Raw genomic sequence first — 72,089 nt, forward strand, 5'->3', positions numbered from 1 at the left:
AGTAAATTATGTCAGCCTTTAACTCATAACCAGGCTTCCCTGGTGGTTCAGTCAGTAAAGAATCTGTCTGCAGAGCGGGAGACGCAGGTTCAATCCCTGGGTTGAGAAGATCCCCTGGAGAAGGAAATGTCAAATCACTCCAGTATTTATGCCTGGAAAATCCCATTGACAGAGGAGCCTGGCGGGCTACAGTCCATGGGGTTGCAACAGTTTGACATGACTTAGCGACTAAGCCACCATTTAACTCATAAAATGGCAAAAGAGCCCCAAACATCTGGAACGTGACTCTTCCCTCTTCTCTTCTCTTGTCTTTTATGTTATTAGCAGCATTATGCTGGAGATGGTGGATTTCAGCAGTGGGTTTATGCTCTGTGAGTTGGAGACATAGATATTCCTGTAGGTCATTGGAGACTGTCACAATCTTCTATGAAGTGAAGTCCTGTGCTCTCCATCACAGCAGTACTGGTTTTATGTATAAGTTCCCTACATACAAACGAGCAAGTTTGTAAGTTCAGTTCATTCATAAGTCCAACAAATTTAGCCTAGGTATCCAACAAATTTAGCCTAGGTACCCAACCAACACAACCAGCTATGTAATACTGTACTATAAAAGATCTGTGATACTTTTCACACAAATAATACATAAAATAAAACAAACACAAAAAATAAAGGAAACATTTTAACCTTACAATAAAGCATCTTGTGTAGTACAGTAGTATATGGCGACAGCTGGGATACAGGGGCTGGCAAGAAGAACAAGTAAGAAGAGTTACTGACTGGAGGAGAGAGAGGAGGGGGGAGATGGTAGGGTGGAAGGATCCTCAGCAATAGCAGACAGAAGGGAAACTGAAATTTCATTCAGGCCTGACGTTGATGGCGCAGGTTCTGATTCCTTGCTGGATTCAATTCTACCTACCATCTTGAAAAATGATCCAATGATGTGTAGCTAGTACTGTGCCAGCCACATCACCACTTCTATTACACTTGCTTCTGGACATCCTGGAATCGAAATTAGGATACTGTAATGCGGTACTCTATACACAGTACTGTACAGTAAAGAACATGACCACTTGTAGAGGAGGCACCCACATGACAACATACCTCAGACATGGGAACTAACTTATGTAATTGGACATGCAAACGCACATTTGCATCTTTGAAAGTTTGAAACGTCAAGGTTCATATATAGGGGACTTACTGTATTGTATGTAGTGTACTCTATTAAGATTTCCTTGAGAAAAATAAGTACCCATTGCTTGAAAATAAAGATTTCCATAGTCCAAAATACTGCTTTGTTCATTTTGCTATGCTCAGCCCAAACCCAATGCTGAACATTTATTGAGCACACATGTAGAAGACACTCCACCAGCCTGCTTAGGAATATAGGTTATCTCCAAAGTCACTCAGTGAAGCAAATACGGGTTCAGTTTCTCTGTCATGTTCATGGTCCTGAAGGTTCTTGTCTGGTTATGTCGATGCACGGGATAATCAACAGGACTTGTAACAGATGCTTTCAGGTGTGTGTTGGAAGGGTTATCAGATTTAGCAAATATTTGGCATGTAGTTATGCTTAAAAGATATTTGGGATCGGGTGGAGAGGGAGGTGGGAGGAGGGACCGGGATGGGGAATACATATAAATCCATGGCTAATTCATTTCAATGTATGACAAAAACCACTGCAATGATGTAAAGTAATTAGCCTCCAACTAATAAAAATAAATGGAAAAAAAAAGAAAAAAAAAAGATATTTGTCATTTATCTGAAATTCATATTCAACTGGATGGCCTATATTTTATCTGGCAATCTTATATGGTGGGAATGTTGTAAAAGATGAAATTTGCTTTAAAATAGTGAATTTGCTTGAATATTTGGTGAAGAAATGGGATTGCTATTTAAATATAGACTACATTTCTAGAATGTGCAAGGTAAAGATGACTAAAATTGTAGTTGGAAGGCATACTAAATTGTCAGGAAAAGTTGTTTCAGGTTTTGCTTATGAAGAATGGAAACAAACACATATTTGTAGGCAAACTTGGCCAAAGGGTATGCTTAGCCAGCACTAGCAAAAAAAGAAGAGAATAAGTAAGGTCAGCCTTCCAAAACTTATCAAGAATTTTGTGATCAAAGAAGCTATCAAAGTAGAAGCATTTTGAAGTTTAGGACATTGTATGAATTATAATGCACATATAATTTATTTATTCAATATACCTGACCTGCCTCTTGAGAAACCTATATGCAGGTCAGGAAGCAACAGTTAGAACTGGACATGAAATAACAGACTGGTTCCAAATAGGAAAAGGAGTACATCAAGGCTGTATATTGTCGCCCTGCTTATTTAACTTATATGCAGAGTACATCATGAGAAATGCTGGGCTGGAAGAAGCACAAGCTGGAATCAAGTTTGCCGGGAGAAATATCAATAACCTCAGATAAGCAGATGACACCACCCTATGGCAGAAAGTGAGGAGGAACTAAAAAGCCTCTTGATGAAAGTGAAAGTGGAGAGTGAAAAAGTTGGCTTAAAGCTCAACATTCAGAAAACTAAGATCATGGCATCTGGCCCCATCACCTCATGGGAAATAGATGGGGAAACAGTGGAAACAGTGTCAGACTTTATTTTTTTGGGCTCCAAAATCACTGCAGATGGTGATGGCATCCATGAAATTAAAAGATGCTTACTCCTTGGAAGGAAAGTTATGACCAACCTGGATAGCATATTAAAGAGCAGAGACATTACTTTGCCAACAAAGGTCTGTCTGGTCATGGCTATGGTTTTTCCAGTGGTCATGTATTGATGTGAGAGTTGGACTATAAAGAAAGCTAAGCACCAAAGAATTGATGCTTTTGAACTGTGGTGTTGGAGAAGACTCTTGAGTGTCCCTTGGACTGAAGGAGATCCAGCCAGTCCATCCTAAAGGAGATCAGTCCTGGGTGTTCTTTGGAAGGACTGATGCTGAGGCTGAAACTCCAACACTTTGGCCACCCCATGTGAAGAGTTGACTTGTTGGAAAAGACCCTGATTCTGGGAGGGATTAGGGGCAGGAGGAGAAGGGGACGACAGAGGATGAGATGGATGGATGGCATCACCAACTTGATGGACATGAGTTTGAGTAAACTCCGGGAGTTGGTGATGGACAGGGTGGCCTGGTGTGCTGCGATTCCTGGGGTTGCAAAGAGTCAGACATGACTGAGTGACTGAATTGAACTGACTGATACTATATATAATCTCCTAAATCTAAGTAATATAATTAAATTAATTACTATAATAAAGGCAAAAAGATGTAACCCTGAAAGATGAACTATCCAGGTCAGTAGCTGTCCAATATGCTACTAGAGAAGAGTGGACATATAGCTCCAGAAGGAATGAAGAGGTTGAGCCAAAGTGGAAACAACATCCAGTTGTGGTTGTGTCTGGTGGTGGAAGTAAACTCTGATGCTGCAAAGAACAATATTGTATAGGAACCTGTATTGTTAGGTCCATGAATCAAGGCAAATTGGACATGGTCAAACAGGAGATGGTAAGAGTGAATGTTGACATTTTAGGAATCAGTGAACTAAGATGTACTGGAATGGGTGAATTTAATGCAGATGACTATTATATCTATTACTCTGGGCAAGAATCCCTTAGGAGAAATGGAATAGCCATCATAGTCAACAAAAGAGTCCAAAATGCAGTACTTGGGTGCAATCTCAAAAATGACAGAATGATCTCTGTTCATTTCCAAGACAAACCATTCCATATCACAGTAATCCAAGTCTATTCCCTGGCCAGTAATGCTGAAGGAGCCGAAGTTGAATGGTTCCATGAAGACCTACAAGACCTCCTAGAATTAACATCCCCAAAAAATGTCCTTTTCATCATAGGGAACTGGAATGCAAAGTAGGGAATCAAGAAACACCTGGAGTAATAAGCAAGTTTGACCTTGGAGTACAAAATGAAGCAGGGTATAGGCTAACAGAGTATTGCCAAGAGAATGCACTGTTCATAGCAAACACCTTCTTTCACCAACATAAGAGATGATTGTACACATGGACAACACCAGATGGTCAATACTGAAATCAGATTGATTATATTCTTTGCAGCTGAAAATGGAGAAGCTCTATACAGTCAGCAAAAGCAAGACCGGGAGCTGACTATGGCTCAGATCATGAACTCCTCATGGCCAAATTCAGACTTAAATTGAAGAAAGTGGGGAAAACAGGTAGGCAATTCAGGTATGATCTAAATCAAATCCCTTACAATTATACAGTAGGAGTGACAAATAGATTTAAGGGACTAGATCTGATAGACAGAGTGCCTGAAGAACTATGAATGGAGGTTCGTAACATTGTACAGGAGGCAGTAATCAAACCATCACCAAGAAAAAGAAATGCAAAATGGTTGTCTGAGGAGGCCTTACAAATATCTAAGAAAAAAAGAGAAGCTAAAGGCAAAGGAGAAAAGGAAAGATATACCCATCTGAATACAGAATTCCAAAGAATAGCAAGGAGAGATAAGAAAGCGTTCCTCTGTCCTCAATGTAAAGAAATAGAGGAAAAAAACAAAGACTAGACATCACTTCAAGAAAATTAGAGATAGCTAGGAAACTTTTCGTGCAAAGATGAGCACAGTAAAGGACAGCCATGGTATGGACCAAGCAGAAGATATTAAGAAGAGATAGCAAGAATACACAGAAGAGCTATACAAAAAAGATCTCCACAACTCAGACAATCACAATGGTGTGATCACTCACCTAGAGCCAGATATCCTGGAATGTGAAGTCAAATGGGCCTTAGGAAGTATCACTACAAACAAAGCTGGTGGAGGTGATGGAATTCCAGTTGAACTATTTCAAATCAAGAAAGATGATGCTGTGAAAGTGCTGCACTCAATATGCCAGCAAATTTGGAAAACTCGGCAGTGGCCACAGAACTGGAAAAGGTCAGTTTTCATTCCATTCCCAAAGAAAGGCAATCGTAAAGAATGTTCAGACTATCACACTATTGCATTCATTTCACATCCTAGCAAAATAATGGTCAAAATTCTCCAAGCCAGGCTTCTAACAGTATGTGGACCAAGAACTTCCAGATGTTTAAGCTGGATTTAGAAAAGGCAAAGGAATCAGAGAACAAATTGCCAACCTCTGTCAGATCATCGAAAAAGCAAGAGATTTCCAGAAAAACATCTACTTCTGCTTCATTGACTAAGCTAAAGGCTTTGACTGTGTGGATCACAGCAAAATGTGGAAAATTTTTTAAAAAGGTTGGAATACCAGACCACCTTACCTGCTTCCTGAGAAACCTGTATGCAGATCTAGAAGCAACAGTTAGAACTGGGCATGGAACAATGGACTGGCTCCATATTGGGAAAGGAGTACGTCAAGGCTGTATATGGTAACCCTGCTTATTTAACTTATGGGCAGAGTACATCATGTGAAATGTCGGGCTGGATGATGCACAAGCTGGGAACAATATTGTCAGGAGAAATATCAATAACCTCAGATATATGGATGACCCCACCATAATGGCAGAAAGCAAAGAAGAAATAAAGAGCCTCTTGATGAAGGAGTAAGAAGAAAGTGAAAAAGCTGGCTTAAAACCCAATATCCAAAAGCTGAATTCATGGCATCCAGTCCCATCCCTTCATGGCAAATAGATGGGGAAACAATGGAAACAGGGACAGAGTTTATTTTCTTGGGCTACAAAATCCCTGCAGATGGTGACTGAAGCCATGAAATTAAAAGACACTTGCTCCTTGGAAGAAAAGCTACGGCAAAGCTAGACTGCATATTAAGAAGCAGAGATAGTACTTTGCCGAGAATGGTCCATCTAGTCAAAGCTATGGTTTTTCCAGTATTCATTTACGGATGTGAGAGTTGTACCATAATGAAGGCTGAGCACAGAAGAATTAGTGCCTTTGAACTGTGGAGTTGGAGAAGACTCTTGAGAGTCCCTTGAGCTGCAAGAAGATCCAACCAGTCCATCCTAAAGGAAGTCAGTCCTGAGTATTCTTTGTAAGGACTGATACTGAAGCTGAAACTTCAATACTTTGGCCACCTGATGTGAAGAACTGACTCATTGGAATAAACCCTGATGCTGAGAAAGACTGAAGGCAGGAGGAGAAGGGGATGACAAAGGGTGAGGTGGTTAGATGTCATCACCGACTCGATGGACATGAGTTTGAGCAAGCTCCAGGAGTTGGTGATGGACAGGGAGAACTGTTGTGCTATAGTCCACGGGCTAGCAAAGAGTCAGACACGACTGAGTGACTGAACTGAATGGATATCATAAGCAAATATATAATTTCCAAAATAGATAACTATTATGATTATGCTAATTATAATAATATATAAATAATAGTACATTTATACAGATATAGTCATAATATTTTACTTTGAATTTTATTGGAAAATACAGGGAAGTTTAACTTGGACACACAACACCACCATCATCATTACCACCATCACCACCATGTTTTTTGTTTCTTTTCCCAGGAAGGCTCCAATTGCAGATTCCAAAGTGTAAACATATGCACCAGTGAGTCCATTTTCAGCTCTTTATTATTTTTGCGGTTTAAAATGGTCCCAAGCTACTCACTGCTTTGCCCATTTTGTGGGACTCCTTACTTCTAAAGTATCATCATGGCCTTTTGATCCCACTCTATGCAAAATTTCATTCTTCCCAGACCTTCTTATCTCATCTAAACTGTGCAGAGATGCATCTTAGATTAAGCACATCCACTTTAAAGCATGAATGTATAACACAGAACTCTCTTCTGGGTACATTTACATTTTTAAATTGGAGCTTGACCTAATCAGATCAAGAACTCTAGATCTAGTCATTTAAGTGTTTAAGGGTTGAAGATCTTCTTTCCTCACCTTAAATAGGAAAAGAACTTTACACACCAAAGGCTATAAAAAAATAGTTTGAAAGTATGTATTTGCAACAGAATCAAACTTATTGGTTAAGACTGACCATTTCACTATCATTTGCTTGGGTCAATAATTGAAATATGGGTAATTTTGACGGAATTCCACTATTAAACTTGTAATTGGCCATTTTCCTGGCTTTCTCTCTTATTTATAAAGCAAAAATAATCCTGAAACTACCCCCAAGCTTCAATTTAATTTTTTTTGGTTTTCATTCTAATGAAATGTCTTTTCATTCTAATGAGAAAAAAATGAAGTGAGATCAATTTGAATATTTCACCTTCAATATTTCAGTGATCAAACCACTGATCATATAGTGCTTTTCACACAGATATTATATATAATGAGTGTGTATTATACACACACACACACACACACACACACACACACACACCATTTAATCCATTTGTTGTGTTTTAAAATTGCATCTTTTGTGTGAGCCTCCAGGTAGAAGCATAATTAAATCATTGTTCATGAGGATATATTCTTAAACTATAACAGCAGCAATATTAACAAATAAAAGCAAGTCACTAACCCAGTGTATTTTATATTACTCCTTTTTCTGGCAGGCTCTACCTTCACAAATTCTTTACAACCTTAATTTTTTTTTAAGGAATATTCTTTCTCTCTCTCTTTCTTTTTTTCTTTTTTATTTGGCTGCACTAGGTCTTGGTTGTGGAGTGCAGGCTCTTCACAGAAGCTCTTTAGTTGCAGCTCACAGGCTTCATTGCTCCACAGCATGTGACATCTTAGTTCCCTGACCAGGGATCAGACTCAATCCCCTGCATTGGAAGGTGGATTGTTAATTACCGGAGCACCGGGGAAGTCCCACTCATAGCTTAACTTTTGCTTCATGATCTATGATATAATATTGGGGCTCTATTTTAGAGGAGTGAGAAGTAAGGCAGTGTGGGAGGAGTCATTTTCAAGACAACACAACTGGTCTGTTTAAATACAAACTGGGAGAATATGTGACTTCGATTCAAAAGGAAATATAGGTAGATTAAAAAAGAAAAAAAAAACTTACCAAAACTGCTTGGCTTGTTTTTAAGCTGATTTAAGGAATACAAACAAACAAACACATAGGCATTTTACCTTTCAGTGATTTTCTTACTAATATTTGACATATTTTCTGAACTTTAACACAGCTTTATCTTTCTTGTTTAGCACTACTAGTATTTATTTACTAATTCTGTTTTTTTTTAAATCTGAACTGTGTCCATTTCTCCGTGTTACCATAAACTTATATTTCTCAGCATCTGTGGTGACTCATATTGGCTCAAGTTTCTTAATGACTGCTTTTTCTTATAATCTGTAAATCTCTATTTCTCTTTGGATGAATTCTAAAACTGTTGCATTCAAACTGTTGAATATGTATATATATATACACACGTATATATATATATATATATATATATACACATATAAGCCATCAGCCATTTATGTATATTTAATGGTATGACAAATTATCACAAAGTTCTTGGTAGTCGTTTGGCTTCTGGTCTTGAGGAAGAGGGATAAATCAAAGATGACCTTGTGGTTTTTTATTTTTATGGTTAGAAAGACAGTGAAAATTAATCAAGGTGGAAAAACAGAGCTTAAATTTTCATTTACTGAAAGTAAAAGATTTATTGAGCACTAATACAAAATACTAATACATAATACTAGTACATTAATACACTGAGTGTAATACTAATACACTAATATATTGAAATAATAATACTAATACATTAATAATATTGAGCACTATTATAAACAGGAGATGGCAAGAGTGAATGTCGACATTTCAGAAATCAGCCAACTAAAATGGACTGAAATAGGTGAATTTAACTCAGATGATCATTATATCTATTACTGTGGGCAAGAATCCCTTAGAAGAAATGGAGTAGCCATCATAGTCAACAAAAGAGTCCAAAATGCAGTACTTGGATGCAATCTTAAAAATGACAGGATGGTCTCTGTTCGTTTCCAAGGCAAACCATTCCATATCACAGTAAACCAAGTCTATGCCCTGACCATTAACACTGAAGAAGGTGAAGTTGAATGCTTCCATGAAGACCTACAAGACCTTTTAGAACTAACACCCAAAAAAGATGTCCTTTTCAATATAGGGGACTGGAAAGCAAAAGTAGGAAGTCAAGAAACATCTGGAGTAACAGGGAAATTAGGCCTTGGAGTACAAAATGAAGCAGGGCAAAGGCTAACAGAGTTCTGCCAAGAGAACACACTGGTCATAACAAATACCCTCTTCCAACGACAAGAGAGAAGACTCTACACATGGACATCACCAAACGGCCAACACTGAAATCAGATTCATTATAGTCTTTGCAGCCAAAGATGGAGAAGCTCTATACGGTCAGCAAAAACAAGACTGGGAGCTGACTGTGGCTCAGATCATGAACTCCTTATTACCAAACTCAGACTTAAATTGAAGAAAGTAGGGAAAACCATTAGATCATTCAGGTATGACCTAAATCATACCTTTAGGACAATACAGTGGAAGTGAGAAATAGATTTAAGGGACTAGATATGATAGACAGAGTGCCTAATGAACTATGGAAGGAGGTTCATGACATTGTACAGGAGACAGGGATCAAGACCATCCCTAAGAAAAAGAAATGCAAAAAAGCAAAATAGCTGTCTGAGGAGGCCTTACAAATAGCTGTGAATAGAAGAGAAGTGAAAGGCAAAGGAGAAAATGATTGATATACCCATTTGAATACAGAGTTCCAAAGAATAGCCAGGAGAGATAAAAAAGCCTTCCTCAGTGATTAGTGAAAAGAAATAGAGGAAAACAATAGAATGGGAAAGACTAGAGATCTCTTCAAGAAAATTAGAGATACCAAAGGAACATTTCATGCAAAGATGGGCTCAAGGACAGAAATGGTATAGAACTAACAGAAGCAGAAGATAAGAAGCAGCAGCAAGAATACACAGAAGAACTGTACACAAAAGATCTTTATGACCCAGATAATCTTGATGGTGTGATCACTCTCCTAGAGCCAGACATCCTGGAATGTGAAGTCAAGTGGGCCTTAGGAAGCATCACTATGAACAAAGCTAGTGGAGGTGAAGGAATTCCAGTTGAGCTATTTCAAATCCTAAAAGATGATGCTGTGAAAGTGCTGCACTCAATATGCCAGCAAATTTGGAAAACTCAGCAGTGGCCACAAGAATAGAAAAGGTGTTTTCATTCCAATCCCAAAGAAAGGCAATGCCAAAGAATGCTCAAACTACCACACAATTGCACTCATCTCACATGTTAGTAAAGTAATGCTCAAAATTCTCCAAGCCAGGCTTCAGCAATACATGAACCGATAACCTCCAGATGCTCAAGCTCAATTTAGAAAAGGCAGAGGAACCAGAGATCAAATTGCCAACATCTGCTGGATCATCGAAAAAGCAAGAGAGTTCCAGAAAAGCATCTATTTCTTCTTTATTGACTATGCAAAGCATTTGACTGTGTGGATCACAATAAACTATGGAAAATTCTGAAAGATAGAAATACCAGACCACCTGACCTGTCTCTTGAGAAACCTGTATGCAGGTCAGGAAGCAACAGTTAGAACCAGACATGGAAAAACAGGTTCCAAATAGGAAAAGGAGTATGTCATGGCTGTATATTGTCACCCTGCTTATTTAACTTCTATGCAGAGTACATCATGAGAAACGCTGGGCTGGAGGAAGCACAAGCTGGAATCAAGATTGCCAGGAGAAATATCAATAACCTCAGATATGCAGATGACACCACCCTTACAGCAGAAAGTGAAGAACTAAAGAGCCTCTTGATGAAAGTGAAAGAGGAGAGTGAAAAGTTGGCTTAAAGCTCAACATTCAGAAAACTAAGATCATGACATCCGGCCCCATCACTTCATGGCAAATAGTGGAAACAGTGACTGACTTTATTTTTGGGGGCTCCAAAATCACTGCAGATGGTGACTGCAGCCAAGAAATTAAAAGACACTTACTCCTTGGAAGGAAAGTTATGACCAACCTAGACAGCATATTAAAAAACAGAGGCATTACTTTGCCAACAAAGGTCTGTCTAGTCAAGGCTATGGTTTTTTCACTGGTCATGTATGGATGTGAGAGTTGGACTACAAAGAAAGCTAGGCACCAAAGAGTTGATGCTTTTGAACTGTGGTGTTGGAGAAGCCTCTTGAGAGTCCCTTGGACTGCAAGGGGATCCAACCAGTCCATCCTAAAGGAGATCCAACCAGTCCATCCTAAAGGAGATCAGTCCTGGGTGTTCATTGGAAGGACTGATGCTGAAGCTGAAACTGCAATACTTTGGCCACCTAATGTGAAGAACTGACTCATTGGAAGAGACCCTGATGCTGGGAAAGATTGAAGGCAGGAGCAGAAGGGGATAACAGAGGATGAGATGGTTGATGGCATCACCAACTCGATGGACATTGGTTTGGGTAAACTCTGGGAGTTGGTGATGGACATCGAGGCCTGGTGTGCTGAGGTCCATGGGGTCACAGAGAGTCAGACATGACCAAGCAACTGAACTGAACTCAGTACAGAAAAATGTACTTGTCACTGTGGCTGGTATGATGAGGATTAAGGCATGGCCCCTAAAAATAGGGAGTTATGTTGTGATTTAATTTTTGAATTTAAAGGGAAGAGATACTAATTTTGTTGCCGTGTACATTGAAGTGCAGAGTAAAGTAGTAGAAAGAAAATATTTCCAAGGACTGGAATACCACCTACTACTACTTCCTCTTAAAATACAGATTATCAGCTATATACAGAGCTTTGGCCTAGGAAATGAATATCTGAATTATTATTATTTTTTAATTCTCTGTCCCTAAAAAGTTTTTGTGACCTTGAAAAATTTGATTAGCATCTATAAAAAGGTGATAAACCCTGATCATAGTAACCCATCCATCCAGATACTAATCTATGCATTTAAAACATGTCCTTCCGAGTGACTATGATAGAAGAAGAGGAAGCCGGCAGTTCAAGCAGCATTAATTAAATGCTGTAGTTTGCAAATGGCACCCATTTCTACTCACATTTCATTGGATTGAACTAACCACATGACCACCACACTTCAAGGGGGCTGGGAAACATTTGTTCTCATGTCTCTGGCCTTACGGGAATTGAATGCTTGTAAACATAAATAGCACAGGATGCCAAACTTACTCAAAAGAGTTTTAACATAGTGTAAATCTGCCTCCCTCATTTGAAAGTCTTTTCAATTCTACATGAAGTTTTATTGATATCTATGAAACAATTCACTTCCCTCTCCTTAAAATCTCACTCTTTCCCCATCCAATCCATTAGAACATATCTTGGAAAGCAAAGCCTCCATCAGAATATGGTATTACATGACATTGTAACCTTCTTCCCCTCCAGAAAACCACTCTTTATGAATAAAACATGGGTGACCTTTAAAAACTTAGCAGTTGTACTAGGTGATTGCATATTAACAAGCTTTTTGGAGAAATAGGACAGGCACTATATGTTTCAGTTAAGAATAGATAATAGAACTATTCAAATAATGTATTACGTTATTCAATACAAGGAAAGGCAACAACTGCTTTACAAAGTCTGCTTATATTCCCCTGAATGGAATTATATATGACTTCCCACTTATCTTAATTGTACTTTTACCCCAAAGACTCCCATGGAAGAAGCAATTCTTCCTATCTACTTGATATTTTTTCAATTTTTGGTTAAGTATCTCCAAAAATGTAGAGGTCTGTTGAGTAGTGAATAAAGAAAGGCAGAATTCCTTAGAATAGAATTGGATCTTTTGACTTCCAAATACAAATCCTCAGAGATTTCTCAGTACCTGGCTGGCATATAAAGGTTACTCAATACACAATTATTATTTTTAATGATATTGCTATTTTAAAAATTTTTTTAAATATTTTTATTTATTTGGCTACACCAGGTCTTAACTGTGGCAGGTGGGATCTTTAGTTGCGGCAAGTAGGATCTATTTCCCCAATCAGAGACTGAACCTGCATTGGAAGCATGGCGTCTTAACCACTGGACCATGAGGGAAATCTCTCAATACATAATTACTGAATAGGAAGGGTGTTCTTAGAGGATAAACTAGATGACAGTAAAAAGAGATAGCTAGAGAATCTTATTAATGTTATGAGGAAACACTTAATCAAATCATAAAAGAAAATTTTTGGTTGAACTCATGGGGAGAAATATCTGGAAGGAAGTGAATGAAATAAGGACAATTCAGTCAACTCACAGAATCAAATGGGAAGAGGCCTCTGCTTAAGGATGTGTGTTTCTAATTCAGTCACTTAGGAGAATTATATTCAAACTAGATTCTCTAGGGTTCTAGGGTTCTTAGGGGATAACTCAAGAGGCACTAAAGCAAGAAGGAGTCTTCATTTAGGGAAGCTCGGCATTTGTTAATAAAAGAGGTGCTTAATGTAAGATCTCTCTATGAAAAGGTTCCATTTCTAGGAAAAATAATCTGACAATCATCCTTCAGAATATGATGATTCTTTCAAGCAAAACTGTGTGCCCTGGCCTCAATCAACAGAATGAGATAGAGATTCAAAGATATGTGCTGTTTTTCCCATATCAGTCTTCTTCTCACTTTCATTCAAAAGTCTCCTTAGGTGGGTTAGATAATAGCAGTGACATCCAGGGAGCTGGAGGCATAATACCTTATCCTGGCACTAGGATGTACACCAAAGAGCTTGGAGGGTCCCACTTCCTGTAGGGAGCAAAACATGGAGCTTGAGGAATGTCCTGACATTGATGGAATCACTTGAAAACAGCTCTACGTAAGTAACAGCTCTGTATTACATAGGTCACAGTTTTATTTGTTCTGCTACAACGGAGAATAGGTCAGGTTGTAGAGCCTACTTGAAGACACAGGCTACACCACAGCAAAACTCCCCACCCCTCTGTCCCTCACATTTTAGTCTAGGTGCATTTGGCCACACTCAGTAATCAGTTACTTTGGGCAAGTAGTTTGAGCTCTTGGGATTTCAGTGTCTTCATATAGGGGATGCACTAGTCTGTTTACCTTGAGAAGGGCAACTGAGACCTTAAATGAAGAACTGTTTTGAAAAGCAAACTATATAGAACTAGCTATGTTCCTGTTGCTTTTTTTAAGTTAATCAAATATCTTTGGTGTATGTCCATGTGTATGTTAAGTTACTTCAGTCGTGTCCAACTCTTTGCGACCTTATGGACTATAGTCTGCCAGGCTCCTCTGTCCATGGGATTCTCCAGGAAAAAATACCGGAGTGGGTTGCCATGCTCTCCTCCATGGGATCTTCTTGACCCAGAGATCAAACCTTTGTCTCTTACATCTACCTGCATTGGCAGGCAGGTTCTTTACCACTAATGCCACCTGGGAAGCCCATCTTTTGTATATAATTGTAGGTAAAATCAATCCTATTATATCTGGGGAAACTTTTGCTTAAGCAGAGCTTTAAAACATGTAGGTCTTCTGTATGAGAGGCATTAACAGTGTAGCTTTAAAAAGTTACAAACTCAAGCAGTAACTTCTTTAAATGGTGAGGAATAAGGCTGGGAAAATCTTTAAACCACTTTACTTAATAAGAGACTACTTCTACTTTGCAAGCAGCTAGTGTTTTTGTCAACATACACTAGAAGATATTCTTTGGAAAAATATATATATATATACATATTTCTGGATCACTTGCTTATGCAGATGTCAAAGGGTAAATATTTCACAGTGTTTGCTGGAGGAATAAGGGATACTTCTGGTTCAGCTGGGCTAGAAGACGATGTCATCAGGACACCGATCTTCGTTTCACCTAGTCTCACACTCAAGAACATTCTGAGGATGGTTTCTTGCAGCAGGTGAGCAGGACTAAGGCTCAGAAAACCTGGGGCAAAAGCCAAGAGAGGAAAGGTCCTTTCTGAGAATACGAGCGTTGAAAGCCTCCAGGAGAAACACAGGTTCCTACTGGAGCGAGTGTTCTCTAAACAGCAGAGCATTCTTGATGGGGGCTGGAGGGTAAGCTATGTGCTCTATCTGTATAAAAATGAACATGTACCGTTGCCTGAGTCTGTTGGTCATTATAGTGTCCTTTATCGACTACAGTCCTTCAAATCACCATTGCTTTTGTGGCAACTGCTCAATGTTTATGAAACACCAAGTGAAAATGAGCTTTAGATTCCATAGAACCCTAAAAAATAGTGAATACAGATTCAGAATTATTAAACATGGAATTGTTCAACACAGATTATTAATGAAAATGAAAGTATGAATAACTCATAGAATATTTGAAGAACTTTTGTAGTGCTCCATAATCCAATCACATACATCAAAGTCTGAGTGGGCTTTCAGAGCTGTAAGATCCTCAAGTGGTAAAACATTATTATTATTTATTATATTAATATTTTATCTTGTACTTATAGCAATTTTTATAGTAACTGATAATTAATATTTATTGAAATATCTGAAATACTTATGTATCTATATTTCTGAATACTTTTTGACATTTCTTAGATCATCAGCTATTCTCAAAACTGCAATGGAGTGAAACTGATTACATTTCAGCAGTTATCAATACATTCCACCAGGAATCTTACCATAGGAGATGTCTTAAATTATTTAAAACTGGAGCCTTGACTGAAATGATTCCAACTTGTGGAGTACTCCTTTCATTCAAACATATTGGTAACTTGTTCTTTTTAATCTCTGAGAATAAACTAGGCAGTTTCATTTAATCTACAATTATGGCAATAAGCCTCATAAGTTTGCTTTGCTTTGCTGGGCAGGCTGGGATAAGATTGCCTCTAGGTGGCTCGGTGCTGTTTCATCTTTTTACTATATTCGCAGCCTCTCCAGAGAGTTAGGGATAGATATATCCAAGCACTGAACAGACAAAATCACTTACATTTGTCATTTTAGCATTTAGGCTCCTAGGATTGTCAAAAGGATTCCTGATATATAAAATAAAGACGTCTCCGGGCAGGAGGGAGTCCAGGGATGTTTGCATGGCAGTTCCCCTAATATATGCAGCGTACACAGCCCTTCACTCCCGGAGCCAATGTGGGGAGGAAGGGAAGGAGCGCGGCATGGAGCCTGCTTGAGAAGTTTCCTCCAATGTGTCGTTAAGGTGTTTCAGAGCATCTGTGTGGCTGCCACATGAACTGGATGGGAACACAAAGTAATCAATTTCAGTTGAGAGCACTAATTTATCACCTTGCCATCTTTTATTGCAAGGTGGAGAATCTCAATCCCTTTTTCTCTCACTTTTTCTCTTTCACACACACACACACACACACACACACACACACACATCTATCTCCCATTCATACCCACAAACTCTTACACTCAACCAAACCTTTTTTTAAAAAATTTCATATCAAACTCCCAAATCAGAAATTTTTATCCTTTTCGTCTTTAGTTAGCATGGATTTAGACTTGTGAAGATAGCTGCTTCACTGACATTTTTTCATTTATTTGGAGGCTTTTTACATTTTCCTCTTTTGACTCCTAAAATAAGTTTGAGTATGACTACAGCATTAAGGTAAGTCTGCCTCCTAAATTCGTTCTATGTCAGTTAGTAAAGAAAGTATTGATATTTTGCTTTTTAGAGCTAAAATCCCAATCTGAAGGAACAATTTAATACAGTGGTTCAAATCTTAATTTCTGGGGTCAGGCTGGCTACAAAGTCAAATTATCAAAGTGGAAACTTAGACCCTTGAAGCACTTAGGAGGAAGCACAGCTTGAAAGGTGGCATAACCATCAACTTCTGCTGTCACTAGCCCAGCCTGAGGGTCCCAATGTGACTTCTATTTGCAAGTCCTGTGGGGTATTTGACATGACAAGTCCAAAGCAGGATCCCTTCCTGGACATGGGACAGAATAGTCCAGGGAAGAGCACTGGGAAATGGCAATCATCTTCCAAAAATAGATTTTGCAGATCTTAAAAGTCCTTAAAGTAAATTTTGCATTATTTTTCTCAGCATTGAAAGTTCAGATTTCTAAGGAGACTTGAAAAGCACCTGAGACATTTTTGGAATCCTTACTTTTAATCTTTTTTAGCTGAATCTAGATTCAACTTTGCTATCCCGGCCACTTCATTTTTATTTCAGTAAACCATAATGTAGGAGCTCTCATTATGTAAAATGATTATCTCTGGAGTGTATTTTTTCTGGAGGTCTAGCATTTGTGTACGTTATTTATATCATAATATACAGCACTCCACCCACACCAAAAAATAAATCTTGTTTGGCCACTGAGGCCAAAGTTCATTTGTCCACCCCAGATGTGTTTTCCTTCAGAAACCCTACAAGTTCTCAGTGTTTATTTCATAAACTCTAAAATCCCACCACAAACATTTTTTCCCTTTTAACTCCTAATATATTTTTTTTTCTCTGCAAGCCCTGATGTTCTCTCTGTTACTCCCAAAATTTCTCCCTAGACCCCAATTTCCTAACCAAAGCACATTACTGATCTGATGCTTTCAACAGCCTGGTAGCACATCAATAAACTAAAGATTATTGTGCTTTGTCAGGTTTTATTTTGTAACATTATGGGAAATTCTCCGCTGTCTTGGATGAGTGCGTAAACTCTGATTGCTTGACAATTAACAGAGCTAGTAATAGAAAAGGCAATGCAATTTACCTTCGTACAAGGGATCTCAGTTAACAAAAATTAAACTATTGAACTCTCCTCTCCAAGGAAAGGGATGTCGCCTCATTATATTAGAAAGAAAAACAGATTCCAGTGGCAAGTGGGCCCTCAGTCTGGCTGGAGGAATTTATTGCTCAGATTATGTGCTTTTCTGACATGCATACAAAATTATGGCTTTTAAACTGGACCAAACTCTCTCTTCATTAAATGAGTATTTCCCCCCTTTGGTACTATAATTCAAAGAGAGCCTTCTAGATAAATAACGTCGAGGGGGAGTATCTAAGTGTGCTGTGTGGTTTGGATGTTGAGAATGTGTCCCTTATCTACAGGCATGGAGTACAGTTCTTCTCTCTCTATCTCCTCCACTCTCTGCATCTCTGTCTGTCGGTATCACAGCACTAAAGAAGAAAATATACAGTGTAATTAAATACAGAACCATCTCGCTAAAAGGGAGGAACTCCCACAGAGAAGAGCGCTGGGTTTTACAGACTCCCACGGAGACCATATGAAGCTTGCATTCAAAATGGCATCTGCAGCTTTGAGCCTGCCTTCTGCCCTTTCTGAGATTCTGCTTAGTTCAAAGAAATACTGTGTTTGAACACAGACATCCCGATAACTCCGTAAAGTTACAAGGGAAGTTAAGTCTTTGCTTCCCTCTTCCTTGGGAATTTCAACCTCTAAAACCTCTATCTCTCTTTTTAAATAAGTTCTTATATATCCTCCTAATGTTCTCAAATTGGTTGTCTAAAATCCTGAGTGAATGGTGAACAACTTCAGCTTTAAGCTGTATGAAAGATAAGCAACTGTTAGGCTCTAGAAGAGGCTGTTACAGTTCTAGTTGCCATGGAAGACACACAAAATCACAAGACCTGTTTCTATCTCTAAGAAGTCTATGGTCCTGGGATCAGCCAACGATAGCCTGTGGGCCAGATTTAGCCTGTCATCTGTTTCTGTGTGGTCTGCAAGGAAGAATGGTTTTTATATTTTCACGTGGTAGAAAAAGAATTCAAAACAAGGAGACTTTCCCAGCAAGAATACTGGAGTGAGTTTGCCATTTCCTTCTCCAGGGAATCTTCCATACCCAGAGATCAAACCGGTGTCTGTTACATCTCCTCTATTGGCAGGTGGGTTCTTTACCATCAGCGCCACCTGGGAAGACCAGGTCAAAGTAAGAAAGGCTCAGGAATGAAGGATTGCTACTCAGTGCCATTGAAACAATTAATTCTGCTTCAAAAAATGGGAAATAACTGACAGAGAAGTATTATGAACAATAAGAATATTATTTATTGACAACATAAGGCAAAGACCATACATACATATCCACCGTGTTTCATATTTCATGAGTCATTTTTGGGTAACTTTAATAAATTGAGGTTCCTGCTGTAACTTTAATTACATGATTAATTCCAAATGATTATCTGCTAAAATCAGTGTGTGAGAAAGTTCAATGTATGGTTTTACATATGGTCATGTCAACCTTAAAACATAGACTGCAAGGGGTTAAAAATATTATGAGCTGTTTGTGGTGCAGGCTTCCATACTATGCAACACTGGTAGAAAATTATTTAAAATGTGATAGGCTTTGGGATTTAATTAGAAAGTAATGTAAAAGAAAATCCTTCATTATGAAATTATAATACAGTTGTGTTTAATTTTTCTTATCATGTAATTCAAACATATTTGTCTCATTTTCTTTCTGTATTCAGGCTTGGACAGCTTCAGTGGCGACCCTGATTTTTACTTAGCATCCATTTTGTCCACAGAATGCTGCTTGACCTTATTGATGACATCATTGCATTATTTTTAAATAGTTTCCTTTTGTTCTTTATGGCTCTGTTATAAAGAATGCAAAAAGAATAGAAAAGATTTTATTGCCATGTGTTTAAAATGGCTTGCATCTGAAAGAAGTAACAGAAATTATGAAAGCAGGATCAGGCGGTATTCAACCATGACCCAGTTGAGGGACAGGAGAGCTGTGTCTAAAAGACAACACAGCTAGTTAAATATGTGAAATTCAGTTGTATGGACACAATGCTATGCATTTTAAGTGTGTGTAGCATGGCGGTTCATCTTTCTATATCAAGTGGCTGTGACTTCAGGTCTCAATTACTTGTTAAATATTTATTGAGCACATACTCTGTGTTCTAGCTTTAAGGATATGGGACTAAAGCTTTAGGGACATAGGACCGTCAGGCTGTAGGGACACAGAGGCAAATGAGACAGACACTGACTGGAGTCTAGAAAGGAAGACAGGTGAAGGAGATGATTAAATACAGAGTGATCAGTTCAGTCGCTCAGTTGTGTACGACTCTTTGTGACCCCATGGACCACGCACGCCAGGCCTCCCTGTCCATCACCAACTCCCAGAGTTTACTTAAACTCATGTCCATTGAGTCGGTGATGCCATCCAGCCATCTCATCCTCTGTCATCCCCTTCTCCTTCTGCCCAGTGCACTGTTAAAAAACATGCAGTGGACGTGGAGAAGTCTCTTAACCAAGACTGGTAGACAGGGATAGAGGTCAATGCAAAGCTTTGCGGCTGAGGACAAGGTGGCATCCCCCGCCCCCCCGCCCCTTTCTTATCATCCAGCCTCTTTGGTGTGGCTGCTGTTCACCCTGTGAACGTTGTCAGTGTGAGGCAGAGCTCAGCCATCCTCCATCCTCACAGCTTGTCTCTCTTTTCTTCTTTCTCTCTCTCTCTGCTAAAATACAGTTTTGGAAACAGTGACATCATTAAGGTAGGTAGAACTTTTAGTACCATTCTTGGAGATTTGTAAAAGTACTTGAAACAGGGATCTACTCCCATAAACAAATAGTAATGTTTAAACAATTAACAGTCATCTATGAAAACAATATGTAAAATCATTGCAGAATTTTTTTCTTAAGTGCAGAGAGTAATAACAGATTTTAAATATCTAGAAATACCACTTTGTTTCACTTTCATAAATATTGTGCTGTAATAATTTCTCTTAAAAAAGTCTTCCTCTGGTTTCTAATCTACTAATACAATCCAATGTGACCTCTTCAATTTCAATGCAATGGCCATATTTGAACAGTGATCTTTAAGGCCATATAATAGTTCCCAAAGATAGGTAATGATGAGTGTTATGGATTTGTGCTTTGGGGTTTAAAATTTCCCTGTGCTGCCCTTAGCCTTCTTACACATACGAACAGTACAAAGAGTTTAAGATAGGGGGTGTTGGGCTGGACTGGAGAAAGGCTTTTCTCTTCTCATGAAGAACAAACCTCTATCAGATGTGTTGAAATCTCCTACTTGACCCCTGTCTAACCTTCAACCCAAAATGCACAAAGTAAGATAGAGCTAATTCCAGAAAACTGGTTTAAACAAACAAGCCAACATTTGACTGTGTCTTTGAGAAGCTGATTTTCTTACTTTCCTCACACACACAAGCTGTTTAGGAAAACAAGAAGCCTATGACTCTAAGGTAAGTCACAAAACTCTTGTTGGGAGGTTGTAAGACTCACAGCAACTATTTGAACACTGGTGTCCAAAATATCTGGTTTTCTGCTGCCTAACTTTTCCAGCGTGAGACTGCTTGCTTCTGTAGACTTCATGGGTTTTCAAAATATGTAAGAGTTCTAAATTTCTTGCAACAACTTAGTTAATTAAAACTTGAAGTATCTTCATTTATTTAGTGGGATTTTTTAAAATAGTTTTATTTAAAAAAAATAGCAATGGCTCTTTTTCTATGAAGCTAGCCAACAGCTCCTCTAAGTTTAAGCTCCCTTTTTGCTAAAGCTGGAGATTTCTAGTTTACATAAAGAAAGAAAAAATGTGAATTATTTTATGCTCAGAATGATCTTTTCATTGATACTAAAATTTAGGTGATATTTATGCCATAAAAAACATGTAGGAAGTGATATTCTGATTACATTTGGGAGATAGTAAATAAAAATTGCAAAAATTATTTGCAAAATTATTCATTGGTTGTACATATAGAGATAATTTGGATATTGTATATATGTGCATGCAACCAATATATTGCCTTGACTGACTGATAAAATTTATAGGTGCTTTCACCAGAAAAAAATAAATCTATAAGTTAACAATGTATTTGCATACATTTGCTTATTCCTTGGAAGGAAAGTTATGACCAACTTAGATAGCATATTAAAAAGCAGAGACATTACTTTGCCAACAAAGGTCCGTCTGGTCAAGGCTATGGTTTTTCCAGGGGTCATGTATGGATGAGAGTTGGACTGTGAAGAAAGCTGAGTGCTGAAAAATTGATGCTTTTGAACTGTGGTGTTGGAGAAGACTCCTGAGAGTCTCTTGGATTGCAAGGAAATCAAACCAGTCAATCCTCAAGGAAATCAGTCCTGAATATTCATTGGAAGGACTGATGCTGATGCTGAAACTCCAATACTCTGGCCACCTCATGAGAAGAGTTGACTCATTGGAAAAGACCCTGATGCTGGGGGAGATAGGAGGCAGGAGGAGAAGGGGACAACAGAGAATGAGATGGCTGGATGGCATCACCGACTCGATGGACATGAGTTTGAGTAAACTCCGGAAGTTGGTGATGGACAGGGAGGCCTGGCGTGCTGCCATTCATGGGGTCGCAAAGAGTCAGACATGACTGAGTGACTGAACTGAACTGAACTGAACAGAGACCAAGTTTTGAAGACACCAAATCCTTTTGACTTTAGAATTTTTATCTGTATGTGTTTATCTATGTGTGTATGTGAGAGAGAGAGAGAGAGACAGAGTGTGTGTGTGTGTGTGTGTGTGTGTGTGTGTGACTCATTTATCTCCCTCATGGCCCAGGCATGGAAAAGATGCAGCAAATAGCCTGGAGCTCTTGAGAATGTGATTGAAAATGTGAGAGCATCAAGATACTGTTGAGGAGTATCAGGAAGGCTGAGGGTGTGAACTGAGAAAGATACACACCAGTGTTAAGAGTTCAGAAAACCACCAAACTGCAGGATTCATGACTCCTAACATCTCACTCATATTCTTTAGGAAACAAACACAGAACTGAGAGTGCTCATTTCAATTAGGGGCTGAACTGAAACTAGGCCACAGAGGTCTCTGACTCCTAATATCATCCTTCTACTGCACGAAGAAGCTATACTCTTATTTTTAAAAAATGTAATCCTTAGTGACTCTGACCCATCATAAAAATCTAAGGACTTACTTGAAGTCTGCTGTTGATCTGATTGTCTTGCCTTTGTAAGTGATCTTCTTCTTCATCCTTGAGATTTTGCAAAGTTGATATAAAGTGCATGGATTGTGGACTAATTAAATTGATCCTAATTAGTAGTTAGAAGGACTTTGAAATATCTGACTTGTTTCTCTTTTCTGGAAATCTCTCATCTTTTATCTCTTTGAGTATTGACTTTCCACTCTTCTCTGTAGTTTCTAGGGCTGATCCTCCTTTCAAATGTACATTAGACTTTCTGTTTCTATCCTCAAACACTCTTAGCCCCTCAACAATTTCTATAACTTTATTCTCTGTGCTTTTCTTTCTCAACTTCCAATATTAAAAATTTATTTTCTACAGTGTCTAATATCCTGTTCCAACCGCCTTTTGAGGTTTTTCCTCATACAAGGACTTGATAGGAACATCAGTCTTATGAGAATGCATCTGTATGGCTGTGTGTGTATTGTGTGTATATTTGACTGTCTGCTAAGCATTTGAAAGGATATTGTGGTATGCTAGACTTTTTTGGCTTGCATTCTCTTAACTTTTGTCCTTTGATTTTGACAGTTTCCCTTCTGTGCTTATTTGCATAATCCATAAAAATTATTTTTGCTTATATAAATTGACTCTCTCCAACTAAGGTACAGGCATATCTTATTTTATTGAACTTTGCTTTATTATGCTTATAAATTTGTTTTTACAAATTGAAGATTTATGATGACTTTGCATTTATCAGCACCATTTTTCTGATAGTATTTGCACAATTTTTGCCTCTGTGTCATGTTTTGAGAATTCTTATAATAGTCCAAACTTTATTTTTATATTTGCTATGGTGATCTGTAATCAATGATCTTTGATATTACTATTATAATATTATTGGGACATCATGAACTGCATCCATGTAAGATTGCAGGCTTAATTGATAAATGTGTGTGATCTGACCGCTCCACCAACTCGATTCTTTCATATCTTCCTATACCTTGAGACACAATAATATTAAAATTAGGCCAATTAATAACCCTACAGTGGCCTCTGAGTGTTCAAGTGAAAAGAAAATTTGTATGTCTTTTACTGTAAATCAAAAGTTAGAAATTACTAAGTTCAGTGAGGAAGGCATTTTGAAAGCTGGGATATACCAAGAGCAAGGCTTCTTACACCAAACTGTTAGCCAAGCTGTGAATGCAAAGGGAAAGTTCTTGAAGAAAATTAAGAATGCTACTACAGTGGGCACACTACTGATAGAAAGCAAAACAGCCTTATAGCTGATATAGAGACAGTTTGAGTGGTCTGGATAAAACAACAAACTGGCCAAAACATCCCCCTAAGCCAAAGCCTAATCCAGAGCAAGGCCCTTTTTCTCTTCAAGTCTTTGAAGACTGAGACAGTAAGGAAGCTACAGAACAAAAGGGTGAAGATCACAGAGGTTCTTTCATAAGGTGTCAGTAGAGACACCGTCTCTAAAACAGTAAGTGCAAGGTGAAGAAACAAGTACTGATATAGAAGCTGCAACTTATTTACAAGTTCTAGCTAAGGAAATTAATGAAGGTAGCTTCTCTAAACAATAGGTTTTCAATCTAGAAGAAACAGCCTTACATTGAAGGAAGATGCCATTTAGGTCTTTCATAGCTAGAGAGGAGATTCTATGCCTGGCTTTAAAGCCTCAAAGGACAAGCAGTCTCTTGGCAGTCACTCAAGTGAACTTTAAATTGAAGCCAAATCTCATTTGTGGGCTCAGTCGCTCAGTCACGGCTGACTCATTGTGACCCCTTAGACTGTAGCCCACTAGGCTCTTCTGTCCATGGCATTTCCCAGGCAAGAATACTGGAGTGCATCGCCATTTCTTATTTACTATTCTGAAAATCCCATGACTCTTACTTATTTTGTTAAATCTACTTCTTTATAGATGGACTATAAAGAAAACTGAGGGTCAAAGAATTGATGCTTTTGAACTATGGTGTTGGAGAAGACTCCTGAGAGTCCCTTGGATTGCAAGGAGATCAAACCAGTCAATCCTCAAGGAAATCAGTCCTGAATATTCATTGGAAGGACTGATGCTGACGCTGAAACTCCAATACTTTGGCCACCTGATGCAAAAAACAGATTCATTTGAAAAGACCCTGATGCTGGGAAAGATTGAAGGCAGGAGGAGAAAGGGACAACAGAGGATGAGATGGTTGGATGGCATCACTGACTGGATGGACATGAATTTGAGTAGGCTCTGAGAGTTGATGATGGAGAGGAAAGCCTGGCATGCTGCAGTCCCTGGGGTCACAAAGAGTTGAACACAACTGAATGACTGAACTGAACTTACTGAAATCTACTCTGCTTGTGCTCTATAAATGGAAAGCCTAGACACCAGCACATCTATTTACAACATGGTGTAATGAATATTTTAAGCCCACTATTGAGACCTACTGCTCAGAAAAGAAGATTCCTTTCAAAATATTACTGCTCACTGACAATGCACTTAGTCACCCAGGAGCTCTGATGGAGATGTACAATGAGATTAATGCTGTTGCTTCATGTGTTTCAAGCCTGTTAACACAAGATGCATTTGTAACTCATGGATCAAGGAAGCATTTTGACCCTCAAGTTTTATTATTTAAGAAATACAGTTTGTAAGGCTGTCACAGCCATGGCGATTCCACTGATGAATCTGGGCAAAATAAATCAAAAACTTTCTGAGAAAAATTCGTCATTCTAGGTATCACTGAGAACATTCATGATTCATGGGAAGAGGTCAAAATATCAACATTCACAGGGATTTGGGAGAAGTTGATTTGAACCCTCATAGATAATGTTGAAGGGTTCCAGACATCAGTGGAGGAAATATCTGCAGATGTGGTGGAAATTGCAAGAGAACTAGAATTAGAAGATGTGACTGAATTGCTGAAATCTTATGATAAAATTTTAACAGATGAGTGGATAAATAAAGAAAGTAGTTTCTTGAGCAGAAGCTACTCCTTGTGAATATGCTGTGAAGATTGTCAAAGCGACAAAACAGATCTAAAATAGTATATATTATATATAATAATAATATATATATTATTATGGTTAACAGGGTTGATTCTAATTTTGAAAAAAGTTATACATATAACATTAATATATTATTAATATATAATGTATTATTATATATGAATAATTATTAATTATATATATATTATATATTATATAATTAATATAATATATAATATATATAATATAATATAGTTATATGTTATAGTATAATATACTCTATAATAAGTATGTATAATTATATATAATACATTATAATATGTTATATATATAATATGATACTATATATAATATAATAATATATATTATACATAATACAATATAATTAATTATGTATATAATTATAATTAATATATAATATAATATTATATTTAATAGTAATATATATATTCTTATGGTTGACAGGGTTGACTACAATTTTGAAAAAAATGTTATACTGTGGGGGAAATATTATTAAACAGCATTGCGTGAGGTAGAGAAATAATTCATGAAAAGAAGAGTCAATTGTTGGGCAGACTTCATTGTCCTCTTATTTTAAGGACTTGTTCACAGCCAACTCAACCTTTAGCAACTAGCACCCTTATCAGTCAGACATCACCAACATTGAGGCAAGACTCTACACTAGCAAAAAGATTATGACTCAGGCTCAGGATGATGAGTATAAAATAAAAAAAATATTTTTATCAATAAAATATTTTAAGTAAGGTATGTACATTTTTAGGTATGCTAATATTGCATACTTAGTAGACCATAAGTATAGTGTAAATATAACTTTCATATGCACTGGAAAACCAAAAAAATATCTGTTACTCATTTTGCTGTGGTAGCCTGAACCTACAAAATCTCTGAAGTGTCTCTAAACTGTACATTTTTTGAAGTATTCCAATGAATGGTGAAATGTTGAATATGAAAGGAACCAGTGTCATCTTGTCTGGTATCTCCAGGTAAACATCTCCAGATTGGGGTGACCAATTTTTACCACTCTGTAACCATTCATTCATCTGAAAACTCCTCTTGGAAATTTACATTTCAGTCATTCTCATTCTGTTTCTCCCCTTCTCAAGCAAGATTTGAAATTTTGGTTGTGCATTTAGTTAAGAAGTACACAATGAAATCGACTTTCTCAATTTATTGATAAAGACACCACATTCAAACTATTCTGTTGACTAAGTTCATGCTGGTATAATAGCAGGTTGACACGTGACTGAAACTTGGTCATTTGTCTTCCAGCCCTTCTAAAAACCAAATAAATACTGGTCTTTATTTATAGAAACCAATAAGCTGTTTTCTATCATATGTGTGATATTCAAGTGTTATGCTAAATAGCCCTTCAAGACTTTTGGGAAAATACCAGAGGAAGTTCTGAGTTAACTGTCTCTCCTGTGTAGTTATATGGTACTCTCATTTTTTTTTTAAATTGAGGTATAGTTATTTTACACTGTATTAATTTCTGCTGTGCAGTGAAGTGAATCAGCTATTCAGTCAGTTCAGTCTGTCGCCCAGTCGTGTCCGACTCTTTGCGGCCCCAAGGACTGCAGCAAGCCAGGCCTCCATGTCCATTGCCAACTCCTGGAGTATACTCAAACTCATGTCCATTGAGTCAGTGATGCCATCCAGCCATCTCATCCTCTGTCATCCCCTTCTCCTCCTGCTATCAATCTTTCCCAGCATCAAAATCTTTTCCAATGAGTCAGTTCCTCACATCAGGTGGCCAAAGTACTGCAGTTTCAGCTTTAGCATCAGTCCTTCTGATGAATATTCAGGACTCATTTCCCTTTGGGTTGACTGGTTTGATCCCCTGGCAGTCCAAAGGACTCTCAAGAGTCTTCTCCAACACCATAGTTCAAAGCATCAATTCTTTGGTGCTCAGCTTTCTTTATAGTCCAACTCTCACATCCATGCATCACTACTGGAAAAACCTTACATCACTACTGGGAAAAACTTAGGCTTGACTAGACAGACCTTCGTTGGCAAAGTAATGTCTCTGCTTTTTAATATGCTATCTAGGTTGGTCATACTTTTTTTCTAAGGAGCAAGCATCTTTTAATTTCATGGCTGCAGTCACCATCCACAGTGATTTTGGAGCTCCTCAAAATAAAGTCTGTCACTGTTTCCCCATCTATTTGCCATGAAGTGATGGGACTGGATGCCATGTTCTTAGTTTTCTGAATGTTGAGTTTTAAGCCAACTTTTTTCACTCTCCTCTTTCACTTTCATTAAGAGGCTCTTTAGAAAAAAAAGAGGCTCTTTAGTTCTTCTTCACTTTTTGTCATAAAGATGGTGTCATCTGTTTATCTGAGGTTATTGATATTTCTCCTGGTAATCTTGATTCCAGCTTGTGCTTCATCCAGTCGGCATTTCTCATGATGTACTCCGCATATAAGTTAAATAAGCAGGATGACAATATACAACCTTGACATATTCCTTTCCTGATTTGGAAACAGTCTGTTGTTTCATGTTCAGTTCTAACTGTTGCTTCCTAACCTACATACAGGTCTCAAGAGGCATGTAAGGTGGTCTGCTATTCCCATCTCTTTAAGGAATTTTCCACAGTTTATTGTGATCCACACAGTCAAAGGCTTTGGAAGAGTCAGTAAAGCAGAAATAGATGTTTTTCTGGAATTCTCTTGCTTTTTCGATGATCCAGCGGATGTTGGCAATTTGATCTCTGGTTCCTCTGCCTTTTCTAAAGCTAGCTTGAACATCTGGAATTTCATGGTTCTCATACTGTTGAAGCCTGGGTTGGAGAACTTTAAGCATTACTTTATTAGCGTGTGAGATGAGTGCTTTTGTGTGGTAGTTTAAGCATTCTTTGTCATTGCCTTTCATTGGAATTGGAATGAAAACTGACCTTTTCCAGTCCTGTGACCACTGCTAAGTTTTCCAAATTTGCTGGCATGTTGAATCAGCTATTATGTGTACATATGTCCGATACCTCTCAGAACTCCCTCCCTGATTCCATCCATCTAAATCATAGCAAGACACCTAGCTGAGTTCCCTGTGCAACACAGTAGTTTCCCACTAGCTACCTATATTACACATCGCAGTGCATATACCTCAGTCCCAATCTCCCAGTTCATCACATCCCCCACCTGGAATACAGTGGAATGTTCAGTTCAGTTCAGTTCAGTCAGACATGTCCGACTCTTTGTGAGCCCATGAATCACAGCACGCCAGGTCTCCCTGTCCATCACCAACTGCCGGAGTATACCCAAACCCATGTCCATTGAGTCGGTGATGCCATCCAGCCATCTCATCCTCTGTCGTCCCCTTCTCCTCCTGCCCCCAACCCCTCCCAGCATCAGGGTCTTTTCAAATGAGTCAACTCTTCGCATAAGGTGGCCAAAGTATTGGAGTTTCAGCTTCAGCATCAATCCTTCCAATGAACATCCAGGACTGATCTCCTTTAGCATGGACTGGTTGGATCTTCTTGCAGTCCAAGGGACTCTCAAGAGTCTTCTCCAACACCACAGATCAAAAGTGTCAATTTTTCGGCACTCAGCTTTCTTCACCATTCAACTCTCACATCCATACATGACCACTGGAAAAACCATAGCCTTGACCAGACAGACCTTTGTTGGCAAAGTAATGACTCTGCTTTTTAATATCTGTCTAGGTTGGTCATAACTTTCTTTCCAAGGAGTAAGCATCTTTTAATTTCATGGTTGCAATCACCATCTGCAGTGATTTTGGAGCCCAAAATAATGAAGTCAGCCACTGTTTCCTCATCTATTTGCCATGAAGTGATGGGACCAAATGCCATGACCTTAGTTTTCTGAATGTTGAGCTTTAAGCCAACTTTTTCACTCTCCTCTTTCACTTTCATCAAGAAGCTTTTTAGTTCCTCTTCACTTTCTGCCATAGAGTGGTGTCATCTGCACATCTGAGGTTATTGATATTTCTCCCAGCAATCTTGATTCCAGCTTGTGCTTCTTCCAGCCCAGCATTTCTCATGATATACTCTGTATATAAGTTAAATAAGCAGGGTGACAATATACCGCCTTGATGTACTCCTTTTCCTATTTGAAACCAGTCTGTTGTTCCATGTCCAGTTCTAACTGTTGCTTCCTTCACTGCATATAGTGGAATGTTGCTCAGTCGTAAAAAGGAATGAAATTTGATCTCTTAAAAGATTCACTTCTAACAGTTACAGATTTGATGTTAGCTAACTCTAAGTACTGGTCATAGCAAACACCCTCTTCCAACAACACAAGAGAAGACTCTACACATGGACATCACCAGAAGGCCAACAACAAAATCAGATTGATATATTCTTTGCAGCCATAGAAGGAGACGCTCTATATAGTCAACAAAAACAAGAAAGTGAGCTGACTGTGGCTCAGATCATGAACTCCTTATTGCCAATTACAGACTGAAATTGAAGAAAGTGGAGAAAACCACTAGACCATCCAGGTATGACCTAAATCAAATCCTTTATGACTATACAGTGGAAGTGAGAAATAGATTTAAGGGACTAGATCTGATAGACAGACTGCCTGATGAACTATGGACGGAGGTTCATGACATTGTGCAAGGGACAGGGATCAAGACCATCCCTAAGAAAAAGAAATGCAAAAAAGCAAAATGGCTGTCTGAGGAGGCCTTACAAATAGCTGTGAAAGAAGGGAAGTGAAAAGCAAAGGAGAAAATGATTGATATACACATTTGAATGCAGAGTTCCAAAGAATAGCCAGGAGAGATAAGGAAGCCTTTCTGAGGGATTGATGCAAAGAAATAGAGGAAAACAATAGAATGGGAAAGACTAGAGATCTCTTCAAGAAAATTAGAGATACCAACAGAATATATCATGCAAATGTGGGCTCAATAAAGGACAGACATGGTAGGGACCTATCAGAAGTAGAAGATATTAAGAAGAGGTGGCAAGAATACACAGAACTGTACAAAAAAGATCTTCACAACCCAGATAATCACAATGGTGTGATCACTCACCTAGAACCAGATATCCTGGAATGTGAAGTCAAGTGGCCCTTAGAAAGCATCACTATGAACAAAGCTAATGGAGGTGATGGAATTCCAGTTGAGCTATTTCAAATCCTGAAAGATAATGCTGTGAAAGTGCTGCACTCAATATGCCAGCAAATTTGGAAAACTCAGCAGTGGCCACAGGACTGGAAAAGGTCAGTTTTCATTCCAATCCCAAAAGAAGTCAATGCCAAAGAAAGCTCAAACTACCGCACAATTGCACTCATCTCACATGCTAGCAAAGTAACGCTCAAAATTCCCCAAGCCAGGCTTCAGCAATACGTGAACCATGAACTTCCAGATGTTCAAGCTGGTTTTAGAAAAGGCAGAGGAACAAGAGATCAAATTGCCAACATCCGCTGGATCATCAGAAAAGCAAGAGAGTTGCAGAAAAACATCTATTTCTGCTTTACTGACTCTTCCAAAGCCTTTGACTGTGTGGATCACAATAAACTGTGGAAAATTCTGAAAGAGATGGGAATAGCAGACCACCTGACCTGCCTCTTGAGAAACCTGTATGTAGGTTAGGAAGCAACAGTTAGAACTGGACATGGAACAACAGACTGTTTCCAAATCGGGAAAGAAATACATCAAGGCTGTATATTGTTACTCTTCTTATTTTACTTATATGCAGAGTACATCATGAGAAATGCTGGGCTGGAGGAAGCACAAGCTGGAATCAAGATTGCTGGCAGAAATATCAATAACCTCAGATAAACAGATGACACCACCCTTATGGCAGAAAGTGAAGAAGAACTAAAGAGCCTCTTGATGAAAGTGAAAGAGGAGAGTGAAAAAGTTGGCTTAAAGCTTAACATTCAGAAAACTAAGATCATGGCATCTGGTCCCATCACCTCATGGGAAATAGATGGGGAGACAGTGGAAACAGTGTCAGACTATTTTTGGGGGCTCCAAAATCATTGCAGGTGGTGACTGCAGCCATGAAATTAAAAGATGCTTACTCCTTGAAAGGAAAGTTATGACCAACCTAGACAGATATTAAAAAGCAGAGACATTACTTTGCCAGAAATGTCCGTCTAGTCAAGGCTATGGTTTTTCCAGTGGTCATGTATGGATGTGAGAGTTGAACGGTGAAGAAAGCTGAGTGCTGAAGAATTGATGCTTTTGATCTGTGGTGTTGGAGAAGACTCTTGAGAGTCCCTTGGACTGCAAAGAGATCCACCAGTCCATCCTAAAGTAGATCGGTCCTGGGTGTTTATTGGAAGGACTGATGTTGAAGCTGAAACTCCAAAATTTTGGCCACCTGATGCAAAGAGTTGACTCATTTGAAAAGACCCCGATGCTGGGATAGATTGAGGGCAGGAGGAGAAGGGGATGACAGAGGATGAGATGGTTGGATGGCATCACTGACTTGATGGACATGGGTTTGGGTGAACTCCAGGAGTTGGTGATGGACAGGGAGACCTGATGTGCTGTAGTTCATGGGGTCGCAAAGAGTCGGATACGACTGAGCGACTGAGCTGAACTGAACTCTAAGTAGGCTTTCTCCCAATATATAAGATCATGATCTGGCAGAAAGTATTTCAGAGGGTATGTCTTTAACATGTTTTATTCCAAAAGATCTTATTACTTCAACTATTTATTAAACAACTATTATATGCTAGTTAGTTTCTGTCTTACTCTGAGTTTGCCAAGAGATCCTTGGACAATGGCTAGAATGCTACTTCTCTGTTAAGTAGTTAACATCCCAGGAAAGCAAAAGAAAGGGAAAAGCAGAACAGAGACGGGAAAAGAGAAGAGCCCATCTGAGGTTTCTTACTGGGCCAGTTGCAACTTTGTAACAGATCTCAGATAACTGCTTTCCAAGAGATCATATAAATGGCTATGCCTCCTGACAGTCCGTTCTGAAGAATAAATGAGTAAGGTGTTATCCACTGGCTCTGGTCTCCTATTGGTCCAAGGCTTGCCACACAGAGGGCTAATTCACTTGCATTTCTGGATTGCACATGCCTCAGCATCAACTGTGAAGCCCTTGAGAAGGATGAGTAAGAAGAGAGGTGCTGGAGGGCCGTGCCTGTAATGCTGGGTAAAGTTCTCATAGAGCTAGTCTTTCCAGTGTTAGTTAGGAAGAGAATAAGTAGCCAAGGGCCCTGGGCAGGGATTAGGCTGATAGGAGCAGATACATGTGCTAAGAAAACCAAGATAAGGGCTTCCTCCTTCCAGTGAGGGTAATGATTCAATGTGAGTACTACAACCAACAGCAAAAAACTGTAATTTCTGCATAAGTTTCACAATAGTGATGCTGTGAGACCAAATGTGAGGGCAAATTAATGTAGTCACAACATATTAAAAGCAGAGACATCACTTTGCAGACAAATGTACGGATAGTCAAAGCTATGGTTTTTCCAATAATCATGTATGGATGTGAGAGTTGAACTATACAGAAGGCTGAGCACCCAAGAATTGATGGCTTTGAATTGTAGTGCTGGAGAAAACTCTTTAAAGTGCCTTGGATAGTAAGAGCAAATCAGTCAATCCTATAAGAAATCAACCCTGAATATTCATTGGAAGAACTGATGCTGAAGTTGAAACTCCAATACTTTGGCCACCTGACACGAAGAGTGGACTCACTGGAAAAGCCCCTGATGCTGGGAAAGATTGAGGACAGGAGGAGAAGGGGACAACAGAGGATGAGATGGTTGGATGGCATCACCGACTCAACGGACATGAATTTCAGAACTCCAGCAAATAGTGAAGGACAGGGAAGCCTGGAATGTTGCAGTCCATGGGGAACCAACTTAGAAACAAAAAACAACTGAAAGTAAAGAAATACCTAAGCTAACATCTAAAGATGGGATAGAAGTTATTCCATCAAAAAGAAATTAGACAGAGGATAGAGGGAAGAGCTTTTCAGGATGAGGAAACAGAATGTACAAAATTATAAGGAAGAGAGGTGATAATTAGGAAGAAATGTAAATAGTACAATAGCTTTGTCCAAAATGTGCACATGAGATGTATAGTACTGATAGTTTTTCTACTTGTAAGCAAATTTATTGATTGCAAAAGAGATATACAAAACATTTTGTAGAGATAATGTTTATGGATGTTATCCATGAGAGGAAGAAAGCAGCTGTCTTTGAAAGAGGGAAAGAGTACAGCTCGTTGTCTAACTATCTAGATAGACATCAAATATTCTTATTATAATATAATAACCATAATTAATAAGGATGATAGACAACCATTTGTATTTGCAGTGAAAGAGTAATTGGTACTCATTTTCGTTTGGTAATGCTACTATTGAATTAATCATACACTTGATGAATTACCGAAACACAATGTTATATTATTGTAGGTGTCTCCATTTTTTGCAGCTGTTTAAGATTGTTTTTATTATGAAGTGTTATAGTCTTGTAATGGTAAAACTAAACAATTGATAGAGATGCAGGAAAGATAACTTTTCTGGTTATTTCTTTAAAAATGTGTCTTTTTATTGTGTATCTATGTGTTTAAAGTATGTACGTATTTTATTGTATTTCTTGATAGAAGACCAATTGATTTTTTTTCCCAGAAATCCACAAGCAAAACAGGCAGAAAGAAAGAATAGAATTTCTTCTCCCCAATTTTGGTGGATTGAAGCCAGGAACATAATGACAATTTAATGCACTTCATCATGTCACGTAGAAATATAAAACCCATTGATGCAAAAAAAGAAGGAATCTCTTGTGTAAAGTTAGGAAATTAGAAAGTGTTTGTTTCTTAGTCATTGAAATCTCACTGGTCGGCTTGGTTGTTTGCTCTTTAGCATAGAAATTCAATGTGACAACTTCAAATAGTTTAGAAATTTGGTGTAAGTATCCTGTTCTAGAAGTGATTTGTTCAGTCCATTTATTTCTACAATGCTGCTAAATGAATTCTACACAACAAACTCACTTCAGTGATTTTCAATTCTCTAAATGACCCCTAAATTCCTTATTATGAGGATTGCAACATAACTTTGTGAAATGGACATCGCTTTCCTCTATGGGTGAAATGCCATATGGTTGAAAAAATATTAAGAACTAATGTCATGCTTTGCCCATCAACTTTGATAACTGTCTCAAAAAAGTGGTAACTTTTTCATTGTTGATTGTGAATTTGGCAAGGTAACTTGATCTTTTGTTCTTCCGCTGGGTATTAATTCATAGCAAACTGCATAATTATATTAGTAAAAATTCTGTAAGCCCCAGCATATCTTTCTGCAGCAGCGAACACACTGTTGCCATTATGGCCAGAATTGTGAGTTTCCTTGGCTGATGCTACTATACTGTCTGATGACATCAGGGGCTTTTAGCTTTCCTGTTGTTACAAATTGACAGCATTTTAATAGCATGCAGGAACAAGATAGCTCTGCCCACTAGTATTTTCCTATATTCAGAAGAACCATATGTTAACACAGCTCAACATTGCATGGATTTAGATGGAAAATGAATTCTATCTTGTCTCTTGAAATATAATGACATGACCATACTGTAATATGTCTACCATATGAGGCAGCTGTTAGGTTCTTCCTAACCACTACTATAAAGCTATTTTATTCTACTGGCTAAACATATTCATTCTGTGCTGGTACCTTAGAAACTCAAGTGGCTGACTCAGAGTTTGCTCCTAGAATTATTGTTGGGGTTTGTTTGGGGCACTGATTCTGAGAGAGCTGACAGAGATAGGACTTGTGTAATTGGAGATCAAAATACACTGGTCAGAACTTCTCTGGTGGTACAGTGGTTAAGAATCTGCCTGTCAATGCAGAGGACATGGGTTCTATTGCTGGTCTGGGAACATTCCACATACCTTGAAGCAACTAATCCTGTGGGTCACAACACTGAGCCTATACTCTAGGGCCCATGAGGCATGACTACTGAGCCTATGTGCTCCAACTACTGAAGCCCACGGGCCTACAGCGTTCAGCATGTGAGAACACAGCCCAAGATCCTCTGCTGCTGCTATATTTACTCCTCTAAAATCCACGTCACATCTCTTTTCTATTCCTCAGGAAAGGTTGACTTGTGCTCAAATGTGCATATTGTAGAAGTTATATAGGTCTTATCTTGGATTCAGAATCTTCCACAAACTGGTCCCAGTCTGTCTATTCACTTGCTGGGTTCTTGATAAAGCGTTGACCACATCAGACTCTTTGCCTTCAGTAACGGGTCACCATGCTCTTAGGTACCCTCATGTGGGCAATTCCTTTGTGTGGATACCCTTGTCCAGCCCTTGATTTCTCTGATTCAACTCATCCTCTCAGGTCCAGTTCAAATACGCTTCCAGCCCAACACCTTCATCTTCTTTTCAAGGTGGAATAATCTTCTCCTATGAAATTCCAGGAGCATGTATCATGCACTTTAATTATTAGATTTAATTTAGTAATAAAGAATAATGATAAGTGGTCACTAGAAGCATAAACTCTGAAGCCTGAGAGAATTATTGTTAATTCATGACTACTCCTGAGAGGCTGACCTTGAGAAATTGACTTAGTCTCTAGGCTCAAATTTCCTAATCAGAAAAATCATGGATAATAATATGACCCAATTTGTTTGTTTAATTCTGTTTAATTTAAATTTTGCATGTAAAATATTTTGGATACTTCCTGACAAATGTATCAACTATTATTTCTGTCCAATTACTATCAGTCCAGGGAAAAGCTAAGCCCTTAACATGCCTGTATCTTCAATCATTCCTTAAGCATTCTTGGCTCAAGCAACCTTCAGTGATTATGCATACCATGAATTATATATTCTTACAAATTCTAGCTCAAAAAATATGTATTCAGTGAATTAATCAACCAATACTTTGTTAGGCAAAACTTTTCTGATCCTTTCCTAATTAATACTTCTATGTAAACCTCTTTTTACATCTGTAAAATATTTTATTAAAATAAATAGTAAGAGTGGTTCAGAGGTAAAGAATCTGCCTGCCAATGCAGATGTGGGTTCAAACCCTGGGTCAGGAAGATCCTCTAGAAATGGCAACCCACTCCAGTATTATTGCCTAGGAAATATCATGGACAGAGGAGCCTGGCAGGCTACAAGCCCTGTGGTCACAAAAGAGATGGACATGACTTAGTGACAAAAAATGTAAGTAATAATCCATGAGAACCTTATAGTTTTGAAATTCTATTAATATTTCTTAGTTTTTACATGTAATATGTTATAACATTTTGGTAGGATACATATAAAACACTTCCTTGGAAGAAAAGCTATGACCAACCTAGACAGCATATTAAAAAGCAGAGACATTACTTTGCCAACAAAGGTCCATATAGTCAAAGCAATGAGTTTTCCAGTAGTCATGTATGGATGTGAGAGTTGGACCATAAAGAAAGCTGAGTGCTGAATAATTGATGCTTTTGAACTGTGGCATTGGAGAAGACTCTTAAGGGTTGCTTAGACTGCAAGATCCAACCAGTCAATCCTAAAGGAAATCAACAGTCCTGAATATTTATTGGAAGGACTGATGTTAATGCTGAAACTCTAATACTTTGGCCACCTGATGTGAAGAACTGACTCATGGGAAAAGACCCTGATGCTGGAAAAGATTGAAGGCAGGAGGAGAAGGTGATGACAGAGCATGAGATGGTTGGATGGCATCACCTACTGGATGGACATGAGTTTGAGCAAGCTCCAGGAGTTGGTGGTAGACAGGAAAGCCTGGCATGCCGCAGTCCATGGGGTCACAAAAAGTCAGACACAACTGAATGACTGAACTGAACTGAACTAATATTGTATTTCATCAATAAAAATAACAGGCTCTTGGAAACATTGGATCTCATTAGAGAAGCTTTGAATTTTAATTTTAGGTATCTATAACATGAGCAGTGTCTGATATTAATATTGATGCTAATAATGATAGTAATTAGCATGTATGAAATGATTTTTATCTGTAAAGCAGATAACTTTCATAATATTTGGACATTATTATTACTATATGTATGAATGAATCTTTCTTAAGTTCATTAGAAAATAAAAAATAATAATTAAAAGTATAACAACACATGCTTTTGTCAGCTTGACAAATGAGATGCTATGAAAAGGCCTTTTATGGAAAACAACTAGATTTTGGATAAAGCATATTTTAAAGGCATCTCTGGGCAGGGAACTTCAAGATCCTTCCTGTTCAAACAAATAATCAAATCAAGCCAGAGAAGTCTTGAACATGAAGAGATTGCTAATAACTTGATCTATTAGAAAATGCTAATATCTGCACTGAATTTGCATCCCTAGATCTGAGCCAGAGCTCACAAGACACTACTGTGTTAAGTCTGAAGTCCTGTAAAGGATGAAAGAGCCCAAGATTTGCCACATCCCCAGGTTCCTGACAAAGGCCATCGCGTGGTCTCTCTGAAGTAAGAGTCTCAGGATTGGCACTGATGAAAACCAACCACAGTGAGTTTAGGGCCAAAGACCACCAAGCAAAGAAGAAAACTTCCACCAGGTGTAAGAGTCATCATGGTGAGAATTGAATCCCTCAGAGAACTTCAGATATTACAAATATCTTAATCAGAATTAAAAAAAAAGAAGGGCAATGCCAAAGAATATTCAAATTGCTGTTCATTAGTGCTCATTTCACATGCTAGCAAGGCTGTGTTCAAAATCCTTCAAGCTAGGCTTCAGCAGTATGTGAACCAACAAAATACAAATATACAAGCTGGAATTAGAAAAGGCAGAGGAACCAGAAATCAAACTGCCAACATCCGTTGGGTCATAGAGAAAGAAAAGGAATTCCAGAAAAGCATCTACTTCTGCCTCATTGACTATGCTAAACTCTTTGACTGTGTGGATCACAACAAATAGCAGAAAATGCTTAAAGAGATGAAAATACCAGATCACCCACCTGCATCCTGAGAAACCTGTATGCAGGTTTCAACTGTTGCAGAAGCAACAGTTAGAATCAGACATGGAAGAGTGGACTAGTTCAAAATTGGGACAAGGATTTAACTTCTATGCAGAGTACATCATGCTAAATGCCAGGCCAGAAGAATCACAAGCTGGAATCAAGATTGCCAGGAGAAATATCAACAACCTCAGATAAGCAGATGATACTACTCCAGTGGCAGAAAGTGAAGAGGAACTAGAGAGCCTCTTGATGAGGGTGTGTAGAAGAGAGTGAAAAAGCTAGCCTAAGACACAATATTCAAGAAGATAAGATCGTGTCATCCAGTCTCATCACCTCATGGAAAATAGAAGGGAAAAAAGTGGAAACAGTGACAGATTTTATTTTGGGGGGCTCCAAAATCACTGCAGATGGTTACTGCAGCCATGAAATTAAAAAACCCTTGCCTCTTGGAGGAAAGCTATGATAAACCTAGACTGTGTATTAAAAAGCAGAGACATTAGTTTGCCAACAAAGGTCTGTCTAGTCAAAGCTATGGTTTTTCCAGCAGTTATGAGTGGATGTGAGTGCTGGACCATAAAGATGGCTGGCTGAGTGCCGAAGAACTGATGTTTTTGAATTGTGATGCTGGAGAAGACCCTTGAGAGTTCATTGGACAGCAAGGAGATCAAACCAATCAATCCTCAAGGGAAATTGTCCCTGAATACTCATTGAAAAGGCTGGTGCTGAAGCTGATGCTCCAAAACTTTGGCCACTTGAATAACTGAATAACTGACTCCTTAGAAAAGACCCTGATGCTGGGAAAGATTGAGGGCAGGAGGAGAAAGGGGTGACAGAGATGAGATGGTTGGATGATATCACCGACTGGACGGACCTGAGTTTGTGCAGGCTCTGGGAGCTGGTGGTGGACAGGGAAGCCTGGCGTGCTGTAGTCCACAGGGTTGCAAAGAGTTGGACCCAACAGAGTGACTGAACAGCAATGTGCCGTCTTGTCCAGAAGCTACAGTTAAGCCAGTTTCTACAACATGGTCTTTAGCCTATTCACCCTCTCCTCTCACCATCATCTTGTCTTTGCTTTGGCTTCAAGGCTGGGTTAAGAGAGTGCTTGGCATGAGTCTCTCTGTGGATATGTTCCTAAGTCAGATCAACCTTCGCTGGCCTTTATGAACACATTAAGCATAGAAGGAAGGAAGGGAGGAAGGAGAGTTACATGATACATACTGTCCATAATTCCATTCTTCATCTTTACTTTCTTTCATGATTTCCTGCTCTAACATACTTCCAAATTCCGGGTTCTATCAATATCCATTGCCATAATCCTGCAGGAGCAGAGAAACTAACGAAAAATAAGATAAAAATATGGGGAAGTTAGGGCTTGTGATGGTGTCGTGTATATGTCTTTATTTGCATGTATGTATGTATGAGGAACAGTATGTGTGTGTGTGTCTGAAACAGTCATTGTAGACATATGGAATTTCTGAGAAAGAGGTGGAAATGGGGAAGAAAGGAAAAAAGAGACAAGAGATAGGCAATACATCTGACGATAAAGCGTATGACAACTTAGAAATTGGTTTAAATGTAGAATTTGACTGCAGTAGTTCTAATGCAATAATACTAGTTACTCCATTTGCCTTTCCATAAAGTCTTCTCTCCAAATAGATTCTATTTTTGAGGGGAGTCATTTAGCCAAGTTTGCATAATTGTCTGTGCAGTAAAAACAGAAAGATATGGCTGTTTGAAGATTTTGGCAGAGAAGTTACAAAAGTATAGCTGACAGTGTGTACATGCTCATTGGTAAAGAAAAATTATGAAACTTCAGCTTAGAAGAGCTCTGTTTGCCTTGAACTATGAAATAAACTTAAGATCCCTTTGTATTTAGGACAGTCTGTCTCCATTAATTTTTTGTTGTAAATTTTAAAAAATTGTATTTCTAGATAACTGGACACTTTTATTTTTCTTAATCTCACTTAGAATCATAATACTTAAGAAGTTAGTCACATTTGTAGCACATCTGAAAACCTTCATGTCACCAAAGCATTTCTGCAGCTTTCAGGCTTGGGTAAGTCTTTCTGATATTTTAAAACCTGGATGTTCAAGCCTTGAGCTGATTTTTCTTCAAAACCTGTGTCTCCTTAGTGCACTGCATTCTGCATTGTTCTCTGAGTCTTAAGTTGCTTTTGTACTACAGTTGGATTTCTTACCATCTGAAATATTATATTTTATTTTTAACCCCTAAAATAAAAAGATACTTTGTGTGTGGGCCTACCTGTAGTTTCAAAGGAAAATGACAGTTTAAATGTGTGAAATAAATTTTTTAAAAATCATGTATTAAGATCACATGCTCACTCAGCAATTTATGTGGCAATTAGTTTCTTAACAGAGATAAGAACTTTTCCATAGTAAAGTTGGCACCATACTTTTTGGAGGATTTTGTGGGTTATGTTTCTAGGAACAAGTGAGTATTCTTATGGAGCTGTAGAATTAAATTTAAAGACTTATACATAAATACATCTCTGATTCTACTTGTATATTTCCTGCCACTGGTATCTCATTTTTGCCAGTGGCTTTGAAGTAGAAAATTAGACATTTGTGGTCTATTGACTATGTCACCTTTGTTTTTTTGTTGTTGTTTCCCCATGAGTTTAGAGTAAATTATTTTTCCAAGAAGTGAAAAATTTAAAACTTGGCCAGAACATCTGTGTCAGGGGAGTGAGGTTTACTTGATCCATATAAAAGTGGAATGCTCATTGTATAACTATTATACAGATGAATAGTTTTGAAACAGGAGGGAAGGGGGCAAGGTACAACTTTTCATAGAATGACATAGCCAGAGGACACAATGTAAACTGATTAGAATTAAACGGGTCCAAGATGGAAGACACATCAACTTCGAATAGACCTTGATCCTCAATCAGCAAGCTAAATGACACACCAAGAGGTTCCATGATAGTTCCAAGGCCTACTGTCAAAGGACCAAAAAGTTGGAGGTGGCCCACCTCCTGAAAATCTGTACCCCTTTCCCAAAATAGTTGGAATAATCCTCTCACTAATTAGCCTATGTGATTACCCAGCCCCAAAAAGCTAATCAGGTCACCTGCCGAGACCACCAGACTCTCCCTCTGCGACGGCCCACGCTCTGTCTGTGAAGTGTTTCTAAATAAATCCACTTCTTACCTATCATTTTGTCTCTCACTGAATTCTTTCTGTGATGAGACATCAAGAACCTGAACTTCACTAGGTCCTGAAACCACGAACCATGGGTTTTGGCTGGGTTTGAGTCCCAACCTCATGGGTTAGAGTCTCAAACTGGGTTTTGGCTGGGTTCAGGTCCCAGCACATGGATTAAAGTCCTAACCTGAGGCAAACAGTTTTGGTTTGACAAAATAGTCACAGATAAAAAAGATAGTATAATGTCTCCAGCAGAACTAGCAACAACAACAACAACAACAAAATAAATGTTTGCAGTTAATAAGGCTAATACTACTTAAAGTGAAAGTGTTAAAACACTCAGTCATGTCCAACTCTTTGCAGTCTCATGGGTTGTAGCCTGCCAGGCTCCTCTATCCATGGAATTCTCCAGGCAGGAATATTGGAGAGGGCAGCCATTCCCTTTCCCAGGAGACCTTCCCAGTTCAGGCCTTTGGCCTGGTCTTCTGCATTTCAGGCAGATTCTTTACCATCTGAGCCACCACCGAAGCCCCTGTATTACTTAAGCTAAGGATAATTGACCACATATTGTTGAAAATGTTTCTTTTCATTATGGAGCAGGCAGGGGATGGAGCAGACACATCACCAAGCTCCTTAGCATGGCACAGAATTCTTTCAAAATTACATCTTTTTCTAACATTTAATATCACCTCCAATCACTCTCTCCTATAACAGGGAACCATGTTTCCCCAGATATATAGGCTTAAACTCTTTCTTTTGTCCTTGCCTGACACATCTCTCCTGCAATAAAACTCCCTCCTTCAAATTCCTACTCTTCCTTAGAGACCTAACTCAGAACTTGGCTGGATCAGTGGTCCCCTCACTTATCTACTATATGTAAATATCTGTTTATAGTTTACTGAAACTCAAAAGATGTTCATGGAGGAGCTTATGCCAACAACAACAACAAACCAATAAGCTATAATTTTTCCTTCCTCTAATACCTAACACAAAGTTTGGAAGATTATTGCTAATAAATAAATGATGAATAAATGACCTTGTATCAACCATAGGACCTCTGAAAGAGTATTATAATAGCACCAACAATGAGATAACTAATATAATTTTACCAGTTTTAGAAAGCCCAGAAACTGAGGTTTTGTGGGGACCAGTAGTCCTATCGCCTGTTTCTTTGCATTGTATTAACAAGTATGTGTTAAGCTATGATGAGGCTGAAGAAATAAGGGAAATATTAAACAGTTGGAATAGTCAAACCACAGAAAACCATACAAAAGAAGTCTGAGTATGTGGAGTAGTCAACAGACTGAGTATCTCAAATTTGAGTTGTAATGAAAAGACAATTGAGAAAAAAAAATTAAGTAGAATCAGTTGAAAAGTGAACATAAATCTTCGTGATACAATATCAAACATTTTTCATCACCATTCATTTTTAATCTTAAAAAACATATTGGTAGCATTTAGTCCCAAATTTCCAAGCCTTGTTCTTCTCCTTCACTGTGATGTTATCAGCTGGAAGGGAAAGCTGGCCACAAAACTGTTATGTTAAGCACTTTTCCACAGGAACTTATTGCTTTAATAAGTTGGGAAATGCTCTTAAGGAAAAAAAAAAAGTCATTGAAGATTCATTAGAGAGGGAAAAAAAAGAAAAAAACCTACTTGATTCTCCATAGAATTCACACTTTCCTTACCATGGCATACAGCATACACCCTGACATCTCACCAAGGGTAGGGATAAAATAGCTACTTATCTCTGGAAAGAGAATTTTTTGTTTGCAGACACAGCAGGGTAAGACAAAAATCCACATACTCGCCATTTGTATACCCAGCAGTTATCCCGATATCCCATTGGACTAGGGATTCCAAGGTAAACAATGCCTCACACAGGTAAGTGCTCAATAAATATTTTTGAAAGAGTGAATGAACATTAGAAAACATGTGAATGTTCTTTGATGACTGTAATCATCCCCCCCGACCCCTGTGCTGATCAAATTCTCACCTTATAGAAGTGTATGGGAAAGAAGTAAAACTCCATCTCCAAGAGGATCTGCATATCAGTGTAATCTTCTGCCTTAGACCCTCTTTAGAATGTAACCTTTTATTCTAATGGTCTTATAGATTTTAACCAATTCTGAAAGCCGTATGTTAAACACAATAAACATGATTTATGACCTCAGTGAAAAGATAAGTATCTTGTCTGTTTCAAGATTTTGTTTATAGTTTACCTTATTGGTTAAAACTTGTATTAAAAAAAAAAGCCTTTAATATAGCACCCATTATAACCAAGAGATAGAATATTTGCAGTCAGATCCACTACCTCCTGCAACCCCTGGTCAGTATTTTTCACTATAGGTCATTTTAGCCTTTTTGAAAATTTCATGTAAATTAATTGTGCTGTATGTAGCTTTGTGTGTTTATCTTCTTTCCCTCAACATAATGTTTTTGAGATTTAAACTTGATGGTGCCTAAGTCCATAATTTTCTCCCTTTTACTGTTTAGAATTGAGTTTAAAGAATCTGCCTGCAATGCAGGAGACCTCGGTTTGATTCCTGGGTAGGAAAGCTCATGTGGAGAAGGGACAGGCTACCCACTCTAGTAGCCTGGACTTTCTTGAACTTTCCTGGAGGCTCAGATGATAAAGAATCCACCTGCAATGTGGGAGACCTAGGTTCAATCCCTGGGTTGGGAAGATCCCCTGGAGGAGGGCATGACAACCCACTCCAGTATTCTTGCCTGGAGAATCCCATGGACAGAGGAGCCTAGAGGTCTACAGTCCATGGGGTCAAAAAGAGTCGGACACGACTGAGTGACAAAGTACACTGAGTCTAAAGACAAATAGCAATTTATCAAATCAACTAGTGATGGATATTTGGGTTGTTTCCAGGCTTTGGTTATTATAAGTAAAGCTTCTAATTACAAAAAAAAAAAAAAAATGACTTAAGACAGATCAGCTTATGGTTAAGAAAACACTTAGTATCATTAAAAAAAAAAAATTCTGAGTCATGTGGCTACTCCATGAAAGGGAAAGCAGATGACTCACTTTCCCAGCAGTGAGACTTTCTGTGGGTTTCCTGCTTTCCCGCCACCTCCTTCCACTGTCCCATAAAGCCCCACCCATAGCAAAAGCCAGGCAATTTTTCCTACTTATACAAAATTAGGATACCTTAGCATGAAGTTGTTTTAAAGTTTCAGTTCGATATGGTCCAAAAGGGCAGGAACGGGAGAGAGAATGGAGCTCCATCCAGATTCCATCTGTGACAAAAACCCAGTAACATTCTTTGGTACCAAGAAATCACCCACTCACCCAGTGGTCTCTCTGGATGACTGAAAGTGGCTTAAGCACGTACATAGGAGTTTAAAGAGCCACTCAAAATGACCGAGGAGCAGGCTGTTCACAGAGGAGCCATGTCACTACATTGACAAAAACGCATGGCACGAGCAGGCGATGGGCTTCCCAGGGGCTCGAAGGCTGACAGAGAGGGAACCTGAGTGAGTATGGGAATAATAAGTGTAAGGAGCATCCTGCTCCATCCCACTCCTACTATTATACGAATGCTATGTTTGTTAGGCTAGCTCCCTCCCCAACCACCCTCCAAGCAGTTCATAGACAATAAAACACCAGGAATCCCTGAAGAGTGGTAAAATGCTGACATGATTTAAGAAGGAAGACTCTGATAAGAAGATAAAAATCTAATAAACAGAGTCTAGAGAACCTTGGTGTGTCTCAGGCGCTTGGCCAGGGTAAGCAAAACCCTCCCAAGGAAAACAAAAGGAGCCTTAATCGTAAGGACATTCCACTCACAGACCATCTGAAGGAGAAAGTTAAGGCCGTGACCTCAGCAGGCTGCAGTTATGAGCACTTTGACAAGAAAATATTTGATTTGGTTCAAGAGGCAAAATCAGTCACTGGATTTTTTTTTTAATACCTTTTTTTTTCTTCAAGAAAACAAAAAATCATGTATTTTTGTATGTGCTTGAGAGAGAGAGAGAGAGTTCTGTGTATGTGGTAAATATTTCTCCCACCGTTGTAGCTTTTCTGTTTAACTTGGTTTTAATTTCTTCTTGGATTTTAATCAACTCCAGGAAAAGGTGGATTCACAGGCCCATTGATTTCCCTTTTTTAATTAACACAGAGCTCCCAAAGGCTAATCTTAAGTTTCACACGTGAATCTGCAAATATGTAAAGACATACATTCTCTACCAGAACCAGGTCGAGAGAGTCATAAAACTGTTTATTGCTGAAGACTTAGGGCGACCTCCAACAATTCATCTGTGTCTTTGAAATCTAGAACAGAGAATTGCATAGAAAAATGTTGAAGTGCTACCCAGGCTTTCAGCCTAACTCCAAACAAAGCCTTTATATTGGTTGAAAATCTGAGCAATTTTGTCCCACCATTGATAAAATGTGTAATAAGAAATCTTTATGTAGTGATGTATGTATTTGGTATTAAGAGAATATATGTAGAGTTAGGAAGAAGAAAAATTTTAAGGAGATTTTAAAGAGCTCTTTCAGTATACTTATAAGAGCTTCAAGGCTTGCAGATACTTTGTGATTAGCTTAATTTTAAGATTCAAGTCTTTCTTTTCACTAATACAGAGGGGAACTGTGTTTGTGCTCATCAGATGTAATTAGTTTATTTTTAACACTTACTTTTGCTCCCTAAGAAGAAGAAAAAATGGGACATAGGTATAAATGGGCATGATCTAGAAGGAAACAGGGAAGAAATGAAGAGGAGGGCAGAAGTGAGAACAAAATGAACAGCCCATGAGAGATCAAAGGATGACAAAAGAACAGTTTGAGGTCGTTTCTCTCATCCTCTGAATACGTAATTCGAAAGCAAGACTGGGTCAAAGCATTGAGAATTATCCAAAGCACTTAGGGCTAAGGAAACTTTCATGGCCATCTGATAATCAAAAGTTCAACAAAGAGGTGGGTGGATGGGGCGTAAGTAGGGAAGGGAACTGATAAGAGCAAAGTCTTGGGCTATGTAGCAGGTGAGAGCCTGATTTGCCAGTATCCCCTGTTCTATTTGCTTAGAACCCTGGATGGTAGAGTAAATTTTCTTGAGGACATATTTAATTTTAGAATTTTAGAGCTCTAAGGGATGCTGCCAGGAGGAAACAGTGGGCTAGTAGGCTCATGTAAATTTCCTGTATGGCAAAGCTTACTCTTTAAGCCAAACTTCTTTTAATATAAGAAAATTTTTAATTTTTTGAATTAAATTTTTAATTTTTTTTAAAGCAGGTTTTTTTTTTTTTTTTTAATGGCAATACATACTTCAAACTGAACTGGTCATTCAACAAATATGTAATCAGTTTAGGACATTTGCTAAGAAATTGTTTCTTTTGGACTTCTGGGATATTTAGCTTATTTACACTGATCTGTTATACTAGAATCACTTTATTTGGTAACACTTAGACATATCTGCAAGAGGCCAGTCTTTAATATCATGCCCTCCTTGAGCATGAAAACAGAAGATCAAAATTGCCTGTGATATTTGCTAGCAAACTCTGCAATTAGAATAAAGAAAATTTAATTACATGAAATTAAACAACTCTGAACCTTGACATTAGAAATATGTTAGTGTGCTTGTTGTTATTCAGATTTAGATACCTTATACTTGGGTTTGCCTGAGTTAATGCTATCTTCCTGGGTAATAACAATTAGGTTAAAGAACTGCTTTTCTGGTGGCTCAGTGGTAAAGAACTTGTCTGCCAATGCAGTTGATGCCAGTTCGATCCCTGGGCCAGGAAGATGCCCTGAAGAGGGAATATGGCAACCCCTCAAGTATTCTTGCCTGGGAAATCCCAAGGACAGAAGAGCCTGGCTGGCTATAGTCCGTGGGGTCACAAAAGAGTTGGACACGATTTAGGGATTAAACAACAATGATCACAAATTTCTGTTTGGACAACCTATTTTATTTAGAAAGCATATTACAACTTCAGGCTTTGGTGTCAGGTAACCAGGGTTCAAATCCTGGTACCATTATGTACCAGCCATATGACCTTGAGCAAATGACATAACTTCTGTGATAATTAATTCTCTCATTGATAAAATGGGGTAAAACAGTACTTATCTCAAAGGGTAGTTATAAAAATTAAATGAGTTAATGTAAAGAAGTTTAAACAGTATCTAGTATAGAGTAACAATTAGTTATCTTTTTAATTTATAAAAGTAATTTGTGCATGACATAGAAATGCATTTCCAAAAAAAAAAAAAAAGATATCTTATCCTAATAGCTAGGGATGGTCATTCCTTTTCCTAGTTTTTAGTTTCTGTGTTCATTTTAAAAAATTGAAATTAAGTGTATGTATGCTTTTATTTAATTCCTTTTATCCTCTTTCTTATTAAATTTCATATCTAGATGATAAAAATTTATATGGATAGATATCTAATTTTCTCTCATATGGATATAATAAAGCTGTTAATCAAATCCTATGGATTTGGATGCTTTATTAATGCCATTATAAATAATGCTACATGAACATCTTTTTGTACAATCTCTGTCCTGTTTTTCCTATATACTTTGGGTAATTAAAAATAAATATTGTATTCCTGTGTGGAGAATGCCAATATAAAAATGAATAGTCATTATATAATTTCAAATTTGAAAGCAGAAACAGCAGAAATTGAACACCTTGAGGTCTCCATTGAAATTTAGGGGGACCAAGATATCTGTCCCTTCTTCCTCATCTCTCCCTCAAAACTCAACCCCTGGATTTCCTGAAATTCAACAAATAAATTGTTGAAAATCTAGTTTAGAAAGATATGTACACATCAACAAATAGATGCTTAATTAAAAGCCAATATGAGCAGTTCAATTTGATAACAAATAGTGAAGAAAGTTGGAGAAGAAAACGGCAACCCACTCCAGTATTCTTGCCTGGATAATTCCATGGAGTCTGGAGGGCTATAGTCCACGGGGTTCCGAAGAGTCAGACCGAGCACACACTGAGGAAAGTGGACATCTGAACTGAATAAGCAGTATTTATGCTCGTTTGGAAGCTCAGTTAGTGTCATCTATAACTGTGAACTAAATGGATGCCTCTCAACCTATTTTTTGATGTGTGGTTTGTGTGTGTGCTTGTGTTGCATAATGACTTCTGGGCTGAGATGAGTTCCACATTGTTCAATGTCATGAAACATCATGGATCGTAAAAAATTCTACCATCTCTACTTAAGTTTAGAAATATTCATAGTATTGCATCACAATTTGAAGATAGCAAACCATTTCATTTAAGACTTCTTCCTAACTCAGGGGATGCAACCTGATTTCTCAAAAGGACTGGCTCTCATAGTTTTGAGAAGGCTGAAGACTAAGCATTTCAGGCCAATAAATGAATATTAATTTAAAAGAAAAAATACAGAATATTCATATATGCATCCTTAGCAGTCATTTTAGTTATAAGACTCACTTTCTGTTAAATGTATTTAGTATTTTAAATGCAATATATGTTTTTTTTCCCCAATTTCAGATACTATGGATTTTATCTATAAAATAACGCAATTTTGTAAAATGTCTTTTTTGTAAAGAAACATATCAAGAATAAAAATCTTTTTCAATTATGGTTTCCTCATAAATGCCCAATAGAGGGATTGCTGGGTCGTATGACAGTTTTATCCCTAGTTTTTTAAGGTATCTCCACACTATTCTCTATAGTGGTTGGATCAGTTTGCATTCCCACCAACAGTGTAAGAGAGTTCCCTTTTCTCCACACCCTCTCCAGCATTTATTATTTGTAGACTTTTTGATGATGGTCATTCTGATTGATGAGAGATGATGCTCCATTGTTGTTTTGATTTGCACTTCTCTGATAATGAGCGATGTCGAGCATCTTTTCATGTGTTGATTAGCTATCTGTATGTCTTCTTTGGAGAAATGTCTGTTTAGGTCTTCTGCCCACTTGTTTATTAAGTTATTTGTTTTTCTGGTATTAAGCTGCATGAACTGCTTGTATATTTTGGGGATTTGTCACTTGTTTTGTTTGCTGTTATTTTCTCCCATTGTGAGGATTGTCTTCACCTTGCTTATAGTTTCCTTCATTGTGCAAAAAGCCTTTAGGTTTAATTAGGTCTAATTTGTTTATTTTTGCTTTTATTTCCATTACTGTAGCAGGTGAGTCACCCACTCCAGTCTTCTTGCCTGGAGAATCCCAGGGACTGGGAGCCTGGTGGGCTGCCGTCTATGGGGTCGCACAGAGTCGGACACGACTGAAGTGACTTAGCAGCAGCAGCAGGTGGGTCATAGAGGACCTTGCTGTGACACATGTATCCCAATGTTTACTGCAGCACTATTTACAATAGCTAGGACATGGAAGTAACCTAGATGTCCATTGACAGATGAATGAATAAGGAATTTGTGGTACATATGCACAATGGAATATTACTCAACTATAAAAAGGAATGTGTGAGTCATTTCTAATGGAATGGATGAACCTAGAGCCTATTATACAGAATGAAGGAAGTCAGAAAGATGAATATTGTGTATTAACACATATATATGGAATCTAGAAAGATAGTACCCATGACCTTACATGCAGGGGAGTAAATGACAGACAGACATAAACAAGAGACTTTTGGACCCAGTGGGAGGAGAGAGTAGGATGATTTGAGAGAATAGCATTGAAACACATATATTACCATAAGTAAAACAGATAGCCAGTGGGAGTTTGATGTATGACACAGGGAATCCAAAGTTGGTGCTCCTTGAGAAACTAGAGGAATGGGGTGGGGAAGAAAGTGGAAGGAGGGTTCGAGAGGGAGCGGACACACATATACCTATGGCTGATTCATGTTGATGTATGGCAAAAAACCATCACAATATTATACAGCAATTATCTTACAAAAAAAGAATAGAAATCTCAAGTAGCATCTTTAGAGAGACAAACTAACTGATAAAATACAGTAGTAGATAGAAAATGCAAAATAGAATGCTTGATGGATTATCCCACTTATTAAGCTTAGGTCAAATACATTTTGTAAACACAATGTGCTTTTGTTATCATTTTAACAAACCACTTATTAATTGACAATCTTTGAATATCAAGAAATATGCCTTGTGTGTGTGCTTAATTGCTCAGTCAGTCATGTCCACTCTGTGACTCCATTGCCTGTAGCCTGCCAGGCTCCTCTATCCACGGGATTCTCCAGGCAAGAATACTGGAGTGGGTTGCCATTTCCTTCTCCACGGGATCTTCTCAACCCAGGGATCAAACCCAAGTCTCCTGCATTGGCACACAGATTCTTAACACTGAGCAGTCTATGAAGCCCCTAAGAAATGCCCTGGGCAGGAAAGTTTTACAAATGGATCTAAAAAACTAAGCACTTTTTAAACACTGTTTAAAAGGTTTTTTTCTTAACTTTTAAAAGTTTACTGTTCAGTTTTGTAAAGCAATGAGAGACAAGATGTAGATATCTTCCTATTTTATTTTGAGGGTTATGGTTGATTATTGTAACCTAAAAACTACCCAAAATATCTCTAATATTTCCCTTATCTCAGCTTCTAATATTCCATTCCTTTGAAGGTGACAAAAGTTAAACATTTGGTCATTCATTTATTCATGATAAAACAAAAGCATATATATGCATTATGTGAAGTGAAGTTGCTCAGTCGTGTCCGACTCTTTGCAACCCCATGGACTGTAACCAACCAGGCTTCTCTGTCCATGGGATTTTCCAGGCAAGAATACTGGAGTGGGTTGCCATTTCCTTCTCCAGGGATATGTGCATTATAATCATATGTAAATCTGTGTATAAACTTATTGGCACGAAATAGAATCATGTTATATATTATTTTATAATTTGCTTTTAAGTTTGCAATATATTTATATATTATTTATAACTTTAATTTTTTTGTTATTATTTTCTATATAAGTGAACAGGGACTTTGTTTTCACATCTTGTTATGATAACTGTTTGAAAAGAAAAATTTCAATGAAATAATTTGGAGGATTCTTTGTAGGAAATTTGATATTAAAGAGGCAATAAAGGATCATTTATGTTGAATGAACAATATTCTCTTAACTGTGTTCTGCAGAGGTAAGCAAAATTTGGCTAACCATTCTCTATCAAAGATTATGTGCTGGTGCTGTGTGAATCCACAATTGATTATTTTATTTGGCAGAAACTAGAGAGAAAAGATTGCATGATCATGAAGAATGTCTAGAAGCAACTACTTAAGTCAGTAAAACAAATTTTTGAGGAATCAATTTTCACAGAATTTAGACACAATCTGATAGAAAGATGGGTTGCCTCAGTTAGGTACACACCAGACAGCCCAAATACATTTCTCAGGCCGCTGTCCAAATGATATGTGGCCCACAGTGTGGAAGAAATGGCTTGAAGGTAATGGTCCTTATTCAAGTGGAAGCTGAAGCTCTTATCTCTTTCTCTTGATCTTCTTAGTTCCTCCTCTCATCATATTCCAAGGATCAAGATCCTTCTCTAATTGCGTTGTGATCTTGTGATCCACCATCATTTGCAAGAAGAATATGTCTCCTGTGACTAAATAAGCCGTCTTCACTTGTTGCCACATTTTTCCTCCCAAAATGGTAACATTGTTGTGTTTGTTGATGATTACTTATTACAATTCTCCTTTCCTTTCTTTTACAAAGAGTCTCAAAGAACCACTCTGTGAAAAACTGAGACATTCATTTGGTTTTTTTCTGGTAACCAGTGAGAAAATACAGGTCTTGGCAGAGACATAGAAGGGGGAAAAAAAAACAAACCTCTTTGACCCAAGGGGAAAAAAAATGGAAGAGGGAAAGGGCAAAATGAGATGATTGAAGGGTAAATCTAAAGACAGAATAGACTTGATTCCAAGTGAATAATCAGATTGACCTATAACACATCAGATGCCAGAGACATTCATGCTCTGTATGGAGTCTTTACATCGGAACCCCATAGAAAAGAAATTTACATGAATGTGCTCCTTCCCTTGCACGTGGCACACACAGAAATCTAGAAACCAATTTATGTCTTTGCCTCCTTCCCCCATCCTCTAAGTATGTATTTTAAACCAGGAAGAAGTCAGAGCCAGTTATTGTGCACAAATCATCTCTTGGCTGAAGTTTTTGGTGGCAGCCAAGAGAGGAGAAGGGGAAAAAAATTAGAAAAATTTCAATTTCAGGACCATTATTATTTTCATTAATCATAAGAGGCGCTGTCACCCCTGTCCTTATTCTTTAGAAGGAGATCTATTATACGGTCCATTTAGTCCAAGCCATATTACCTCATATGTTTTCCTGGCTGACCAAATAAGACTTAAGAGATAAAACAATTTACTGTTCATTATGATCCGTGTCACTGGAATCAATCTATTAACCTACATTAACTGGATATGTGACGATATCTCACATACACGCTTCCTCAGTTTCAAGAAAAGGCAAGAAAATGGGGAGGGGGGCAGCGAGACTGAGAGAAAGGAAGAGGAAAGGAAAGCAGAGCCCGTAAAATGCAGCAGACGTATAATTTGCCAAGCGAATACAGCTTCATTTTCCAGTGCCCACTACTGTGCCCTCCACATCTTCACGCAGCCCCTGACCTGTAAAGAAGTCTAACAAATTGGCTTCTATTGTGGAGCCAAAAGGTGCCATCAAAGAAGGGACGGTTCGCTGGTCCTAAAGTATGATGGGAAATCTCAGGCTGGAATAAAGAGCCGCGGTTTTATGAAGTTAACCCATTGAGGTTAAAGGCAAGCAGGAAGCCCCATAGCCAGTAATACTGGGAGGAGAGAATCCCTCCAGCCGTCTCATTCAAACACAGGAAAGGCGGCACCAGGTGAAATGAGAGCCACACAAAGTTAAGATAAAAATCAGCATCATCTCTCTATTTTAAGCTATAAAAATTCCCCTGCCGGGTCTCTGGACAGCACCTCTCTTTCATTCTCTCTCTGTCTCTGTGTCTATTTCTGTCTCTCTCCGTGGATGAGGGATCATAAACATCTCAAGAGAGCGAAATAAATCCATGGGTGGTCTTGATGCATCCTTGCACAGAAATATGGCTTGAGAACAGACAGCACAGAAGTGAAGGTGGGAAATCCCCAGAAGGTGCACCCAGCCTCCCATTTATCCTGTATTTCCAATGGCTTATTAAGGGTTCATCTGGGTATTGGCTTGCATGCTGTCAATTTCCACCTAAGACTCTAAGGTCCAGGCCTTGGCTACCTGGCCCATGGACAGATTCCTCCACACCCAGATTATCCCAAAGTCTAGATCATCCCTGTTACCAAGGAGTTGAGCATTGTTAACTCACAGCCAACATAGTGGTGTCCAATGTGGGTGAGATCAACACATGTTTCCATTGTGAGATGGAGAGGAAAAAAAACTGCATACTCTTTTCATTCTCATTCACGGGTGATTTGCCCCACTATATACCAAGGAAGGTGATAGAAGTACAAAGCTCTGTTCCTCATTCAACCTTTTCAGTCCCAAGACAAAGGAGAAATATTTGTTTGATCACTGCCTGTTCCATAGCTCAGGGTACAACTGAGGGTGGGACTGTAGGTGAGGGGTGAGAAGTGAGGATGAATTTCTTGGCAGTTACAGCTGAGTCATTGCTTACCAATCTATCCTGCTCTCAAGAACAGGAAGAGGAAGGCTGTTGGCACTGATGGTAAGCCATGTCATTTTCAGGATCACAGAGACATTACTCACACACATGAGGAATGCTGAAGAAGTCTGGGGTTGTATCATTAAGAGTGTTCTCATGACATCATTATACTGTTCATGGGTTTCCATGGGTGCATCCCTGGGCCAAGTCGGTGAAGACATTCCTTTTGATCCATATCCACAGAACTGTTTTTGTAAAGATGATGAGGTGTGTCTTCTGTTTGAAGACACACAGTCTACCCATTCTGCCTTTCTCTAGAGATTCAGTTCAGTCCAGTTGCTCAGTCGTGTCCAACTCTTTGCAATGCTATGGAATACAGCACATCAGGCTCCCCTGTCCATCACCAACTCCCAGAGCTTACTCAAACTCATGTACATTGAGTCAGTGATGCCATCCAACCATCTCATCCTCTGTCATCACTTTCTCCTCCTGCCCTCAATCTTTCCCAGCATCAGGGTCTTTTCAAATGAGTCAGCTATTCACATCAGGTGGCCAAAGTATTGGAGTTTCAGCTTCAGCACCAGTCCTTCCAATGAATATTCAGGACTGATTTCCTGAATATCAGGTTTGATCTCCTTGCAGTCCAAGGGACTCTCAAGAGTCTTCTCCAACACCACAGTTCAAAAGCATCAATTCTCCGGCACTCAGCTTTCTTTAGAGTCCAGCTCTCACATCCATACATGACTACTGGAAAAACCATAACTTTGTCCAAAGCTTAAACAGACCTTAGTTGGCAAAGTAATATCTTTGCTTTTAAATATGCTGCCTAATCAGGTCATAGCTATTCTTTCAAGGAGCAAGTGTCTTTTAATTTCATGGCTACAATCACCATCTGCAGTGATTTTGGAGCCCCAAAAGATAGTTCTCACTTTCCATTATTTCCCCGTCTATTTGCCACAAAGTGATGGGACCAGATGCCATGATCTTAGTTTTCTATATGTTGAGTTTTAAGCCAACTTTTTCACGCTCCCCTTTCACTTTCACCAAGAGGATCTCTAGTTCTTCCCTTTTGGCCATAAGGGTGGTGTCATCTGCATATCTGGGGTTATTGATATTTCTCCTGGAAATCTTGATTTCTGCTTGTGCTTCATCCAGCCCAGTGTTTCTCATGATGTACTCCGCATATAAGTTAAATAAGCAGGGTGACAATACACAGTCTTCACCTACTCCCTTCCCGATTTGGAACCAGTCTGTTGTTCCATGTATGGTTCTAACTGTTACTTCTTGTCATGCATACAGATTTCTCAGGATGTAGGTAAGGTGGTCTGGTATTCCCATCACTTTAATAATTTTTCACAGTTTGCTGTGATCCACACAGTCAAAGACTGGCATAGTCAATAAAGCAGAAGTAGATGTTTTGCTGGAATTCTCTTGCTTTTTGATGATCCAACAGAGGTTGTCAATTTGATCTCTGGTTCCTCTGCCTTTTCTAAAACCACCTTGAACATCTGGAAGTTCATGGTTTATATACTGTTATAGCCTTGTTTGGAGAATTTTAAGCATTATTTGCTAGCATGTGAGATGAGTGCAATTTTGTGGTAGTTTGAACATTTTTTGGCATTGTCTTTCTTTGGGATTGGAATGACAGCTGACTTTTTCCAGTCCTGTGGCCACTGTTGAGTTTTTCAAATTTGCTGGCATATTGAATGCAGCACCTTCACAACATCATCATTTAGGATTTGAAATAGCTCAAATGGAATTCTATCACCTCCATCAGCTTTGGTCTTAGTGACACTTCCTGAGGCCCACTTGACTTCACATTCCAGGGTGTCTGACTCTAGGTGAGTGATCACACCATCTTGGTAATCTGGGTCATTGAAGATCTTTTTTGTATAGTTCTTCTGGATATTCTTGACACCTCTTCTTAATATCTTCTGCTTCTGTTAGGTCCCTACCATTTCTGTCCTTTATTGAGCCCATCTTTCCATGAAATGTTCCCTTGGTATCTCTAATTTTCTTATAGAGATCTTTAGTCTTTCCATTCTATTGTTTCCTCTATTTATTCACATTGATCACTGAAAAGGCTTTCTTATCTCTCCTTGCTATTCTTTGGAATTCTGCATCAAATGGGTATATCTTTCCTTTTCTCCTTTGCCTTTAGCTTCTTCTCTTCTCAGCTATTTGTACGGTTTCCTCAGACAACCATTTTGCTTTTTTGCATTTCTTTTTCTCGAGGATGGTCTTGATCAATGCCTCCTGAACAATGTCACAAACCTCTGTCCATAGTTCTTCAGGCACTCTCTCTATCAGATCTAAACCCTTGAATCTATTTGTCACTTCCACTGTATAGTCATAAGGGATTTGATTTAGGTCATACCTGAATGGTCTAGTGGTTTTCCTTACTTTCTTCAATTTAAGTCTGAATTATGCAATAAAGTCTTCATGATCTGAGCCACAGAGAGCTCCCAGTCTCAATTTTGCCGACGATGTAGAGCTTCTCCATCTTTGGCTGCAAAGAATATGATCAATTTGATTTTGGTATTGACCATCTGGTGATGTCCATGTGTAGAGTCTTCTCTTGTGTTGTTGGAAAAGGGTGTTTGCTATGACCAGTGTATTCTCTTGGCAAAACTCTTTTAGCCTTTGCGCGTCTTCATTTTGTACTCCAAGGCCAAACTTGCCTGTTACTCCAGGTATCTCTTGACTTCCTACTTTCACATTCCAGTTCTCTATGATGAAAAGGACATCTTTTGGGGGTGTTATTTCCAGAAGGTCTTGTAGGTCTTCACAGATCCTTTCAACTTCAGCTCCTTCAGTATTACTGGTCAGGGAATAGACTTGGATTACTGTGATATGGAATGGTTTGTCTTGGAAACGAACAAAGATCATTCTGTCATTTTTGAGATTGCACCCAAGTACTGCATTTCAGACTCTTCGGTTGACTATGAATGCTAATCCATTTTTTTCTAAGGGATTCCTGCCCACAGTAGTAGATATAATGGTCATCTGAGTTAAATTCACCCATTCCAGTCCATTTTAGTTCACTGATTCCCAAAATGTTGATGTTCACTCTTGACATCTCCTGTTTGACCACTTCCAATTTGCCTTGATTCATGGACCAAACATTCAAGATTCCTCTGCAATATTGTTCTTTACCACATTGGACTTTACTTCCATCACCAGTCACATCCACAACTGGGTGCTGTTTTTGCTTTGGCTCCATCTCTTCATTTTTTCTGGCATTATTTCTCCACTGATCTCCAATAGCATGTTGTTCACCTACTGACCTGGGGAGTTCATCTTTCAGTGTCATATCTTTTTTGCCTTTTCATACTGTTCATGGGGTTCTCAAAGCAAGAATACTGAAGTGGTTTGCCATTGCCTTCCCCAGTGGACCACATTTTGTCAGAACTCTCCACTATGACCTGCTCATCTTGGATGGCCCTACACAGCATGGCTCATAGTTTCATTGAGTTAGACAAAGTTGTGGTCCATGTTCTCAGCTTGATTAGTTTTTGATTGTGGTTTTCATTTGTTTGCCCTCTGACAGGTAAGGATAAGAGGCTTATGGAAGTTTCCTGATGGGAGAGACTGACTGTGGGGGAAACTGGGTCTTGTTCTGATGGGCGGGGCCGTGCTTTAATCTTTAATCCAATTTTCGGTTGATGGGCAGGGCTGTGTTCCCTCCCTGTTGTCTGACCTGAGGCCAAGCTATGATGGAGGTAATGAAGATAATGATCTTCAAAAGGTCCGTGCATGCACTGCCGCACTCAGTGGCCTCAGCCCTGCAGCAGGCCACTGTGACCCATGCCTCTGCTGGAGACTCCTGGACACTCACGGGCAAGTCTGGGTCAGTCTCTTGTGGGGTCACTGCTCCATTCTCCTGGGTCCTGGTGCACACAGGGTTTTGTTTGTGCCCTCCAAGAGTCTGTTTCCCCAGTCCTGTGTAAGTTCTGGCAGCTCCATGGTGGGGTTAATGGAGACCTCCTCCAAGAGGGCTTTTGTCACATGCAGGTCTGCTGCACCCAGAGCCCCTGCCCCTGAGGCAGTCCACTGTGACCCGTGCCTCCACAGGAGATGCTCAGACACTCAAAGGCAGGTCTGGCTCAGTCCCTGTGGGGACTCCTGGTGCACACAAGGTTTTGTTTGAGCCCTCCAAGCTTCTCTGGTGGTTATGTGGTTTGATTGTAAACGTGATTTCACCCCTCCTACCATCTTGCTGGGGCTTCTCCTTTTCCCCTGGGCATGGGGGAATCTTTTTTTGGTGGGATCCAACATTCTCCTGCTGATGGTTGTTCAGCAGTGAGTTGTAATTTTGGAGTTCTCGCAGGAGAAGATGAGCACACGTCCCACTGTGCCACCTTGTAGATCTTGTAGATTACTTGTATGAAATGTCCAAAATTCCATAATCCATGGAGACAAAATATCCAAAATTGATGGAGACAGAAAGCATATAAGTGTTTGCTAAGGGCTTCTCCTCTTCAGCTTCCAAAAGAAAGTGAGCCAGGGAAGCCCAAGCCCCATATCCCACTAGTTATGACTTATGTGAGAAGCCAATTGATGATTTTGAGTAGAAGAATGATATGGTCAACTTCCTGGCTAAGGAACCATTCATTCAGGAGAGCTTCCAATTGAGGAATTAAAAGACCACTCTATCAAAAGTATCACAGGGTAATACAATGGAAGCAGGAGGGATAACCTTTTTTTAGGCTCATCAAAATCTTATCTCATGAAAATTGCTTAACTTTTCTCAGCTTTACATTCTCCCTCTGTAAACTGAGGAGCAGAGCCAGACAAAAGATTTAAAACAGAGCTAAGTAGACCATTCCAAGCAGGAAGGGGGAGGGTTTCACAGGCCGTCCTTGTTCCAACTTGAGAAGCACCATTTGCTTCTGCTTCATCTATTGGACTACTGTGTAGGGTTTTATTTGAAGAGAGTTTTGTTGTTGTTGTTGTTGGTTTTTTTTTTTTTTTTTTTTTTAGTCATTAAAATACACTGAACAAATCCACTAGGCTAGATGAACTCTAAATTCCTTTCAGCTTGAAAAAATGTATGAGTCTATTACTAAGCATCCCAGATATGGGCACATTGAACAGAAGAGAAAATGCATATCAATTTGGAGTGGTGTGGAAACTGATTTGTGTTTATAAGTAGAAGCAATTAACTTTATCTTGGGAATCCCCAGGATGTCTTACCCCTGGACGCCATCCCTCTGTGTAATTTTGTTTACCTCTCATTGTGAAGAAGGGAAAAAAAAAAAATGGAGGGAGGGAATAGTTGGCAAGTGGAAGGGAAAGGATAAAATTCTAGTGTAATCAAGACCAAAGCAATTTTGGAAGCTGGAGAAAGTGCACTCTGGGAGCATTCAAGCAGTTTCTGTCTTTTAGGTGCAGCCTGGAATTTTCCTTTAAAACAGACCTTCTCTTTGTAATGGGAGGGGCTACTTTGATGAGAACTTTTGACAAATTTTTTTTTTTCCCCCTTTGGGGAAGCTTCAGTGCTTCAAAACTAGTCAGTAAGGGAATGGAAGGGTTTGATAAAGCTCTCTCCCAGCAGAAGCCCAAATGGGATCACCACCCACAGTAATAGTTGTGATTTCTGGGTGTGGAGTTTCCCATAGTCTCAGGGTTTTAGCAAAATGCTCAAAAGAAAAAAAGAGAAAAAATCTGCTTAAGTTTCAAAGGTGATGTGGGCAAGAGTGTTTATGCCTTCTCAGGGCCAGAGATGAGAACAGCTGTACCCAAGGCACTCTGGGCAAAGAGCTCCTTTTGTTAGCATAAGCTAAATGAGAGATAGAAACAGCCAGCATGTTCGGGGCTGCATTGTCAGCCCTACCGGGTCCCAGAGAACACACACTGCCTGCCTGCTCACCCCAAACTGGCAAGTGGTGGAAGGAGGAGTGGAGGGGAATGAACAGGTCTCAAGACACAGTGAGGCAGTCAGGCTGCAGACAGAGCTGGAAATACATGGAAGGGAGTTAACACCCAGCTATTAAGTTGGTAGGGTGTGCAACACAACATTGGGCACAAAATGCAGGCAATCGTAGTCTGTAGTCATCAGCTGATGAGACCAATGACACATCTGTTGCAGGAGACTGAGGAAAGATTCCATCTTGGATGCAGAGCTACAGAAGCACCCAGTCAACAGAACACCAAATGCATGATGTCACTACTCTTTGATCCTAGCTTTACATAGTGTGTTCTAGCCTTGGAGAGAGGGAGAAAACTCTAGAAGTGATATCTTACTAGCTCATCTCCCTCATTGTTGATATGTTCCTTGAGTTCCGTCAATGGTTCTCTGCTTTCAAGTCCACCCAATTCCTCAAGTGAAGTCTTTTGTTGGAGATAAACTCTTTCTCTTGTTTGTTTCCCCGGTTCTTGTTCCTTGTCCCTTCACCTCACCAAAATCCTTCCTAGACTCAGATATAGTAATTAAACAATAATTTGACAATCAGAGTAAGAAACACAGAGGAATCACTTAATATCTTAGCCTGGAACATAATAATTGGTTAGCATATGAGAATTGCTGTTGCCATTATTGCTGTTATTAATATATTAATATCTGTCTCCCTCTAGTTCAAAGTCTAACTCAGCACTGTCCAGGAGAAATTTCTGCAAATGATGGAAATATTCTATATTTATGCTGTTGTTTTTGTGGCCACTAGCCTCCTGTGGCTATCAAACACTTAAAATGTGGCTAGTTGAAATGAGAAACACAATTTTTTATTCGGTTTGATTTACATGAATTTAACTTAAAACGACCACAGAACAGTCCAGGTATATAGCCATCTATCTTTCAGGGGTGAGGCTTCGGATATCCTTACTCTTTAAACCTGTAGTTACAGAGCTTATATCAGCACAATCTGGAAAACTTGTTTAAATGCAGACTTTGGGACTACCCTGGTGACTCAGATAGTAAAGAATCTGCTTGCAAAGTGGGAGACTCAGGTTTGGTCCCCGGGTCAGGAAGATCCCCTGGAGAAGGGAAAGGCAGGCCACTCCAGTATTCCTGCCTGGAGAATCCACAGACAGAGAATCTTGGTGGGCTACAGTCCGTGGGTTTGCAAAGAGTTGGACATAACTGAGCAACTAACACTTTTTGGGTTCTAATCTTGGAGTTTCTGAATTATAATGTCTAAGATACAGCCTGAGAGCTTTTATTTTAACAAGTAACCCTGGGGTTGCTGCTACAGAGACCGGACTTTGAGAACCACTGCTTTAGAACCATCCACCTGTCTCCATTCCAGTCGCACATGGGAACCAGACGGGGGTTGGGGGGGGGGGGGGGCTGGTGTCCAGGTTATGCCCCAGAAACACAAAACCAGAATTTTTTAAACTCCAGGTCATTTCTTTTTCTAGAATAGATACATTAATTCTTAAATCATTTACATTTTGTATAACTAATAAAATTCTTAAATCAGGAGACATGTGGAATCAGGTCAGTGCTTCTCAGACTATCCTGTGCCTCTGAATCACCTGGTGCTTTTGCTTTTCACTTCGTCGTGTCTGACTCTTTGGGACGCCATGCACTGTAGCCCACCAGGCTCCTCTGTCCGTGGAATTTTTCCAGGCAAGGATACTGGAGTGGATTGCTATTTCCTTCTCCAGGGAATCACCTGGTGGTCACGAGAAAAAGCTGACTAATTTCCTAGGTCTGGGATGAGACCCAAGCATCACCATTTTTAACAAGCTCCCGATCACATTGACGCTGCTGGATCCAAGGCCCACACTTTGAGTAACAAGGGATTAGTGATCCCTGAGGGAATCTTTAAATGCTGCCATTTCTAGAGCCGGGTAGGATATCTGAATCTTGGCATGCCCACCCAAGTCTAGCGCTGCTGGGGAAGACTGAAAAAGCAGCAAAGAGAGTGATGACAAGAACTGCGAATCCAAGGAAGGAGGAGAGAAAAGTGGCTCATTCCAGGCAGCTGGGCCCTGGCTGTGAGGCTGCCAACTGTGAATGATGCTGGCGAGCTCCTTCCTCCGAACAGGACGGGGGCAGACAGAATGAGACTATCACTCTCAATATCCTATTAGGCTCCATGTAGAGTTCAAAGTCTGTAAAACATCTCCACGGGTTTCCAGCCACAGGAGAAGAAAGCTGGGGACCAGACCACCCTATGGTTTAAACAGGGCAGTTCCAGGCTCAGAACTGTCAAGCTGTCCAGCGTTCAGATCCTTTTTAAATGAAGAAAGAAAACCAAACATTGAAGGCTCTATTACATGATTGGATAATAACCAAGGGGCAGTACAGTACTTGTAATGTCAAATAAAAAGAACACTTAATGTTTCTTTTTCTCATTTCAGGTCAAAGGTGAGTTACAATTGAGGCTTCAGACTTAAGCTGTTAGATAGTGAGGTAAAGAGAAAAAAAAAAAGGATGTGCAGATTCACCAAAGAGAGTCCAGGAAAGCCTTTACATCAACCTTTAGTGTTTTTTTCAGAGGAAGGGATGAACATAAGAATAACTCAAATTTTTTCTTTGCAAATCTGAATTTTCTTTGTAACGTACTTGCTATGGTATCCTGAAATCATATCATCAAGAAGAAAATGTTTTTATTTCCATGCAATTTTAGTCCATTGCCACGAATGGAAATATATTTAATAATGATGATTGCCTGGTTGTCTCTATCTTTTCTTTCTAATAAAAGCGAAAGATGAAAACATGTAAAACCATCCAAAGAAAAGCACTTCTTTTGAATTTTAAGTAGATAATGGACTAGGCTGAACCAGGAGTCATTATAAATAGGTATTCAGCAGTGGAAATTCTTTTAATTCTCTTCTTTCTGTCTCTGTCTTTGTTTCTCTCTCTCTTACACACACACACACATACTGTCACTTACAGAGTTGATATTATAATGATCCAGGAGATCAAATAGAGGGGGGAAAGTGCAGAAATGCAAAGAGTGTTTTAAAGATTGAACTTGACTAACTTGTAGAGCAACTGTGTTTTTCCACTGAGTTTGGATTTTCAGATGAGAACATTTCTCTCTTGTCTCCAGTAAAAATGACTCTATTTGTTGTTTTTCAGGGACCCCACCCCCAAGGGTCCTGTCCAGAGAAAATGAATAATGATGCTTTATTTTTCATAGTATCTTTTCCCAAGAAGTTCATAATGCTTGAGCAAACTGATCTCATAAATCTTTAAGACACTCTAGAGAGGTAGAAAGCAATAGACTCACTCCCATTATACAGGTGAGGAAACTGAGGTGTACTGAGTGAACTTATAATGATAGAGCTTGAAAAAAAGTTGATTTTTTCCTAAATCAGTCCCCCTGAGTGCACACATGCCTTCTTTGTTAATGTGTCATATGTGCCAGTATCTGCAGACATGAAATATTCAATTCAGGAGCTCCAGAAAATGCCTCCACTTTTTTACCTGCATTACACTAATCACAACTAAAGAATGTCCATGGTGGAGATGCAGATTGCACTAAATAACTGCATATGAATGAGTATGTAGGCATGCTGTTGCCATGTGCACATTGGGTAGTGTTTTGGATCATGGAGCTTACCTGGACACAGTTTTAATGCATTTTAAAAGACAAGGACCTGCTCAAACCTGTTGGCTTCAGGAGTGAGCCATGCAGTGATGGAACTGAGACCTTAGTGACTGATCAGTGGTTTCTAGTCTTGCATCTGTCACTCTGTCCTTCAATTCCAACTTCTGCAGCATTCAAATGCATCCTGGAAACAGGGGAAAGCCTTGCTGAAAAGCAGGGGCTCTTAGCAAGAGTATCATGGGCATATCCCCCAATATTATTACCCTTCTTTCTTTGGTGCCAGCCTTTTAAATAGTAGAGAACTTAATTCTTAGACTTCTGATTTAAAGCATGGTGATTGTCTTGAACTTGAAAATCAATGACTATCTTGTGACACCCATAGGTCAATCTTTCAGTATCTTAAAACAATGTAACTCATAAACTCTCCTTACCGTTGGAGGGAAGAAGAATCATGCTCCTGGTGACTAACTCCTCAGGAGAAAGGTAGTTTAGAATGCCCTAGGGTACAGACATCACAGATCATTAGGAAGAACTTGAAGGGCACCAGATAAAAGGAAGTGAATTGAAATGACATATATTTCTCAGATGTTTGAGCATTTACTTAAAGAGTCATCTTTTCTCCCAACATCCACTACTAACACAGTGAGAAGCTATCTACCCAATCGGTCAGCAAAATATTATTTATTCCTTCAGCCATCTTTTTTACATTTTTTTTCTTTTACCAAATGAATACTATTTAATCAGTATCAATCTTTCCTTGACATAGTTGTTGTTGTTGTTCAGTTACTAAGTCATGTCTGACTCTGGTGACCCATGAACTGTAACAAGCCAGGTTTGCCTGTCTTTTACCATTTCCAGGAGCTTGCTCAAACTCATGTCCATTGACTCATTGATGCCATTAAACCGTCTCATCCTCTGTCACCGCCTTCTCCTCCTGCCTTCAGTCTCTCATCATCAGTGTCTTTCAAAAAGTCAGCTCTTCACATCCAGTGGCCAAAGTATTGGAGCCTCAGCTTCATTATCAGTACTTCCAATACATATTCAGGGTTGTTTTCATTTAGGATTGATTGGTTTGATCTCACCACTGTCCAAGGGACTCTAAAGAGTCTTCTCCAGTACCACAATCAGAAAGCATCAATTCTTTGGTGTTCAGCCTTCTTTGTCATCCAACACTCAAATCAGTATAAGACTTCTGGAAAAACCATAGCTTTGACTATATGGACCTTTGTTGGCAAAGTAATGTCTCCACTTTTTAATACACTGTCTAGGTTTGTCTTAAGTTTTTTTCCAATGAGCAAGTGTCTTTTAATCTCATGGCTGCAGTCACCATCCACAGTGATTTTAGAGCCCAAGAAAATAAACCTTATTAGGTGAAAAAAAAATTCTCTGCTGTATACAAAGAGGGAAACTTACCTTTCCCTTTCCCTCTCAATTTGGAAGTCCCTGACCTCAGCATGAACACTTCTATCTCAGGAACTCACTGCTTCATAAGAAACCCACTCCACTTCAGCTGATGGAAAATTCTATTTTCTTTGGAGCCCAAACCTTCTTTATCATTTCAACTCATTTGTCCCAGTGTAGTTCTTCTGGATCAATCATCTCTTCTATCTTTCAAGTATTTAAAAGCAGTGATGATGCTCTCCACACAACCCATCTCTTTTCAAATGTTTCAACTGCTATGCTTTTATCACTTTTTCTCAAGTCAATTCTATGGTATGTTAAGCATTACTATAAGGAAAATAAAGGGCAGCCCTTTTTAATTAAATATAGAGTTAACTCACCAACTTAAGACTCATACACTATTCTTCAGGAAGATCACAGAAGAATAGTATGTCTATTGGAAAAGGACATCTAAGTGCTTAATAAGCAAAAGAAGATGAAAGGAATATTTCCAGCAGGGTGGGGGCTAGAGATAGCTCAGGCTTAAAAGGACATGGGGTAACTGAGACTGAATTTAAACAACACTGGAGAATAAAACAATTGGGAGAAAGAAAAAAAGAGAAGATTATGTCTTACAACAATTACCCTGGCTAAGAAGCAAAATTAGCATAGTCCTTTCTAATTTAAATGTGTTGAAAGTGATGGAGCATGACAGCAGAAAATTACAAGGTTTATGACACAGGCTTTTGTTAAAATGATGGCAGTCAGAATATGGTAGCTTTTTTTCTGCTGATAACAATGATTATTAAGTTACCTATAAATATTAACTTGTAATGCCAGTTGAGATTTTACTTTGCTGACAAGTTCAGGTGGGTTTTGTGCATTTTGTTTGTACTTAGTATGATTTTGGCTTTAACTTATCACCTACAGTTTTAGCTGTTTTTTAGTGCCCAGTACTTGTTTCTTTCCTGGGTTCCACTCTTTCCAGCTTTCCTCCTTCCATCCCTCTTTCCTTTCTTTGTTTTAACTGTTGGATCCAAGAGGAAAATTAGGAAGTCTTAGAAATGGAGACTCTTAAAAAGACTTGTTTCAACTTTGTCCACTTTCTCACAGCAAGGGTCTTATTCCAGAAAGGGTCTCAATTTCCAATTTAACTATATGTTTATTATCAAACAGAAGTCCACTGAGCTACATGGTCATCTTTAGTTAACTCTGCAAGACATTTTAGAACTAACACCCCCAAAAAGATGTCCTTTTCATTATAGGGGAATGGAATGCAAAAGTAGGGAGTCAAGAAACACCTGGAGTAACAGGCAAATTTGGCCTTGGAGTACAGAATGAAGCAGGGCAAAGGGTTAATAGCGTTCTGCCAAAACAACACAATGGTCATAGCAAATACCCTCTTCCAACAACACAAGAGAAGATGGACATGGACATCACCAGATGGTCCACACCGAAATCAGATTGATTATATTCTTTGCAGCCAGAAATGGAGAAGCTCTATACAGTCAGCAAAAACAAGACCAGGAGCTGACTATGGCTCATATCATGAACTCCTTATCGCCAAATTCAGACTTAAATTGAAGAAAGTAGGGAAAACCACTAGATCATTAAGGTATGACCTAAGTCAAATCCCTTATGATTATACAGTGGAAATGAGAAATAGATTTAAGGGACTAGATCTGATAGAGTGCCTAATGAACTATGGATGGAGGTTTGTGATATTATACAAGAGGCAGGGGTTAAGACCATCCTCATGGAAAAGAAATGCAAAAAAGCAAAATGGCTGTCTGAGGAGGCCTTGCAAATAGTTGTGAAAAGAAGAGAAGAAAAAAGCAAAGGAGAAAAGCAAAGATATTCCCATCTGAGTGCAGAGTTACAAAGAATAGCAAGGAGAGATGAAAAAGCCTTCCTCGGCGATCAATGCAAAAAAATAGAGGAAAACAATAGAATGGGAAAGACTAGAGATCTCTTCAAGAAAATTAGAGATATCAAGGGAACATTTAAGGCAAACAAGGGCTCAGTAAAGGGCAGAAATGGTGTGAACTTAACAGAAGCAGAAGATATTAAGAGGAGATGGCAAGAATACACAGAAGAACTATACAAAAAAGATCTTCACAACCCATATAATCACAATGGTGTGATCACTCACCTAGAGCCAGACATCCTGGAATGTGAAGTCAAGTGGGTCTTAGAAAGCATCACTATGAACAAAGCTAGTGGAGGGGATGAAATACCAGTTGAGCTATTTCAAATCCTGAAAGATGATGCTGTGAAAGTGCTGCACTCAATATGCCAGCAAATTTGGAAAACTCAGCAGTGGCCACAGGACTGGAAAAGGTCAGTTTTCATTCCAATCTGAAAGAAAGGCAATGCCAAAGAATGCTCAGACTACCACACAATTGCATTCATCTCACATGCTAGTAAAGTAATGCTCAAAATTCTCCAAGCCAGGCTTCAGCAATATGTGAACAGTGAACTTCCAGATGTTCAAGCTGGTTTTAGAAAAGGCCAAGGAACCAGAGATCAAATTGCCAACATCCGCTGGAAAACTGAAAAAGCAAGAGTTCCGTAAAAACATCTATTTCTGCTTTATTGACTATGCAAGTCAATCCTTTGACTGTGTGGATCACAATAAACTGTGGAAAATTCTGAAAGAGATGGGAATACCAGACCACCTGACCTGCCTCTTGAGAAACCTGTATGGAGGTCAGGAAGCAACAGTTAGAACTGGACATGGAAGAACAGACTGGTTCCAAATAGGAAAAGGAGTACATCAAGGCTGTATATTGTCATCCTGCTTATTTAATTTATATGCAGAGTACATCATGAGAATCGCTGGGCTGGAAGAAGCACAAGCTGGAATCAAGACTTCCAGGAGAAATATCAATAACTTCAGATATGCAGATGACACCACCCTAATGACAGAAAGTGAGGAGGAACTAAACAGCCTCTTGATGAACATGAAGGAGGAGAGTGAAAAAGTTGGCTTAAAGCTCAACATTCAGAAAACTAAGATCATGGCATCTGGTCCCAACACTTCATGGGAAATAGATGGAGAAACAGTTGAAACAGTGTCAGACTTTATTTTGGGGGGCTCCAAAATCACTGCAGATGGTGATTGCAGCCATGAAATTAAAAGACACTTACTCCTTGGAAGGAAAGTTATAACCAACCCAGATAACGTATTAAAAAGCAGAGACATTACTTTGCCAACAAAGCTCCATCTAGTCAAGGCTATGGTTTTTCCAGTAGTCATGTATGGATGTGAGAGTTGGACAGTGAAGAAAGCTGAGTGCTGAAGAATTGATGCTTTCAAAGTGTGGTGCTGGAGAAGACTCTTAAGAGTCCCTTGGACTGCAAGAAGATCCAGTCCATCCTAAAGGAGATCAGTCCTGAGTGTTCATTGGAAGGACTGATGTTGAAGCTGAAACTCCAATACTTTTGCCACCTGATGCGAAGAGCTGACTCATTTGAAAAGACCCTGATGCTGGGAAAGATTGAGGGCAGGAGGAGAAGGGGATGGCAGAAGATGAGATGGTTGGATGACATCACCGACCCGATGGACATGGGTTTGGGTGAACTCCGGGAGTTAGTGATGGACAGGGAGGCCTGGTATGCTGCGGTTCATGGGATCTCAAAGAGTCAGACACGACTGAGCAACTGAACTGAACTGCAATATAGTTTTCTTAATTGTTGTGTCTATTACATTGCCCTGTACAATTACTTACCACTTTCCTATGTTTCTTCATAGTACTTTACTTTCATGTAGGAGAATTCATCAGGCCAATACATTGTACATTACCCACTCCCTCATCTGATCAAATAGAATATGTACCTTTATTTAATTATCAACATTTAGTTAGTTGTTAGGTGCATGTCTCAGGTCAGTTCAGTTCAGTCGCTCAGTTGTGCCCAACTCTTTGTTATCCCATGGATTGCAGCATGCCAGGCTTCCCTGTCCATCACCAACTCCTGGAGTTTAATCAAACTCTTGTCCTTTGAGTCAGTGATGCCTTCCAAACAACTCATCCTCTGTCGTCCCCTTTTCCTCCTGCTTTCAATCTTTCCCAGCATCAGGGTCTTTTCAAATGAGTCAGTTCTTCACATAAGGTGGCCAAAGTATTGGCATTTCAGCTTCAGCATCAGTCCTTCCAATGAACACTCAGGACTGATTTCCTTTAGGATGGACTGGTTGGATCTCCTTGCAGCTGTATGTCTAAGCAACTTAATTAATGAAATATTTAACCCAGGGTTTCTCATTCTTGTCACTGTTAACATTTTGTCGTGGCATGCCTGTCCCCCTACGGAGTGGCTGCTAGGACAAACTCCCCTTCCCCCACTTGCGGCAACTGCAGTGCCTCTAGACGTTGTCAGATATCCTGGGAGACAAAATCACCGCCCGTGGAAAACCGCTTATTTAACCCAATCCAAAACATAAGTCAATTGTTGGGCCTTCCTTGGTTATCCAAAGGTTAAGAATCCACCAACCAATGCAGAGGATGTGGGTTCAGTCTCTGATCGGGGAACTATGATTCCCACATGCTGTAGGGCAACTAAACCCACTCACCACAACTAGAGAGCTTGCCTGCCACAACTGCTAAGCCCGCTGGCTCTGGAGCTCACATGCCACAACTAGAGAGAAACCCACCGGCCACAAGCAAGGGCTTCCACACCACAATGACTGATCCCACATGCCACAAGGAGGATCTTGTGTGTTACATGCTGCAACTAGAAAACCTGATGCAGCCAAATAAATGTTTTTTTTTAAATATTCAATTGTGTGGAAAGAAAATAACACACTGGTCTTAATGGGATTAGTTTGTCTGCCATATCTGTTCAATTATTGGAAATAGAAATTTATAGTTGTCTAAATCAAGTAGAAGATTTGTGTTGGGCTACTAGTACCAGAGATAGGAAGTAGCAGTAGTTGAAATAAGATTGAAGTTTATTTTTTTCTATTATGGTCAAGAAGTCTGGAAGGTGACGTATGGTTGCTTTTTCAGGGGTACCATGTCACTGTGACAAGGCTGGGCTCCATGTTTGTCTTTTTGCTTGATCATCCTGGGAGCTGGACTTGAATCATCCACCTTCCATGTTTGTGGGCTATCAAGTCAGCCTGGCTGCTCTAGTTCCAAACTGCAAGCAAGAGCAGGAACTGCTAGGGTAAAAAGGAGTGAAGAAACTTTGCAAGAAGCCCCACAGGTACCGGGAGGCTAGAAAAAAGTCTCAGTCAGTTCAGTTCAGTTCAGTCACTCAGTCATATCTGACTCTTTGTGACCCCATGGACTGTAGCATGCCAGCCTCCCTGTCCATCACCAACTCCCAGAGCTTGCACAAACTTGTGTCTGTCGAGTCGGTGGTGCCATCCAACCATCTCATGCTCTGTCGTTCCCTTCTCCTCCTGCCTTCAGTCTTTCCCAGCATCAGGGTCTTTTCTAAGGAGTCAGTTCATCTCATCAGGTGGCCAAAGTATTGGAGTTTAAGCACTAGCATCAGTACTTCCAAAGAATGTTCAGGACTGATTTACTTTAAGATTGACTGGTTTGATCTCCTTGCAGTCCAAGGGACTCTCAAGAGTCTTCTCCAATACCACAGTTCAAAAGCATCAATTCTTTGGTGCTCAGCTTTCTATAGTCCAACTCTCACATCCATACATGGCCACTGGAAAAACCATAACCTTTAGACAGACCTTGTTGGCAAAGTAATGTCTCTGTTTTTTAATATGCTACCTAGGTTGGCCATAACTTTTCTTCCAAGGAGCAAATGTCTTTAAATTTCATGGTTGCAGCTCAATTCCAGAAAAATAAATGACCTAATCAAAAAATAGGCCAAAGATCTAAACAGACATTTCTCCAAAGAAGACATACAGATGGCTAACAAACACATGAAAAGATGCTCAATATCCCTCATTATCAGAGAAATGCAAATCAAAACCTCAATGAGGTACCATTACACGCCAGTCAGAATGGCTGCTATCCAAAAGTCTACAAGCAATAAATGCTGGAGAGGGTGTGGAGAAAAGGGAACCCTCTTACACTGTTGGTGGGAATGCAAACTAGTACAGCCGCTATGGAGAACAGTGTGGAGATTCCTTAAAAAACTGGAAACAGAACTGCTATATGACCCAGCAATCCCACTCCTGGGCATACACACTGAGGAAACCAGATCTGAAAGAGACACGTGCACTCCAATGTTCATCGCAGCACTGTTTATGATAGCCAGGACATGGAAGCAACCCAGATGCCCATCAGCAGACGAATGGATAAGAAAGTTGTGGTGCATATACACAATGGAATATTACTCAGCCATTAAAAAGAATTCATGTGAATCGGTTCTAATGAGATGGATGAAACTGGAGCCCATTATACAGAGTGAAGTAAGCCAGAAAGATAAAGATCAATACAGTATACTAACGCATATATATGGAATTTAAAAAGATGGTAATGATAACCCTATATGCAAAACAGAAAAAGAGACACAGATTTACAGAACAGACTTTTGGACTCTATGGGAGAAGGCGAGGGTGAAACAAGTATACTATCAAGGGTGAAACAGATCAGCAGCCCAGGTTGGATGCAGGAGACAAGTGCTCAGGGCTGGTACACTGGGAAGACCCAGAGGAATAGGATGGGAAGGGAGGTGGGAGAGGGGTTCAGGATGGGGAACACATGTAAATCCATGGCTGATTCATGTCAATGTATGGCAAAAACCACTACAATATTGTAAAGTAATTAGCCTCCAACTAATAAAAATAAATGGGAAAAAAAAGCAAAAATTAAACAAAATAAATTTCATGGCTGCAGTCATCATCTGCAGTGATTTTGGAGCCCCCCAAAAATAAAGTCTCTCACTGTTTCCACTGTTTCCCCATCTAATTGCCATGAAGTGATGTGACCAGATGCCATGATCTTAGTTTTCTGAATTGTAAATTTTAAGCCAGCTTTTTCACTCTCCTGTTTCAATTTCATCAAGCGGATCTTTAGT

The sequence above is a fragment of the Odocoileus virginianus genome, chromosome 16, assembly GCF_023699985.2.
Source record: "Odocoileus virginianus isolate 20LAN1187 ecotype Illinois chromosome 16, Ovbor_1.2, whole genome shotgun sequence".
NCBI classification, from domain to species: Eukaryota; Metazoa; Chordata; class Mammalia; order Artiodactyla; family Cervidae; genus Odocoileus; species Odocoileus virginianus.